At 38.0% G+C, this 60,948-nt stretch overlaps 2 protein-coding genes across 2 annotated transcripts; both read left to right on the top strand.

The window, feature by feature from the left end:
• Window positions 1-1,404: 1,404 nt before the first annotated feature.
• Window positions 1,405-16,143, top strand: LOC121390465. The gene is made up of 3 exons (XM_041522291.1): window positions 1,405-1,546; window positions 13,737-13,878; window positions 15,000-16,143. Exons 1-3 carry the CDS (start codon window positions 1,478-1,480, stop codon window positions 15,860-15,862), a joined length of 1,074 nt encoding a protein of 357 aa, XP_041378225.1. The 5' UTR covers window positions 1,405-1,477; the 3' UTR covers window positions 15,863-16,143.
• Window positions 16,144-28,056: 11,913 nt separating this feature from the next.
• On the top strand, window positions 28,057-49,523 carry LOC121390457. Its single transcript, XM_041522279.1, has 4 exons — window positions 28,057-28,164; window positions 37,102-37,188; window positions 41,881-41,987; window positions 49,194-49,523. Exons 1-4 carry the CDS (start codon window positions 28,065-28,067, stop codon window positions 49,389-49,391), a joined length of 492 nt encoding a protein of 163 aa, XP_041378213.1. The 5' UTR covers window positions 28,057-28,064; the 3' UTR covers window positions 49,392-49,523.
• The last annotated feature ends 11,425 nt before the right edge of the window (window positions 49,524-60,948 follow it).

Below are 60,948 nucleotides of genomic sequence, written 5' to 3'. Positions count from 1 at the left end.
CTAATAAAATATTTCTACGACTAAACTTACATATTAAATATATTTTCTTGTTTAGAATATCAGTGTCTGTATATTCAGTGTATTTCTGGACGTCTTAATATTTGTAAGAAGCCCAAACTGGATTTTGTCTTCAAATAATACGAAAAAATATATTTTAGGAAATAAAATGAAATTTAACCTAGTACAATATTAGAACGATCAGAAACACGTTTAATATACAGGCACTAATATTTTATGCAGAAAAATATATTTGATATGTAATTACAATCGTTAAAAAGTCTCCGTTAGTCGATAACATCTTAAACATTGCAGCAAAGTCAGGAATGTCCCTTTAATACATCTGTGTCTCACATATAAAATATTATGTATTATGGTAGGGCAGATAAAGATCCACAGTGATTTTATATCTTTGTGACATTTAGAACAAGTGTAATGGATTATTTTAGTTTGCCAGCATCTTTGTTCACAAATCTATTTTAGATGTTTTAAGAATCATATTTCAGATCATATTTCTCTGACATTTGCAATTTTGTTCAGTTCTTCAGCACAGCCACAAACCTGCAACATTATTACTGACATTGTGACAGCGTTTAAAATATATATGGAACCCAATTTATGAAGAACATTTTAAACAAACGTTATGCACTAAGACATTAGGAGAAGAGTTTCAGTATTTCTGGGAATATTTATATAAACAGATGTAAGTAAAGCATCTGAAATCCTATGCACTCTTATTCATTCAGCTGGAGAAAGTATGAAAATAATAAAAGACAGAAAAAAAAAAAAAAATAATAATACACAACCAAAGAAAGACATCTTTAACGAAACACTCAATACATTTTATTTACGGTTATATGGTGTTAGACATATGGTTAAGGACCACACATATATTGAGAGAGGAAACTCGCTGTCGCCACTGCATGGGCTACTCTTTCCGATTAGCAGCAAGGGATCTTTTATATGCACCATCCCACAGACAGGATAGTACATACCACGGCCTTTGATATACCAGTCGTGGTGCACTGGCTGGAACGAGAAATAGCCCAATGGGCCCACCGACGGGGATCGATCCCAGACCGATCACGTATCAAACGAGCGCTTTTACCACTGGTCTACGTTCCGCCCCCCCCCCCCCAAAGAAAAAAAAGTCAGTGTAAAGGATATATTTTGCATGCTTCTGTACAATATTGTATGTATCCCGTTTGATGTTGCACCCCACTCCTTAAGATCAATACTGTAGACGCCCCTGTCACCCCCCCCCCCCAATTCAAAATACCATAATGACCTGCCTGAACGTTGACGATGTTGTCGACTGCACAATGCTCTTCATTGTAAGAAGCTGTTTGATTGGATCTAACCCTTTTAGAGAACGGTATACTGTGTGACACTAAAAAACAATACCGCCCACAGTTGGTGTTGCTAGTCACTGCCATCAGTCAACATCGTAGTGACTCAACGTAGTCAGGCAGCGCAAAAAATGACGGACCAAATTCGCGCCTGCGTTCTTTCGACGTTATGTTGTATGTTTGCCATTTTCCAGCCTTCGGTAAGTACTAATGTGTTGTATGCTATTGTTTTCTAAATGTAATTAAGAAAATATTCGTTTATAAATTAAATAGATTGTCAATAATATTGCTTATTGGATTTATTATTGAATACAATATGTTGTTCTTGTTACACAATAAATAAATAATTTATAAATAAATAAATAAATAATAAAACATGTATAAATAAAATAATTAAATTAAAACTAATAAACATAGTCGTTTTAAGAAAATGAAAAGTTAATCATTAAAACACTGTTTATTTGACTTTTGCTATACTAACAACACTATGGAATCAGCGACGTATCTAGTCAACCAACCCCCATATATAAATAAAAAATCTTAACAAAAAACCCCAAAAACATACCCAAAACAATAAAGAAAAAACAAAACAAAACAACGATAAAAGAAAAGTAAAAAGTTCGAGTTCGAGGTGCACTTTTGATATAGAAGTTAACACCACAAGTTCTGTGATTGGTTATAAATGTGAGTGTGTTGGTTATAAAAAATATTAGTTTCATCTGGGCTAAAAATTTATGCAATTTTATTTGATGTAGTACCACCGTGTCAAGTAGCCTTGTGCTTGGAACATGTATGGGGTACCTGTAAAAAAAAGTACTAAAATTTTGTGCGAAACTAGGGGTGCTGAAGAAACATCTGGTTATACCGAAAATGAGCCATGAAAGGTACCATTTTCTGCAGTTAATACTTTAAGATAGGGGTTGTAGTACTGATATTTATGGGTCATAGTTTGGTTGATATATTGCATATAGTGTTTTTAAACACAAACGTTAACATGGTCGTCTATGGGATTTTAATTGGTAAAGTCCAACCAAAAGCAACTCCCTTATGAGGTTACTTATCATCAGAATTGTAAAAATTCTACTTTTGAACTTTAATTATATCTACCCAGCTGTTTTACCCACACTTTTAAATTTCTGGAAAAGAAGATTTAATAATCCAGGAATGTTAGTATATTCTGTCCCCACCTAAATAGCACAGTGTTTCATTACTTATATTTATGGCCCCCACGCGGTCAAGCCTGGTCAGGTTTTTAAAAATGATGAGTATCGGACCAAAACAGCCCATGTAACCTTAAAGGGACATTCCTGAGTTTGCTCCATTGTAAGATGTTTCCGACTAATAAAATAGTTCTACGATTAAACTTACATATTAAATATATTTTCTTGTTTAGAATATCAGTGTCTGTATATTCAATGTGTTTCTGGTCGTCTTAATATTTCTAAGAAGCCCAAACTGGATTTTGTCTTCAAATAATTTCGTACGTACGAAAAAACAATACCGTAACCTAGTTTTTAAACACTACAGCATATGTTTTACTATTAGAGCCGTTTATGATCACTGAAATCAAACATTACTTATATTTTCTTCTTTAGATTATCCATCTCCTTTGAACCGAAGTGTTTCTGGTCATCCTGGTGTTTGTAGTACCAAAAATTGCAATTTTCATATTTTTAAAAACGCACGTGCGTCTGAGAAGTAGCAGTTTATTGATTCGAGTTCTAGTTTATTTTTAAGGATTTTTCCTGTTTTAACGTCACAGACTCTTATTTCCCTCTAATGCAACTTTATCCAAATGAGTTACAGGTTTGTTAATTAACTAAACTTAGTGTCCATTTTTACGAGTTAAAGGGACATTCCTGAGTTTGCTGCAATGTTTAAGATGTTATCGACTAACAGATACTTTTTAACGATTGTAATATTAGTGGCTGTATATTAAACGTGTTTCTGATCGTTCTAATATTTGTACTGGGTTAAATTTCATTTTATTTCCTAAATAAAAAATTTCGTACGTACGAAATTATTTGAAGACAAAATCCAGTTTGGGCTTCTTACAAATATTAAGACGACCAGAAACACATTGAATATACAGACACTGATATTCTAAACAAGAAAATATATTTAACATGTAAGTTTAATCGTAGAACTATGTTATTAGTCGGAAACATCTTACAATGCAGCAAACTCGGGAATGTCCCTTTAAAGCTAGAGTCTGCGCCGTTAACCACGGGTTATAAAAAAGGCCATGGTATGTATTATTCTGTTTGTGAGAAATCTCAAATGAGATATAATCGATAATAAAAGTAAACTTTTTATATCTCACCTTCCCCACTGTCCGCTTTCATCATGTTAAACCTGACTTTTTCGTGTTTTGTATGTCATTATTGACAAGTCCTAATCGTGCTGGCGAAATGGAGCTTTTTCGTCGGCTCAAATCGGCTAAGTCGCCGAGTTATTAGTAGTAGTAAGCAGTCGAAATCGCAATAATATTACACAACAAATGTCAAGATACCGACTTGTTTAGTATCATAGTGGTATAGTGTGTATCGAGAATCGTATTGTGGGCAAAAATATCGTAACATGTCGAGATACTGATTAATCGTTACATCCATACTACACACACCACTGGGATGAACGTCATATACACTCCAAGCATTATTTGTCGATCCAAAAGAACACCAACAAAAAACCCCAAAGATACTGTTATATTATTAATTATTCACAACATCAAGAGTCTGCACCTCTGTGAATTTCAAAATAGCATTGCCTGGAGTTAAACATCGGCAGAAACAAAAACTGAGCATCGACTGTTTGTCCGCAGAGTGAGTGTTGCGAAACAAGCCGATTTTTTTGTTGTTGTAAATCTGAACGACAAAACCGTATTCCATTATCGAAATCGTACCTCTACACAAGGCAGAGTCGAAGTTGTGATTGCTTCTATGATCCACTATCAGGTGCTCGTCCTTAGGAGGACCACCACTCTCCTAGGAGATCCATAACGATGTTTTATCCTCCCTGGACTGCCCGTAGGAGGACTGCCACTCTCAAGACTAACTTAGAAAACCTAAACTTGCACAGGATAGAGTTCATTGGAATATATACAGCTGTTGGGGCGGGATGTAGCCCAGTGGTAAAGCGCTTGCTTGATGCGCGGTCGGTTTGGGATCGATCCCCGTCGGTGGACCCATTGGGCTATTTCTCGTTCCAGCCAGTGCTATCCTGTCTGTGGGATGGTGCATATAAAAGAACCCTTGCTGCTAATCGAAAAGAGTAGCCCATGAAGTGACGACAGCGGGTTTCCTCTCTTAATGTCTGTGTGTGTTTAACCATATGTCCGACGCCATATAACCGTAAATAAAATGTGTTGAGTGCGTCGTTAAATAAAACATTTCATTCGTATATACAGCTGTCATGGCATGAACGCATGAATCACTGTAAAAACAGCGATGGTATAAGGTGTTTGCAGCCAAACAACAGAGGCTGCTAAAGTTTGCTACTTTGTTCTGTTTGGACTTTATTCAACGAATATAACGGTAAATAAAATGTGCTGAGTGCGTCGTTAAATAAAACATTTCCTTCCTTATTCAACGAGGGATGGAACGTAGCGCAGTGGTAAAGCGTTCACTTGATGCGCGGTAGGTCTAGGATCAATCCCCTTCTGTGCGCCATTGGGCTACTTCTCGTTCCAACCAGTGAACCACGACTGGTATATCATAGGCCATTGTATGTGCTATCCTGTCTGTGGGATGGTGCATATAAAGGATCCCTTTGCTACAAATGCAAAAATGTAACGGTTTTCCCCTCTAAGACTGTATGTCAAAATAACCATACATTTGACATTCAACAGCCGATGATTTAGTCAATAAATCAATGTGCTCTAGCGGTGTCGTTAAACAAAACAAACTTTAATTATAATTTAACGAAGCAACTGATCTATATCAAGAGTTCCTATGCATTTATACACAATTCTCAGCATTGCTGAATGGCGGCTCGTGAGACCAAACAATTATAGGCCTACATTTCTTTGACTCCTTTCTGCAAATCAGAATAACACAATTCTGTGAACAAATTAAACGTGTTTTGTCTTTATTTCGGGACTAGCCTTGTAATAATAACATTTATTATACATGTTTCCCCAGAGTCTGTTCCGGAGCAGATGTACCAGCACACGCAAAAACGCAATTAGGATTTAAGCGATTCTTCAAGTAGTATACACCACGACACGACAAATAGGCACGCACATTTAAATGTAAAGCTATAACATTTCTGTTTGAATTTAGTACAAAATAATATATATCACATTTCTGTCTGAATAGAGTCCAATGGAATATATTTCATTTCAATTTGAATAGAGTACAATGACATATATAACATTTCTGTCTGAATATAGTGCAATGGCATATATATCAGTTTTGTCTGCGTATAGTACAATGGCATATATAACATTTGTGTTTGAATTAAAAAAATATGGCATATATAACATTTGTGTCTGCATTTAAAATATGGCATATATAACATTTGTGTCTGCATTTAAAATATGGTACATATAACATTTGTGTCTGATAAAATGTCTATATAACATTCACACACACACACACACACACACACACACACACACACACACACACGCACACACGCACACACAACCTTTTGGACCCACCACTTACCAGATATAAGATGAGCGTCCAGCTCAGTGAAAAACCCTATCAGGGCATTTTCCCCGGTCAACCCCCACCCAACAAAATTCCCATGAGCTTTCCCCACCAGTGTTCGAGATAAACGATATCCGAATATCCCGGGGATACCAGAATTTAATTTTGGATACCAGACTTCAATAACCGAGTATCTCACCGGGATACCCAGCGCCCTCAATAGTTATAAGAAGTAGCAGGCTACAACAGTGATGATAGCAGGGGGCAAAACGGGGGGTCTGGGGGCCATCCCCAAGAAACATTAGAAACATCGAACCTCTGAGACGTTATTAAAGAAGAGAAAGCACTTTTTTTTTTACCATCAACGAAAAGTAGGCGGCGGCAAAAGCTGTTCCAGGCGGCGATTTGCCGCCGGAGACCGGGTACTTTTGAGGGCTCTGGATACCATATAATGTTGTGGGTTTTTTTAATCCTGCACTTTTATTTTTCGCTGAAACAATGAATGTCGTCATTTACTGGTGAAGTTAAGTAACAGTATTTTCGAGCTCGAACCCAGTCTAATGCTATGCCGTAACAATATCTCCCCCAACTCGCTATCCAGTCTAATGCTACACTGGAGCAATAGCGGCATAGCAATATACTGGGAACCGCTAAGTCACTATTGTTTTTGTTGGATGTTTCCTCCCTTCAAATTTTATTTGAGATATTGATTCCACATCTGCAGAAAATTTATACAGGTAGGTTTATCATTAGTAATGTCAGAAACACTAATATAGTACTGCTAAACATTAATTTATGTCAGTATTACTCAAAAATAGATGCAACAAATCTTTTTGCTGATTCCGTTTGACGGCGAATTTCACGAATTCCGCAATTTCGATTGCAGCGTAGCAATAGACTGGAAACGAGAACAGTGTTTTCCAAGTTTGTTATGATGTTATTTATGAAACATGTAGCGGGTATCCTCTGATATCTACGAGTCAGAATTAGCAAATGTTTGACATCCAGTGGCCGATGATTAATTAATCAATGTGCTCTAGTGGTGTCGTTAAACAAAACAAACAAAATGGCCATGATACAGACACTGGATGGAGAAGATCCACTACCTCAACGTCGTATATATATATATATATTATATATATATATATATATATATATATATATATATATATATATATACAGAGGTGTTCCCAATAGGTTGCAGAATATGGCGAGTGATTATGACAATCAATTAGTGTTGGAATTCGTACATGAAATCGCACACAGTTTTCATATGTCGTCTTTTAATGACGGAGATGATCTGCAATAAACCTTTAAAGGGACATTCCTGAGGTTGCTCTATTGTAAGATGTTTCCGACTAAAGTAAAAATAAAAATTATACCCAGGTGATTTTCCAGTCTTATATATTATTTATGAAAATCTCTGGAATAAAACCCATAAAAATGTGTCAGTATTATTATGACCTGTTATGGTATTCAAATAACCGGTACAAAAAATGACAATAAATGACCTATTATAGATAGAAATATGAGATGTATTTACAATTTTGCTGCAAAACATATGTAATTTGAAACGGAAAATCACCTGGGTATAATTTTGATTAGTACTTTAATAAAATATTTCTACGATTAAATTTACATATTAAATATATTTTCTTGTTTAGAATATCAGTGTCTGTATATTAAATGTGTTTCTGGTTGTCTTAATATTTGAAAGAAGCCCAAACTGGATATTGTCTTCTAATAATTTCGTACGTACGAAAAAATAATATTTTAGGAAATAAATGAAATTTAACCTAGTACATATATTAGAACGATCAGAAACTCGTTTAATATCCAGCCACTAATATTATATGTACAAAAATATGTTTAATATGTAATTACAATCGTTAAAAAATCTTTGTTAGTCGATAACATCTTAAAAATTGCAGCAAACTCAGGAATGTCCCTTTAAGGCGCCTCATTGTGTACAGACATTTCCAAAATATATGTTAATAATATAAACTTTTAATCTTAATCTATACATGAATTTTATGCCCTTGGACGTTCGGATTGGAGAGAGTGACCCCAGCCTCACAGGAAAGATTGGCTTGTTTAAGATTGAAAGATGCCAATTATATTCGGAACTTTGGTGTGACTAACTGAAGGGGGTGGGGGTGGGGCATGGGCGATCAGAACCATCAACCTAAACCATACGGCCGAAACCACCTTAGCCCTACGACCCTAACACCTAACCACAGACGTCCACCTCTCCCCCATTATGTCCAACCGTCGTTCAGTTCATTTATGGCATGCTCCTAGTTTTAAGATTCTGTTTAAAAGTTGATAGTCCAACGTTGGTGCCGCTTTGAAAGCAGCACAGCAGAGAATCCAACCTTGGTAATTATTGTAGTTGCAGGCGTAAAAACTGAAAGTGAAAATATTCAAACGTATTCGGAGACAACGTATGGGAAATGCTGGACTTCCGCTTTAATAACAGCAGCAGCCCCCATGGGAGGGAACCAACTGTGCTTCTTTCCTGGCTGATTGGTTTCTCTATAGATATTCTCTTTGTCTAATTTGTGGCGTGTTCAGGTGGCCGAGCGCTAACGAATGAGTTAACTGGTGCTATCGTCTTATATTACGCAAAGGCCAGTATTTTTTAATTTTTAGGTTTACGAACAAGAACTTTTGTGCACAAAGGTAGGAGAAAGGGAAAAAAAATCGGATCGAAAGAGAGCGACCGAAGACGAATTAACAATTCGTATCTATAACGGTATATTTATTGACGAAATAAGTGTTATATTTCTTTAGAGCCATTTGTGGAAGTCGGCGGCAAAAAAATAAAAAATAAAAGTGAAAAATACGACTTTTTATTATTTTTAATTTGAGAAAAATTTACGTCGGCGGGTTCGTAAACCGAATAATAAAAAAATATTGGCCTAAGCGCAAAAAAACAAAACAAACCCCACAATAAAAAAACCCCAGAAAACAAAACAAAACAAAAAGTCTAGTGAGCGACAGCGATCGTTCGCCATCTTGAACAGGCGACTGGCTGAATCGATACAAAGGAATCTAGCTAAAAGGTTTATTTTAACTTTCCGCTGTATTTAGCATCTTACATAAATTCAGTAATAGCAGAATAACAAAGTAACTTCCATTTGTTCATCCAGCACTTAGAAATAAAAGCAACTACAGGAAGTACAAAGTCGATTCCATAGCTTGATCTGTACTTAGAGACATTAACTGACACTGACCTGCATACAAAGCTGCGTAATAGACTGGATGCCTTATTAGAAAGAAAAGTTTTATTTAACGACGCACTCAACATATGTTATTTACGGTTATATGGCGTCAGACATATGGTTAAGGACCACACAGATTTTGAGAGGAAACCACTTCATGGGCTACTCTTTCCGATTAGCAGCAAGGGATTTTTTATTTGCGCTTCCCACAGGCAGGATAGCACAAACCATGACCTTTGTTGAAACAGTTATGGATCACTGGTCGGTGCAAGTGGTTTACACCTACCCACTGAGCCTTGCGGAACACTCACTCAGGGCTTGGAGTCGGTATCTGGATTAAAAATCCCATGCCTCGACTGGGATCTGAACCCAGTACCTACCAGCCTGTTGACCGATGGCCTAACCACGACGCCACCGAGGCCGGTAGGATGCCTTATTAAGCATTTCAACGATCCATTTCCCAATTATTTATAGCATGTCCTTCTGCTACAGGTTATGGTATCTACAAGCATATCGCAGCTTCTAAAAGTATTTTGAGCATACTAATCATGTGGCGTTTTATTCTGGTTAAAAGAAATTGTTCATCAGGGTTATAATATCCAGTCATCCATGGGTATATACAGGGACTGTCCAAAGCAGGGCGGGACGTAGCCCAGTGGTAAAGCGCTTAACTAGCTTGATTCGCGGTTGGTTTAGGGTTGATCCCAATCTAATTAAAATTAGCTCCACTATTACATGTGGATCTAACAGCAGTCCGTTGGAGCTCATGTCCAGTTGACCTTTCATTCGACCAATCAAAACCTTACTTGCAAAATCATGCCAGTGATTTGAAAAGAATTTGAAAGCATTCGGGATTATGCCGAGGGTATACGAAATGAGTCACCAGAATCATTTCGTATACCCTCGGCATAATCCCGAATGTTTTCAAATTCTTTTCAAATCACTGGCATGATTTTGCAAGTAAGATTTTGATTGCTCGAATTTGAAAACATTTGGGATTATGCCGAGTGTATACAAAATTATTCGGGTGAATTACGAAATATGCCGGAAACTAATTGCAATATAAAATTTTATATAAAATTCGTTTCAAGACGAAAAAAACCCCGTGATGGTATAGCCATAAAATCTGTTTATACTAGCATACAATCCAGAGTTTATTACTGCACTTTTCCCCCTGTTTTTTCAATGTCGAAATAGACCAACAAGTTCGCCTATTGCATAAATAGTCTAGCCCGATATTTTTAGAATTTGTATGCTCCCGAATAGCGCTATAAAAGGCGAAGTGTAATTGGTCGATATTTAAATTGTTATTCATAGATGAAATGTCACCTGGACATGGGAGTCCACGCAATGCTGTTAGATCTACTGGTGAGACCAGTAGAGCTAATTTTAATCAGATTGGGGTTGATCCCCGCCATTGGGCCCATTTGGGCTATTTCTCGTGCACCACGACTGGTATATCAATGACCGTGATATCCTGTCTGTGGGATGGTTCCTATAAAAGATCCCTTGCTACTGGTGGAAAGAATGTAGCGAGTTTTTCTCTCTGAGACTACACGTCAGAAATACCAAATAGTTGACATCCAACAGCCGATGGTTAATAAATAAATGTGCTCTTATTGTGTTGTTAAACAAAACAAACTTTAACATTTTAATGGACAACCTCTACTGAACGTTCATGGGATACATTTTCAATCGCCCCATTGCTTGGTGTACATAATACAGCATACGATAAAAAAAAAAATTAATCCGCATATCGCAAGAGCACTGCGATTGCCTAAAATATTCCACGCCCGCCAAGCGTGTCGCATGTCTCAAAACCGTTAATTTTGAAGCGATGGTGTTTAAGTGGAGGACGGCTATTTTTCACCAATAAGCGTACGAGACAGGAGGCGGAGGATGGTGGAGGATCGGGGTGTGGTGTGGCCCATATTCGGGCAAAATGTGCTAAATTGAGATCTTTTTACCGTGTATTTCCATCATTCTACCTTCAAAAATAGTTCACGAAAATCCATGTAAAAATGCGTAGTGATTCGTTTGCAATCCTATATAGCTGTTTAGTAGTAATGCTAATATGAATACATGTTGTTATCCAGATTCGGGCGCTTTCGCTTAATTCGGCTAAAAGTCCGGCTGGTCCCCCCCCCCCCCCCCCCCCCTCCCCCGATTTTAGAATCCCATCCATCGACTATAGATTTATGTGTTAAAATCGGCTTAATCCGGATTCTGTTTACTTTGGTTCCGGATTCCGGATTCCGGATGTGAATTCAAGGACACAATGCGTCGTATATGTCATATTATATGCAGCATGTAATATCAGACTATATTATAGCAATTAACGTTGTGTACACCGACACATGCTCCAGTGTTGAAAATACTATTTGACGACTTTGATACACAATGAAAAGCAATTTGGTCAGTGCTTTGGCAGCTGAACAAATAATATACCTCACACCTTTGCCAATTTCCTGTCAGTAAACAAGAGTATTGTATGCACCTTAATGAATTCATTCTAAGAAAAAAACATACGAGTAACACGATGTTCAAAGAGATTCGTGTCTAAGTTACTTGTCTCACTCCGATAATTGATTATAGTCAATGTTTCCTAAAAAAGGGAAGGAATGCTTTATTGAACGGCGAACTCAACACATTTTAATTATGGTTAAATGGCGTCTGAAAATATGGGTAAGGACCACACATATAATGCGATAGGAAAACAACTACCACCACGCTACAGACTACATTTTTCGACGATTAGATGAAAAGGATATTTTATATGTATCTGCCCACAGACAGTATAGTACATACCACGGCCGTTGTTACACCAGTTGCGGAACATTGGCTGGAATGAGAAGTAGCCCAATGGGCCCACTGAGGGGGATCGATCCTAAACCGACCGCGCATCAGGCGAGCGCTTTAAAATAAACCCCACAAGGCTATGCTCCTGTCCCCATGGCCTCCGTTACTTTGAAAATTACTGATTATAAATTGTGATGTGAAAACTATTCTTGTTATATTTAAGTCTGCTTATATTCGTTGAGCTGGTTCGTTTCTCAGAAAAGCTAAACACTATCAGTTCTGTTGTAAGTTCTTACAGTAAATGAAAATGGGAAGTATTTGTTTCTCCTGTGGGGAGGTATGGCAGGAACGTGTGCAGGCAATATATGGAGGTGGGGTGGAGGTGAGGGTGGATCTAGACTGACGATCGAAGTTTTTAGTGTGTGTGTGTAAATACCGGCTTCAATCACAATGGTGGTTGTTTAGGGGGTATTTGTTTTGTTTAACGACACCACTAGAGCACATTAATTAATCATCGGCTACTGGATGTCAAACATTTGGTAATTCTGACTCGTCATCAGAGAAAACCCGCTACATTTGTTCTAATGCAGCAAGGGATCTTTTATATGCACTATCCCACAGACAGGATAAGCACATACCACGGCCTTTGGTATACCAGTCGCGGTGCACTGGCTGGAACGAGAATAGCCCAATGGGCCCATCGACGGAGATCGATCCCTAACCGACCGCGCATCAAGCGAGAGGCTAAGGCATCAACTAATTAATACAGGGATCGCACCGAGGGAAGCGGCTCCCACCCAAAGAAACTTTGAATCCTCCACTCCGACTTCACCCTCACGGTCCACAAACCCTCTGTGTCGGAGTGGGCCTCTTTCGAGCTTAAAAAGAGTATTTTAACCTTGGAATACGGTCATGCCTTCACGCTGATGAGTGCCCCTGATAAGAACAGTTTACAGTTGATCTAAAACGAAAAAAGAAGAAGTAGAAACCGGCCTTGGTGGTGTCGTGGTTAAGCCATCGGATATAAGGCTGGTAGGTACAGGGTTCGCAGCACGGTACCGGCTCCCATTTTTAACGACTCAATGGGTAGGTGTAATACCACTACACCCTCTTCTCCCTCACTAACCACTAACCCAATGTCCTGGACAGACAGCCCATATAGCTGAGGTGTGTTCCCAGGACAGTGTGCTTGAAACTTAATTGGATTATAAGCACGAAAATAAGTTGAAATGAAATGACCACAAACCCGCCGTCCTGAATAGTCAGCCCGGAACAGATGAGGTATATGCCCAGCCAGGACAGCGTCCTTAAAACCTTAACTGCACCCTGTTAAAAGTAAAGTTTGTTTTATTTAACGACACCACTAGAGTACATTGATTTTTTTTGTATCTTATCATCGGCTATTGGACGTCAAACATATGGTCATTCTGACACTGTTTTTTAGAGGAAACCCGCTGTCGCCACATAGGCTACTCTTTTACGACAGGCAGCAAGGTATATTTTGTTTGCGCTTCCCATAGGCAGGATAGCACAAACCATGGCCTTTGTTGAACCACTTATGGATCACTGGTCGGTGCAAGTGGTTTACACCTACCCATTGAGCCTCAACTGAGATCCGAACCCAGTACCTACCAGTCTGTATATATACTCAAAATGAAAGTAACTGCAAATGTATCTTACTGATGTTATATATATTTTTTGGTCTTTTCTCTCAGGCAACCGTAGTTCATCACATGCGGTTTGTGGAGGCCAAACAAGACGTGGAGGAGGATGCAGCAACTTACTCTGTGAGATACCAATACCGCGCGTACTCCCGTCCTCAGTATTCCTGGAGATCTGAAGACAGCGTTCTCTTTCGTGAGTATCGCTTATTGGCCTAGTTAGGGCTTTCAGATTTTTCATTCAGAACTCGACGTAAAAAAAAAAAAATGAGGGGAGTGATTAAATATTGCCCTACTTATTAGATTATAGGGAGCCGGCTATTACTACATTGGTATCATGTAGATTTACATGCTAAGGGGAGCTAAGAAATACCTTGAGCAGGAGTAACAGCTCCCCTTAAATGTCTGCATCATCTAGTTGTCACCGGCCTCGATGGAAGGAAATGTTTTATTTAAGGACGCACTCAACACATTTTATTTACGGTTATATGGCGTCGGATATATGGTGAAGGACTACACAGATACTGAGGGAGGAAACCTGCTGTCGCCACTTCATGGGCTACTCTTTTCGATTAGCAGCAAGGGATCTTTTATATGCACCATCCCATAGACACCAGCCTCGATGGCGTCGTGGTTAAGCCATCGGACATAAGGCTGGTAGGTACAGGGTTCGCAGCCCGGTGCCGGCTCCCACTCAGAGCGAGTTTTAAAAGACTCACTGGATAGGTGTAAGGCCACTACACCCGCTTCTCTCTCACTAACAACTAATAATTAACAACTAACCCACTTTCCTGGACAGACATTCCAGATAGCTGAGGTGTGTGCCCAGGACAGCGTGCTTGAACCTTAATTGGATATAAGCACGAAAAATAAGTTAAAATGAAATGAAAGATATTACTACATTGATATGATGTAAAGTTACATGCTAACGGGAGCTAACAAGTACTGGCGTTGAGCAAGAGTAATAACTCCCCTTAAATGTCGAGGTCTGCATTATCTAGTTGTTGGTGTGGGAACAGCGTCGCCGTTTTGGAAATTGAGTAGCGAAAACTAGTCAAATGATATATGGCATATCGAACACTCAAAGTAGATAGCTAGCTTGCAGTGCACTTAACTGGACCTATAAAATACAACATGAGACTGTCCACATCAATAGGTTATTGAATAGTATAAATATATTTTACAGGGCTGTGTACATCAAACTTTGGAACTTTCTTTTCAGTGTGAGGGAGTCTGTTGATAACTTGTACAGTACAAAAATATAATATGAATAGCTGTTATAATTTCGTTTTTGTTTTTGTTTTTTTTTGACAACAGCGGACGCCTCCATTATAATCACAGACAGCTACAACGGACGGGAAGGGGAGGTAATTCTGAAGCTGCTCCAGGCTCAGCACGACCAGATCAGCCTGTGGATCAAGGAGGACGACGTTTCGCACACCATCAAGTTTAAGCCGCACCCTTCCAGCACGCCGAGAACCGAGCGTTCTTTCCCGGAGATCTCCTTCCACACGAACTTGGAACCCGTGACGGAATACGACAGACACCAGAGGTCGCGCATCGCGTTCGAGGCAGACGTCGAAACTCCGGGCTACGAGTTCAAGTACATGTTCTGGTCCATGGTGACCCTCAACAAGTCAGAGGTGGTGTTGAATTACGGCTCCTCCTTGCCCAACTTCGAGTCGGACAGCGGGCCTCTGCACGAGGTGTCCCGACCACGGGACCACCTTCACCAATCGGAGTACGAACTCTCCACCGATGACCTTGGCGACGGTGCGATTATCACCCTACAGGTCATCACAGCTCGCAAGGGTGCCCCTTCGTCCCCCGTCGCACAGGTACGCGAGACCTACACTTTCATGCTGCACCCGAAATCGACGTCTGGTCCGTTCACTCCTGGGTCGGTTGCGATTCTGGACCAGCCTCCTGTCGTCTGCTGGGCGGGCGCCCCGTGCTCCATCACGTGCTCGGCGTACGGCAACAGACCCGTCTCCGTGGAGCTCCTTCGCGCCAACTCTGACGGTTCAAAGGAAGAGCTCGCCACGGCTCCCAAGGCAGAGATCAAAGGAGAAGGTTGGATCGACGCGGTTTTCCAGATCAACCAGGCTGGAGAGTACGTCTGCCACGCGAACAGTCAGGTCAAGGACACCGAGACACACGTGAGAGTGTACAAAATTTAAACCCGCGAAGACACTTGAGTTCTCGTTTACCGAGACATATATGAGTTTACAAAATTTAAACGCACGAGGACAATGAGTTGACGTTTACAGAGACACATAACAGTTTACAGAATGATTGACTAATGTTTTAATAATCAAAATTTCATTATATGTAGGCGAATAGAAGAAATTAAGCATCCACAGAACGATTACAGATTCTCATATTCAGTGATCAATATCGATATAGTAACCATGATGTTACAATAGCTGAACACACCGACTGATTAAAAGCTTAAAACCCTCAGTGTTTACCATCAACTGTTGCGAAATGGAATTACTCTCCTCTCAATATAAGATAGAAGTTTGTAGGACGTTAGAGGCAACTATAATTGAAAGCGAGAAAAAAGGAGAGAGAGAGAGAGAGAGAGAGAGAGAGAGAGAGAGAGAGAGAGAGAGAGAGAGAGAGAGAGAGAGAGAGAGAGAGAGAGAGCACGAGCACATTAATTAATTGACTATTAATCATCGGCTATTGGATAATTTGGTAATTTAGACATAAATATACTAGACAGTCTAAAAAAGGAAACCGGCTACATTTTTCCATTAGTAGCAAGGGATCTTGTATATGCACCATCCCACAGAAAGGATAGTACATACCGCTGTCTTTGATATACCAGTCGTGATGTCCACCGATGGGTATCGATCCATCCCACAGAAAGGATAGTACATACCACGGTCTTTGATATACCAGTCGTGATGTCCACCGATGGGTATCGATCCCAAACCGACCGCGCATTAAGCGAGTGCTTTACCACTGGGCTATGTCCTGCCCCAGAGAGAGAGAGAGAGAGAGAGAGAGAGAGAGAGAGAGAGAGAGAGAGAGAGAGAGAGAGAGAGAGAGAGAGAGAGAGGGAGGGAGGGAGGGAGAGAGAGATACAGAGACAGAGAGAGAGAGAGAGAGAGAGAGAGAGAGAGAGGGAGGGAGGGAAGAGAGAGAGAGAGAGAGAGAGAGAGAGAGAGAGAGAGAGAGAGAGAGAGAGAGAGAGAGATGATTAATGTGTTATTGATTCGAAAAGGAAGTAATAAAAAAAAATGCTTAAGTGTTTAATAAAGCTTAAATGTCAGGGCCCATATTTGCGAAGCCATAATAGCCACGATATGTCGTAAATCCGTCGTATGTGACTGCGGCAAATGTCGTAGGGTATTTTCGAAATTGTCCTAGGCCCTAACTCCAAAATATCGTAAATACATCGTAGACTAGAAACCAATATAGCGCCTTAGTTCTTATTTCATGGTAATGACGAAGATATAGCTCCCCAGTTTTGTAAACTCGAAGTATTTTGCCGTCAAAACTTTAAAACAGTGTATTGCAACCGTGACCTTTGATTTTTACGCTACCTATTTCAGAAAATTTACCAATCGATATAATGGGGCCTGATCGGGGTTGTCGAAGAAGGCACAGGTGTGACATGTGATATGCACCTAAATAATGTATCGGAAAGCCCAAATAAAATAAATATTACTGAAGTTAACCCAATTGTCAATTTTTCACTACTTACAGTAATAAAAAATAGACATGAAACTTTTCCAAAATTAATATTTGAAATGTCCTACTGGTACATAAAAAATGTAAAGATTTTTTATATAAATAAAATATTATTTTATAAAATAATATTTATACTGCATTATTAAGATAGTAAAATATGTTGTGTGACAACCTTAGGGCCATTCAAATATTACGTAACGCTTGAGGGGGTGGGTGGATATATGTACAAACGTTATGTAGCGTTGCATGGGATGAATGTACTGAACATTACCGTACACACGTTTTTATTACTAAACTATTTTGTTTGTTTTTTAATATTTTTTTTACCTTCTCATAAACACTGTCATGGCGACTGTTTAACGTAGCTATCGTTCTTCCCACAGGGAACGCCTTTTTCATACTATGAAATTTACTACAAATTATTTATTTCTAAGCGATTGTTTTCTAAACTGCACACAAAAATAGTTTAAAAAAAATAATAATAAAAAATAAAAACACTTTTACTTTTCTTGTTAAGTAAAACCAAACCGAAATTATTTACAATTTTTTTTTTTTAAATTGTAGGAGGATGGGACAAATTACATATATAGATGTAAACACAATGATGATTATAAATCGAGTTGAAATAAATGCATATCTACGCCACTGGCGTAGCCTGGATTTTATATTGCCTCCCCTCCTCTATAAAATCCTGGTTACGCCAATGGTGCAGATATATGCATGTCTTGTATATGCAGGTAACCCATATTGGGGAGGGGGAAATCCACACTATGTATATATGTATGTATGTATGTATGTATGTATGTATGTATGTATGTATGTATGATTTTATAAAATTTAATATTTAAAAAAAGGTTTGAACGGCCACTTAGGCTGTATCCATTTTCCTTCTTGGATTTGTGATTTTTTGTTATTAAAGTATAAAATTACAGGCTTTTTTTAACGACACCACTAAAGCACATATAGTCTTAATGAGAAAACCCGCTACATTTTTCCATTAGTAGCAAGGGATATTTTATATGCACCACTCATAGACAGGATAACACATACCACGGACAGTCGTGGTGCACTTGCTGGGACGAGAAATTGCTCAATGGACCCACCGACGGGGATCGATCCCAGACCGACCGCGCATAAAATAAGGGCTCAGCCACTCTTCTAAAATATTCATAATCAAATATTTCCTTGAAGACGTCAACGAGAAATACCCCATCTTTTCCATCTCCATTTTTGTTTACGACAAATATCGTAGATCATTACACACTAAGAGAACTTTACGATACCTTCGAAAATCTGTCTTATCTTAAATTTACGACATTCGTATTTTGCTCGTAACTAGCTACAATATGTCGTAACTAAGGTGGCTTCGAAAATACGGGCCCAGATTTCTAATTGCTATTTCTTGAATTCTTCGAAGGAAGAAAGTAGCGCTTTTGAACAAAACATTTATCGAATTGTGAGAAAACTTTCAGGTAGAAGTATGCCTCCGAAATATTCCAGACTACATGTACATGCTTGGACTATAACGTTGTTGTCGCCATGGATTTAGTAATCACGGAAAATTACAGAAGGGTAAAGACGTGTTCGAGATGGTACAGAGTGGATGAATGGCACGTTGCTAAAACTCCGTTCACCACAGACGTTCCTCTATCTGTCAGTGAAACGTACAAACCTGTTTTAAAACAATTACACAAAACAGGAGCATAATTATTTCTGAAGGTAATGAATGCATCTGACTATATAAAAAGGTGCAGTTATAGTGTACTTCATTTAAAGGTGGTCTGTCAGTCGCATTTCCCGGCGTTCCACTAATATATTTAAGAATTGTTTTATCTATGCCCATACACATTTACGACGACAGGGTATCCACGTGACGTTGTTTAGATGGGTACGTAATGTAGACGTTTTTTGTTTACCTTCGTAATTCTTGAAAATAAAAAATAGAAGAAGAAAAAAACCCCAGCAGTAGTAGTAGTAGTAGCAGCAGCAGTAGTAGTAGTAGTAGCAGCAGCAGCATCAGTAGTAGTAGTAGTAGTAGTAGTAGTAGTAGTAGTAGTAGTAGTAGTAGTAATAGTAGTAGTAGTAGTAGTAGTAGCAGCAGTAGTAGTTGCAGCAGCAGCAGTAGTAGTAGAAGTAGTAGTAGCAGTAGCAGTACCAGTAGCAGTAGTAGTAGTAGTAGTAGTAGCAGCAGCAGCAGCAGCAGCAGTAGTAGCAGCAGGAGTAGTAGTAGTAGTAGAAGTAGTATCAGCAGTAGTAGTAGTAGTAGCAGCAGCAGTAGTAGTAGTAGTAGTAGAAGTAGTAGTAGCAGCAGCAGTAGCAGTAGTAGTAGTAGTAGTAGTAGCAGCAGCAGCAGCAGTAGCAGCAGTAGTAGTAGCAGTAGTAGTAGTAGTAGTAGTAGTAGTAGCAGCAGTAGTAGCAGCAGTAGCAGCAGCAGTAGTAGTAGTAGCAGTAGCAGTAGCAGTAGCAGCAGGAGTAGTAGTAGTAGTAGTACTAGTATCAGCAGTAGTAGCAGCAGCAGTAGCAGCAGCAGTAGTAGTAGTAGTAGTAGTAGTAGTAGTAGTAGAAGTAGTAGTAGCAGCAGCAGTAGCAGTAGTAGTAGTAGTAGCAGCAGCAGCAGCAGTAGCAGTAGCAGCAGCAGCAGCAGTAGTAGCAGTAGTAGTAGTAGTAGCAGCAGCAGTAGTAGTAGTAGCAGCAGTAGCAGTAGTAGTAGTAGTAGTAGTAGTAGTAGTAGTAGTAGCAGTAGTAGTGGTAGTAGTAGTCGTAGCAGCAGCAGCAGTAGTAGTAGTAGTAGTAGTAGTAGCAGCAGCAGTAGCAGTTAATTAATCGATGTGCTCCAGTGGTGTCGTTAAACAACAAACATGTCAGTGGATCTGTTGTTTGTTGAAACGAAGAGAAGGTGGCTATTCGACATAGTAACTTGATGTCCTTGCTCTGTGGTCTAAGTAAGATTCGTAGTATTCTTTTTGGGTTGGCGTTTTAAGGTTTTAACTTGAATAGAGAATGAATGAATGAATGAATGTTTAACGACACCCCAGCACGAAAAATACATCGGCTATTGGGTGTCAAACTACGGTAAAGGCAAAATATGAAGTGATGATCAACACCAATATAAAAATTCAATAGTCAAATAAAAACACAGTGTAAAGAACTGTGCAAAAATACAAATATCACAGATAGATAAAATTAAAATTATAAATTTAAATTTTAAAATCTTAACTTGAATAAAGACATACCGACCATCTTTCACTAAAACAACAAACCTAATACTGATATGTGTGGCCTGTCATCTATTGCATTGTCTAAATATATGTACATAATTATTCACAAGCAATAAAAACAAACGAAACCCAAACCCCCTCAACTTCCCACAAAAAAACACAAAAAAGCCCACAAAACACCACCGCACAACCACAATAAGAACAACAAAACAAATACCACAAAAACAAATACCACAAAAAACCAAGAATCCTAAAAAACAACAGCAGCAGTACCAGCAGGAACAACAACATCAACAACAATAACAAAATCCACCCAAAGCCTAGGGAATTATTTTCAATTCTTTTCAATTCATTCATTTGCCAAAGCAATTGCCTATGGGCATAAACATAATTTTATATAATAAATTTACATAATTATGAAATACCCAGCGACACCAGACAAACGTGTAAAATATATATGTAACATGGTAAAATTAGTAAAAGTTATAGTAATAGGTTAGGAATAAACAGAAAGGTGAAATAACTATACTCTTCCAAAAAAGTAGGAAAACTCTAATAAGAATTTACAATTGCCATAATTATAACGTATATTAGCTGTGGGGAATGGTTATATGATAATAGTGAATTAATTGGGCAGCCATTACAACCGGTAGTTCAGTATTACAGTAGGTTTTATGACCACCAAAAATCTTGAAGGACGATTGGGGTCAGAAGTGAAATTTGAAAGTTGACGTTTTTTTTATCAGTAAATTGCAAATTCAAACAATAAAAATGACTAAAAACAAAACAATAACAACTGTATGATCAACAGAATGAAAACGATTGACAGAAATAATGTTCCACAGTGATTAATCGACCTTCCTGAAAATGGTCAAAATCGAGAATGACACCCCACGGACGAGTACGGGGCAACTGCGTGATGCACGTGCAAACTATGGAATGTGTTTCGGTGTGGTGATAAACAGACCTGAACGTTTTTTACTAGGATGTCTGTGGTCAAAACGTATGTTCGGTCTATTAGCTGATATTAACATTAATATTTCAGGTTCCCCTACCTTTTTAAAAGAGTATATTACAAACTACTCCTGAATGCTTCGGTGGCGCAGTGGTTAAGCCATCGAACTACAGGTACAAGGTTCGCAGTCCGGTACCGGTTCCAACCCAGAGAGAATTCTTAAAGGCTCAGTGGGTAGGTGTAAGGCCATTACACCTCTTCTCTCTCACTGACCACTAACCAACTAACAACTAACCCACTGCCCTGGACAGACAGCCCAGATAGCTGAGGTGTGTGCCCAGGACAGCGTGCTTGAACCTTAATTGGATATAAGCACGAAAATAAGTTAAAATAACTATTCACAGGTTCAAGGACACTGTCCATGGCAAACAATTCATATAGCTGCCTTTGAGCTTTCCGTCTCAAGATACAGTTTGTTTTGCTTAACGACACTACTAGAGCAACATTGATTTGTTAATCATTGGCTATTGGATGTCAAACATTTTGTAAATCGAGGAAACCCGCTACATTTTTCCATTAGTAGCAAATTATATTTCCCACAGGCAGGATTGCGCATACTATAGCCTTTGATATACCAGACGTGGAGCAATGGTTGGAACGAGGGAAAACAGTCAAAGAATATGTTCACAAATTGTCTCATGTCGGTGATGAGACTCAACATGTGGCACCGAATCACCTGCACACTGAAGGCATGCCACTACGCTCGTATGTATGTAGGACGAAAATGTACGTTTAATTGTCCTATTCTATGTAAATATAGATACAAATATAAAGTTATGCTCTCTAACTACCAGAGGCTGTGACCTACGCACTAAAGATTGAGCCCCCTCCCCTACCCCCACCCTACCTACTCCAGATATCCTTCCTATCGGCCTGCTTCATTGGAATTTGGAATTATACAGTCATTAAGAGATTGTCCTCTGTTTGTTTCCATAGTTCCCGAGTCTTTCTAAGGAAGGAAGGAAGGAAATGGTTTATTTAACGACGCACTCAACATATTTTATTTACGGTTACATGGCGTCGGATCTATGGCTAACGACCACACAGATATTGAGAGAGGAAACTCGCTGTCGCCACTTCATGGGCTACTCTTTTCGATTAGCAGCAAGGGATCTTTTATATGCACCATCCCATAGACAGAATATCACATACCACGGCCTTTGATATACCAATCGTGGTGCACTGGCTGGAGTGAGAAATAACCGAATGGGCCACCGACGGGGATCGATCCCAAACCGACCGCTCATCAAGCGAGCGGTTTACAACTGGGCTACATCTGGCCCCTCTTTCTAAGGTGTAAAATGACAAACTGAATACACCTTCTTGTTTAGCGTGTTTTTGGATGTCCTAAGGCTCAGCTAGCCTAAAACCTAGTACAATGGCGGCAGACACGGGTCAGTGTCTTTTATTATTGAAGATACACAGACCTCGTCAAACGGAAGTTATGCTATGCGTCCGTTTTCCTGTTCATATTCACAACGAACATCGCTGGTGCCCATTCTAGAGTGCAGTAGGATGTATGGTCATTTACAAATTATTTGCCTTCCTTCAAAACCGAACGACGGCTAAAGGTGATGGAACTTTTGTTGTATTAACAGATCTAAACAGAACTAAACTAATCCTAAGTTAGGCTACTTATATAGGTCACAATCTACCTAATGCTTGGCCAATTTGCTACTAATCAGAAGTCACTATACCTGGTTAAAGGCCGCAGTATGTGCTTTCCTATCTGTGGGAAACTGCATATAAAAGATCCCTTGCTGCGTAAGGAAAAAATGTAGTGGGTTTCCTCTGATGACTACGAGTCAAAATTACGAAATGTTTGACATCCGATTATTAATAAATCAATGTGCTCTAGTGGTGTCGGTAAACAAAACAAACATTAATCAGAAGTAGTCCATCTCCAAGTTCAGCCAGCGAACGTTTCGATAACGTTCGCGAACTATTTGATTGGTTCCCGACGTGGTCATTTGGTTTAACGCGAAGCACCATTTTTTAATCAGAACAAAATGATACAAAAGCAAAATGATGGCAAGACTCGCAATGGTCATTGCAGCTATCAAGTTTCTATACATTTCATTTCTTTTATTAAAAAGATCATCTAGTAATACTGTGAACGATATAACTACATTCATTACCATAAAAACTCTTAAGTTAGATTAAAAGAAAAGCTACAGGCCTAGGTGATATGGGTTCTGAGGTATTGGTATCAATAGGTTTTTGCATGGCGGCCATCTTGATGGAGACCATAACATATCTTGAATAAGTGGTCACTTTTAAATGTTGAAATCCAAGGCAATGGTAAAATATTTTCAAATTGTTACTAGTAGTGTGTAAGGATCTGTCGACTGCCTGCAAAGTAATTATGGGGTTTTCACACTTTTATGTTAGTTTCGTAAATATGACTTTTTGTCATTTGTTATAAAGACACACTTTTTCAAAATTTAACAATTGCTCCTTTAATTACTAACATGGTGTCTATAATTGACATTCTAGGCAGTTGAGTTGAAATATGTCTTTCAAACATGAAGCAATAGTACCATTAATGCAAAGGTGTCAGATGTTTTAAAATCAACAAAATGTGATGACCTTTTGACCCCTGGTGATCTAATTATTACACCAATTGGTATATATCATATATCGATGTGAAGAGGTGTTTAATATAAACATTTTGATATTTAACGTATGTAGCTATGTGTATTGGTTGCAAAGTTATGATACATTTTGTTATCCCTACCCCAAGATATTGTACATGAATTTGTCCTCTCCTCACTATGTTTTTGGGGTGATATCCACCAAAAAGCTACTCCTTAGAAAAATCTATCATACTAATTTATTAACTGCAGATATAGGGCTATTACAAAAACCCACCATGATACTTTGCCCGCCCAGGTAATACCAACATCAAAAATGAGATTTAATATGTATATAATTTAATAGTAATTTGTAACGAAACATTTTTATTTATACTGGATTTCTTTTTCAATTTGTATTTTTTTAATATTTGAGTTGGCATGTGTTTAAATCTTAATAACATGTCTTTATATGAATTTTAACTTGATTCATTTATTTATTATTGGTTACCTTTGATAACCTAAGGGCTAGTTGTATCTGAGAAGGGCCAGTAAGATTTTTCTTCAACTGGCCCTGCTGGCGACAATCGCTTTCATTTTAATTTTCGGGGCGGGACTTAGCCCAGTGGTAAAGGATCGATCTCCGTCGGTAGCCCCATTTGGCTATTTCTTGTTCCAGCCAGTGCTCCACAACTGGTTTAACAAAGGCCGTGGTATGTACTATCCTGTCTGTGGGATTGTTCATAACAACAGATCCCTTGCTGCTAATCGAGTAGCTCATGAAGTGGCAACAGTGGGTTTCCTCTCTCTCTATTTGTGTGGTCTGACGCCATATAACCGTAAATAAAATGTTTTGAGTGCGTCATTAAATAAAACAAAAAATCCTTCCTTTTTCATGTTAATTTTCATCCCTGGACTAGGCAAGTGTTAGCGACAAACGTCTGTCTGAACTTACCACTTGTTTACCTAATAACTAATGGGAGGTAACTGTTGTATCCATACTGTAAAGCTAGGTTCATGGATCCTGTCCATAATTGTCCACAAGCGGAATCTCTTTGTAATCGCATCCAGACATAGCTTGGATCGATCCCCGTCGGTGGACCCATAGGGCTATTTCTCGTTCCAGCCAGTGCTCCACAACTGGTGTAACAAAGGCCGTGGTATGTACTATCCTGTCTGTGGAATAGTGCATATAAAAGATCCCTTGCTGCTAATCGAAAAGAGTAGCCCATGAAGTGGCGACAGCGGGTTTCCTCTCTCAATATCTATGTGGTTCTTAACCATATGTCTTACGCCATATAACCGTAAATAAAATGTGTTGAGTGCGTCGTTAAATAAAACGTTTCCTTCCTTCCTTCCAGACATAACTTGTGACTTTTGGCGTGCGTACACTGTTTATTTGCCAGCGAGATCCGTTTTGTTAATGGGCCTATGGGATGACATTTCAGTGGGGACGGAACAGAAGGAATGTGTAGTAAAATTTGTGTTTTAGTTCTGTAAACGATGTTATAAGATGCTCGCTACAGACTGCAGATTCAACGCGACCTACGTTGACTGAATACGTATCCAAAAACAAAAACAAAGAAAAAAAAAATCCCCCCCCCCCCAAAAAAAAAAAAACCCACACAAACAAACAAGCAAATATATAAACGAACCCCCACCGCAAAAACAAACACAAACAAAGAACGTACGAACTTGTTTTAGTTATGTTTTTTTTATCAGTAAGTAGCAAATTCAAACAATAAAAATGACTAAAAACAAAACAATAACAACTGTATGATCAACAGAATGAAAAAGATTGACAGAAATAATGTTACAAAGCGATTAATCGACCTTCCTTGAAATTGTCAAAATCGAGAATGACACCCCACGCACGTGTACGGGGCAACTGCGTGATGTACGTGCAAACTATGGAACGCGTTTCGGTGTGTTGATATACAGACCTGAACGTTCTTTACTTGGATGTCTGTGGTCAAAACGTATGTTCGGTCTTATAGTTGATATTAACATAGTCATAGAGAGGAAACCCGCTACATGTTTTCATTAGTATCAAGGGATCTTTTATATGATGACCGGCCTCGGTGGCGTCGTGGCAGGCCATCGGTCTACAGGCTGGTAGGTACTGGGTTCGGATCCCAGTCGAGGCATGGGATTTTTAATCCAGATACCGACTCCAAACCTTGAGTGAGTGCTCCGCAAGGCTCAGTGGGTAGGTGTAAACCACTTGCACCGACCAGTGATCCATAACTGGTTCAACAAAGGCCATGGTTTGTGCTATCCTGCCTGTGGGGAGCGTAAATAAAAGATCCCTTGCTGCCTGTCGTAAAAAAAAGAGTAGCCTATGTGGCGACAGCGGGTTTCCTCTAAAAAAAATCTGTGTGGTCCTTAACCATATGTCTGACGCCATATAACCGTAAATAAAATGTGTTGAGTGCGTCGTTAAATAAAACACTTCTTTCTTTCTTTTATATGCACCATCCCACAGACAGGATAGTACATATCACGGCCTTTGATATACCAGTCGTGGTGCACTGGCTGGAACGAGAAATAGCCCAATGGGCCCAGCGACGGGGTTCGATCCCAAACCGACAGCGCATCAAGTGAGCGCTTTACCACTGGGCTACCTCCAGCTCCTTAGTTCAGAAGACTACGTGACACTGACTGTAGAGTTATTAATAGTCGACATACTCTATTTTGATTCTGTAAACGAGGAAAGGGAAGGACGTTTTGTTTAACGACAATTCAACAGATTTTAAACTTCGGCTATTTGTTGTCAAATATTATGTTATTGAGAGAGAGAAAGAGAGAGAGAGAGAGAGAGAGAGAGAGAGAGAGAGAGAGAGAGAGAGAGAGAGAGAGAGAGAGAGAGAGAGAGAGAGAGAGAGAGAGAGGGGGAGAGAGGGAGAGGGGGGAGAGGGAGCGAGGAGAGGGGATAGGGGAGAAAGGAGGGAGATAGGGAAGGGAAGAGAGGGTAAGGGCGAGATAGGGTAAGGGAGGATAAAGAGGAAGGAGGAAGAGAGAGAGAGAGAGAGAGAGAGAGAGAGAGAGAGAGAGAGAGAGAGAGAGAGAGAGAGAGAGAGAATGATGGAGGGAAGGATGTAGAGAGAGAGACTAAGAGGGGAGGGTGAGAGGGGAGGGAGAAAGAGAGGAGGGAGGGAGAGTGAAGGAGGGGAGAGAGATGGAGGGAGAGAGATGGAGGGAGAGCGAGGGACTGGAGAGGGAGAGGGGAGGGAGGGATATATATATATTTTTTCATTTATATAAATTTCATTTTATTTCCTAAAATATATTTTTTCGTACGAACGAAATTATTTGAAGACAAAATCCAGTTTGGGCCTCTTACAAATATTAAGACGACCAGAAACACATTGAATATACAGACAATGATATTCTAAACAAGAAAATATATGTAATATGTAAGCTTAATCGTAGAAATATTTTATTAGTCGGAAACATCTTACAATGCCGCAAACTCAGGAATGTCCCTTTAAACACAAAACCTAGCTGAATTTACTCGAAAGTTATTACACAGTGGGCCACAATGTAGCTTTTTAACTGTCTTGACAACGCTAAGTGAAGAGTTTTTTTATTCATACGCTCAAGAAATAATCCCTATAATAACAATAATTTAATTCACTGTACAATACACTCAACTAGAAATAATTGCAGCATTTATGTTTTTGTTGAGTTATTGGTTAGTACAGCCATTTAGCCGTTTAGCGAAAACAACGCAATACAAAGTCATCGATAATAAATCTCAGTTTCTTGACGTACCGTGTTATGTTCATTTGTATACCCCACTGGCTAAAGTACACTATACGTGTATATATACGCAGAACTAGTACGGGTGGGTGTATGCATATATACCATTTTTATGTATAATAAGTTTAAAGGTGCTGAAATGGCGACCGCGGCGAAACGAATTCTTGTGCTAGGAACGGACGGGGGTCTTCAATCGAACTATGCGCTGGAATGTGAGTATATGTTATTTCTTTATAAAATAAATCAAAGTATAACCATTACTATAATTAGCAGTTGCCCTGTGTTGATTTAACAACAGCGCCGTCCATGAGCCAGAAGGGTCGGTCGAAACCATCTTGGGGGACGAATGCTCATAGTGACTTTTGTCAAGGCCTACATCCCTAGGGATGAAAAATTTATGATAGCTTTGCAGAACTCACAGGTAACCAAAAAACAAGTAAAGAGGAAGTAAAAAAACAACCCATGACAGAACTGTGATGAAGGGTCTTGTACAGCCAGCCAAACGAAAGGGGATATTTCTAACTTAACAGGACATTTTGTTTGGTATTTTCGGAGAAGGTGACTCTCCTTCCCCACTGGGTATGGTCCTGGGACCTAATTAACTAAACTCTCGAAACTTTGGAAAGAGTTCGACCCGTACCCCTCTATATCAAAGGCTCTAACCCTGTTCCTAAAACTACCTTAACCATTGAAAGGGGGGTACGGGTCGAACTCATACAGAAACGTCGAGATCTCGCAGTTTAATTCAAAACGACAAAATGTGATGCTGCTTAAGTAAGATAGATATAATTAAAGTTTGTTTTGTTTAACGACACCACTAGAGCGCATTGATTTATTAATCTTCAGCTATTTGTTGTCAAACATTTGGTAACTCTGATATGTAGACTTAAAAGAAAACCTGCTACATTTTTCCATTAGTAGCGAGGGATCCTTTTTATGCACCATCCCACAGATATGATGATACACACACGGCGTTCGTTTAATGCGCGGTCGGTCTAGGATCGATCCCCGTCGGTGGACCTATTGGGCTATTTCTCTTTCCAGCCAGTGCTCGACAACTGGTGTAACAAAGACCGTGGTAAGTACTATCCTGTCTGTGGAATGGTGCATATAAAAGATCCCTTGCTGCTAATCTAAAAGAGTAACCCATGAAATGGCAACATATGGTTTCCTCTCTCAATATCTGTTTGATCCTTAACCATATGTCTGACTCCATATAACCGTAAATCAAATGTGTTGAGTGTGTCGTTAAATAAAACATTTCCTTACTTGTTCGGCAAATTGTGGTCTGGACTAGTAGAAAATATAAATTGTATAATACATATAACATATATGGTACTAGCCATATCTTCTGTGAGGGCTACCGACCTTCTCAAGCACAGGGACGGGACGTAGCCCAGTGGTAAAGCGATCGATCCCCGTCGATGGTCCCATTGGGTTAATTCTTGTTCCAATGCACGACTGGTATATCAAATGCTGTCCTGTCTGTGGGATGGTGCATATAATAGATCCCTTGCTACTAGTGGACAAATGTAGTGGGCTTTCTGTCTCAAGAACCGGCCTCGGTGGCGTCGTGGTTAGGCCATCGGTCTACAGGCTGGTAGGTACTGGGTTCGGATCCCAGTCGAGGCATGGATTTTTAATCCAGATACCGACTCCAAACCCTGAGTGAGTGCTCCGCAAGGCTCAATGGGTAGGTGTAAACCACTTGCACCGACCAGTGATCCATAACTGGTTCAACAAAGGCCATGGTTTGTGCTATCCTGCCTGTGGGAAGCCCAAATAAAAGATACCTTGCTGCTAATCGGAAAGAGTAGCCCATGTAGTGGCGACAGCGGGTATCCTCTCAAACTGTGTGGTCCTTAACCATATGTCTGACGCCATATAACCGTAAATAAAATGTGTTGAGTGCGTCGTTAAATAAAACTTCTTTTTTTTCCCCCTGTCTCAAGACTGCATGTCCGAATTACCAAATGTGTGACATCTAATTGCCGATGATTAATAAACCAATGTGTTCTAGTGGTGTCGTTAAACAAACTTTTTTTTTCTCTCAAGCATTTGTCGAACACTATCCCGCACATTCTTTTTTGTTTACAAATGTAATTTTCTTCCAAGTTCAAATTACGTCTGACGTCGTCCGTTGCTATGTGACTTCCTAACAGACCGTTAAAAGTTCATACCAAGATAGCAATAAATACTGTAGGGCCTATTGTATTTAATCTGAATAAAAATACACCTTTTGAATTACTTATATACATATATATCAATGGTCAACATACTGCTGCCCCGACCGGGTCTTGCCGGTCAACATCACCATCGGCCGAGGTACTTATTTGCCTGGCCAGTGGCAGATCTAAGAGGGGCAGGGGCCCGCCACCCCCCTACATCTTGTGACAGTTTATATATATATATCTATATCTATATATATATATATATATATATATATATATATATATATATATATATATATATATATATATATATATTTGATGTTGGATAATCCAACGAATATTTTCGGAAACATATTATTGCCACCCCACCCCCAATGGATTTTCTGGATCCGCCATACCGGAATTAGTTTCCGTTTATACTTGCACATTATATTATAGTTGCACATTATATTATACCATGTATTACCATATTATAAATATGTTACTTTTATTATGGTATGTAGAATTTTATCTTAGCAATTAATTATAAAACAAGAGATTTTTAAAGGTAATTACAAAAATACGATATTTACAGACAAGAGATTATGTCCTTTGTCTAAACTCTTTGGCTAATTGTGTACTGATTTAATTTCCATTGGTGATAACATTAAAATTTTCTAAAAAAATTGACATAATCTTCTTAATTTGGTGTATATACTGTTGAATGATTAAAATGTAGTTTAAACGAAATATGTATTGAAGAATTTGTTTTTTTTACAAATTATCAAACATGTTTAGAGTTGCGGCCCCCTTTTGCTTGTCATTAATGGTTGCATAGTACGAAAGAAGAGAGTTCCGTGTCAAAGTTAAAATATTTACGGAGTAGAAGCAGCTGTGGGTGTGATTCGTAGTAATATGTGACATTGATTATTTGTGCAAATACTATTATCCACTGACAATAAATAAATACACTTTTATTTGTTATACAGTTGTTATACAGTTGTTATGCCATATATGCCAGAGGTTGAAATTAATGCGGAGTACCCCCAAAAATGGAACTGCAATTTTCAGCAAAAATGACGGTTGCTATTAAAAATATTAATTAAATCTCTTAAATGCTATATGTGACCTCCCATTTTCTTGCAGGCAGATTAGATGTGAAGTGCCACACTTTTTATTGCTGTACTTCCTGGGCGTGTTGCCCATGCGCGTGCTGTAACCTCACCGTGGTGCAGGGGTGTAACATTGCGGGTATGTTTTCTGGCAACACACCATTTTGGCCTGGAGTTCAGCCAGACGGGTGGTCAGAGAGGCCCGACCTGATCAATCGGCTAGTCACGCCAAGCTCGAGAGCAAACATTCTTTGTTTTGTTTATATAGCCAAGAACAAACATTGTTTGATTTACCATTTGTATGTGTTGCTCTTGGGGCGGTGGCTAGGGTTAATTGGGTGATTTATTGTGTGTTTATTGCCCAAGTATATCAACCATGTATTCCTGGCATGATTGTCTGGTGGTTATCCGCAGCTTCATGTTCCCTTGCTGGACTCCGTGGTGGGTGGGGGCATGGTTGATGAATCACATGTCCTTAATTATGGATCTATCAAAAACCACTATAATTTCCGATGGGACCCTGAAAAGGACGACTATATCCACCTTGAAGAAATCGAAAGTGGTTTCTTCTCTATCTTGGTCAAGGTTCCTTGTCGTTGAATCTTCAGATGACGGAGCCTTGAAAACATTGTCACCTTTTGCTGTACTGGTTTGGCCAGTGAACCTAAAAGCGTTAAAAGGCTTCGAAATGGTTCATTGCTGGTGGAATGCTCTGCAGAGAGTAATTCAAAATGCCTTTTGAAATCAAAGATGTTGTGCAGATTTGGAAGGTGTCAGCGAAGAAGAGATTTGTGAAAATCTCTCTTCACAAGGTGTTTCTTCAGTCAAGCGGATAAAGGTTCGTCAAAACAATGAATTAGTTCCGACGAATACTTTAATTCTGACATTCAATACGCCTGTCCTTCCAGACTCTATTAAGGCTGGCTACTTGAAGATATCTGTTGCACCTTTTATTCCAAATCCGTTACGGTGCTTTAAGTGCCAAAGATATGGACATGGACAAAATACATGCCGTGGCAGGCTGACATGTGCCCGCTGTGGTCAATTTGATCATGATAGCAAGAAATGCCAGGCTGACATGGCTTGTACCAGTTGCAAGGGTAAGCACTTTGCATACTCTCGTGAATGTCCAAAATGGAAAGTAGAAAAACAGGTGCAGCAGATTAAAGTGAAAAAACATCTTTCTTTTACCGAGGTCAGTAAGTTAGTTGAGACTACAACACCTGTTGTAGCTGGGAAGTCCTATGCTGTAGCGGTTAGAGTCTCGACAACAACTGTCTCGGTTCAGACAGATTTGACCTGGCCAAATGATACCAATCACTTTAAGAAGATTTCAGATATACAAAAGGCTCGAAAACAAGCAGCAAAGGTTGTACAACAAGTGAGCAAAGCATCTCAGGTGTCTCCGGATTCTATGAATCCACCAAAAGGGTCTGCTCCTGGGCAGTCTGGCTCCAGTAGACCTGTGACAAGCAAGGACACTAAAGTGCATCAGAAGGATCGCTCTTCAGGACGATTAAAATAATCTGAACAGCAGCCAATAACTATTAGCAATCAATATGAAGCGTTAGATTGTGTAGGTGATGAGATGGAAAATCTCATCACCTGATTATTCAGAATCATATCGACCACCTCCAAAACCAAAGATAATACCCATACTTCCACCCAATGGCAAATAAATTCCTACAGTGGAACTGTCGTGGGCTTAGGCCCAATTTTGATAAATTAAGTATTTTAATTCAAAAAGATAATCCTCTTGCAGTGTGTCTTTAGAAAACTTTCCTGAAGGCCACTGATCATATTACCGTGAGAGGATTTAACCTTTATCATAAATTTCAAGAAACTGAAAATAGAGCATCTGGGGCGTTTCCATTCTTGTTAATGGAAATATTTCTCAGAGTATTGTCACATTGACTACCCATTTACAAGCCGTGGCTGTAAAAGTCAAGGCTCATAAAACTATTACTCTATGTTCAGTTTACTTGCCACCTCGTAATCATTTTAATTTTAATCCTAGGGACTTTCAATGTCTTATTGATCAGCTCCCTACACCCTTTATTATTATGGGGGATTTTAATGGTCACCACACTTTGTGGGGATGTGAGGATGTTAATATTAGAGGTAAACAATTGGAAGACTTAATTCTAAAAAATGACTCATTTTATTTCATGATAAAAGTCATACATATTTTCATTCTGGAAGTGGTTCTTTCACTTCTGTAGACTTAACCCTTTGTAGCCCTTCACTTTTTCTTGATTTCTCCTGGAAAGTTGGTTCAGACCTTTGTGGTAGTGACCACTTTCCTATTATTTTGGAGAATGATGGACCCCTATCGCTTCAAAGGGTTCAAAGGTGGAAGTTGGCGAAGGCAAACTGGGGTCCATTTCAGCATCTGTGCAGAACTCGACTGCAACAATTTGCCATTGCTGATGCTGATGATTCCATATCTTTGTTCACTTCCATCTTGAAGGACATTGCAGATGAAACTATTCCTAACACTTCGGCAGTGCCAAGGATGCATTCAAAGAGCGAAACAGGTTACTTGAGAGGTTCAAACGTGAACCTACTGGGGATAACCTGGATGCATTTCGTATTGCTAGGGCTAAGGCTCGAAGAGAGATTAGACAGAGTAAAAAATCATCTTGGAGAACTTTTGTCTCCAAGTTGAATTCACAAACATCAGTAAAATCTGTCTGAAATAGGATCCGTAAAATCAAAGGTAAAGAATCCAGTAATACAGTTCATCATTTGTCTGTCAATGATACGGATGTCACGTCTCATAGTGACATTTCCAGTGCATTGGCAAACAACTTTTCTCATAATTCATCTTCTGCTTTCAGTACAGATGTTTTTACATCTGTCAGAACTAAAGCTGAAAAGCAGTCCATTAAGTTATCATCTGAAAATGCTGAAGTGTACAACAGGTGTTTCTCTATGGAGGAATTGCAGGATGCGCTTCGTAGAGCCCATGATACTTCAGTAGGACCAGATGAAATTCATTATCAGTTATTAAAACATTTACCTGAATCATCTTTGATGGTTCTTTTGAATATGTTTACTTACATCTGGATTTCTGGTGACTTTCCTTCTGATTGGAGGAAAGCAATTATCATTCCTATTCCGAAGCCTGGTAAGGATCCAACCAATCCTACTAGTTATCGCCCTATCGCTTTGACAAGTTGCATTTGTAAAACCATGGAACGAATGATCAATCGTAGACTCGTCTGGTATCTTGAATCCCACAAATTGCTTACTAACGTGCAATGTGGGTTCAGATCTAGACGTAGAACGGTTGATCATCTTATTAGATTTGAAACATTTTGTAGGGAAGCTTTCATCCATAACCAGCACTTGGTTTCAGTGTTTTTTTATTTGGAGAAAGCTTACAATACCACGTGGAAGTATGGGGTTTTAAACGACCTCCATGGCATGGGCCTTAGAGGTCGACTTCCAGTTTTTATATCTCAATTTTTAAGAGATAGATCTTTTAAAGTCCAGGTGGTGTCGACTTTGTCCGACATTTACCCACAGGAGATGGGTGTGCCTCAAGGTAATAGCCTGTCTGTAACTTTATTTTCTGTGGAAATTAACAGCATCACCCAATGTTTAACACCTGGTGTGGATTGCTCGTTATATGTCGATGATTTTCAAATTTGCTATAGATCGTCCAATATGAGTATAATTGAACGTAAGTTGCAGCTTTGTTTGAATAAACTTCATCAGTGGGCAACTGGCAATGGCTTTATATTCTCACCGTGAAAAACGGTTTGTATGCATATCTGCCAGAAAAGAGGTCTCCACTTAGATCCACAGAAGTTTCTGGACAAAAATCCAATTCCAGTTGTGGAGAAGACCAAATTTCTGGGGGTTATATTTGACAGGAAGTTATCTTTTGTGCCCCATTTTAAATATGTTAAAAAGAAGGGCTTAAAAGCTCTCAATATTTTAAAAGTTATTGGTAATACGGAATGGGGAGCAGACCGAAAGGTTATGCTCCGTCTGTATAAATCTCTTGTGAGGTCAAAACTTGATTGTGGATGCATTGTATATGGGTCGGCACGCAAGTCTTACTTGCAGATGCTAGATCCTATACACAACCAGGGACTCAGGCTTTATCTTGGTGCGTTTAGAACATCTCCTGTAGAGAGCTTGTACGTTGATTCACACGAACCTTGTTTGGGTGCTAGACGTGCAAAACTTTCTCTGCTTTCTCAATATTGATTTAACTGACACTTTGGAAACTCCTTCATATTTTGTTTTACCACCTTGGTGTATTACTCCACCTAAAATTGTGTTTGATCATGTGCATCTGAAGAAAGATCGTACAGATGCTGTTGTTTATAAACAGTTTTTCATGGAAATTCAAGAGAAGTACCGTGATTATATTCCTGTTTATACAGATGGATCACCGGATGGGAATTCTGTGGCGTGTGATACAGTTTTTCCATCAGACACTATTCTTTCCATGAGACTGCCTGACTCGGCATCGATCTTTAATGCTGAAGTGTGGGCAGTCATTAAAGCCTTAGAAGAAATCAAGGATTCGATTGCATCCAAATTTATTATTTTTACTGACTCACTTTCGTGTCTCCAAGCTTTACGCAATATGAATCCGGTCCATCCGTTAATTGGGATGGTGATACGAAAGTGTGTCTTTTTATCCATTGCCAATACAGTTATTGTTGGCATCAGGGGTAATTAAAAGGCAGATTCAGCTGCTAAGTCTGCTTTGGATTTGCCTCGTGTCGGGGTTGGCGTGCCTTATACTGATTTTAAACATACTATCAACGAATTTATCTTTTCGACTTGGCAACATGATTGGGACGGTGCGATTGCGAACAAGCTTCATTCTATCAAGCCAGTCTTGGGAGAGTGGCAGTCTTCCTATAGACCGTGCAGGAAGGATGAAATAGTCTTGTGTCGTGCTCGCATCGGTCATACATATTTGACCCTTCATTTATCTTAAAGAGAGATCCTCCACCTCAGTGTGTTCACTGTCAGTGTACTCTGACGGTGCGCCACATGTTGGTGGAGTGTAAGCATCTTAAAGAATCTCGAAAAGATATATTTGGACCACGAAATGTGACGGAATCCTTTCGAATCCATCCAGAACTTATTTTACAGTTTTTATGTGATACTGACTTTTATTGTAAATTTTAATTTGATATATCTGTGATATTTGTATGTTTGCACAGTTCTTTATACTATGTTTTAATTTAACTGTTGAATTTTTATATTGATGTTGATCATCACTTACTGTTTGCATTTACCATAGTTTGACACCCAATAGCCGATGTATTTTTTCGTGCTGGGGTGTCGATAAACATTCATTCATTCATTCATTCCTGGGTGTGTTGTTACGCTGCTTATATCAGTTTTATTAGTAAACGTTAACATTATCGGCAATAGGAATTGATTTGGTCTATTGAAACCTAATTTAAAGGTTCCAATGTAACAAATCAATTCATATTACCGGTAATGTTAACATTTATTAATAAAACTGATATTTATAAGCAGCGTATCAACGCACAACGGCAGCAAACCAATAAAAATGTGGTACGTCACATTTAATCTACCTGCAAGAAAGAAGGGGGTCACATAACAATTAACAGATTTTATGAAGGTTTGGATTAACTACCCTCATTTTTGCTAATACCGTTGCTCCTTTTTTGAAGTACCTTGAAGTGGTTTCAATCTCTTATTTATTCTGCATAACAACTGTATAACAAATAAAAATGTATTTATTTATTTACTTATTGGCAATGGATTTTTTTTGTTTTGTCGTTTCAGTTATATTTGTGTTACGTCAACGAAACATTACACACCTTGAAAATTAACATTTGTTTTGATTGCCTTACAAATAATTTTAACGTACAATTGTTTTCAGATATGACAAAACACGTGTACCGAGAAGGTGATTACGTGTACGTGGTTTACTGCCCAAAGTTGAGGATGCAGCAAAGAGGATGTAGCGGTTAGTGGTTTCTACTATTTAATCTCACTGGCTATTCCAAACGCGCGCGTATGTACATTGTATGTATGTATATATATATATATATATATATATAATGTATATATATATATATGTATGTATGTATGTATATATATATGTATATATATATATGTATGTATGTATGTATATATATATATATATATGTATGTATGTATGTATGTATGTATGTAAATATGTATGTATTGTATGTATGTATGTATTGATGTATGAATATCTATATATTGTATGTATGTCGTGGTTGACTATTACATACATAGATATTAACGCACTGGCGCAGGGGATAATTAAATCCTTTCTGGCCTCACAAATTGTCCCATGCCGTTGATGGGACTCGAACCTGTGGCACCGATTCGCCCGCAAATTGCACGACTAACCACGATACGCTCTGAGCTATCGAAGCTTCCATAAAAAGGAAGCTCTTTAATTCAACCATATGCATGGGGCCTACAATCTACGCGGTCGATCCCGCTTACGTGCATGAAACAGTGGGCAGACCTGTATGTATGTATGTGCGCGCGCGTGTGTGTAAAATCTTCAAAAAGTATGAAACAATCATTATGGTCGGACCATGGGCAAGGCTCACACTGGAACAAATTTTGGTTTAGCCAATTTTCAGATTTGTAGAGAATTTCCTTGACAATTATTAAAATGTGTTTGAAGGAATTTAAGTAATATTTTATTAGCCAAAGACTACATATTATAGCCACTTTGTGTTCAAATTAGCAATTGGCTAATGTGGCGATGTACATGGTGAGCCCTGCATGGGAATAAATAATGTTTGGAGCTGTGATACATTTTATTTTTGCCAAAAAAATATACATTTTGTTGGCATACATACATATTTATATATAAAATAATATAATGTGCACACTGCGGGGAATGGTATGTAGCATCGAGTTACAACCGATAAAATTCTATAGTAAATGGGTAATGCATGCATAGCAATAATATACAATAATAACATATGTCATGTATCAATGTTGTCTGTTCTATGCGTGGTAGCAGTTTTCAAATACTTACACAATTTAATTAGCTGTTTTGAATTGTCGCTGGACAGTAGTTGCGTTAATTTAAATGTTGATGGTTTATTGTAATAAAAAGGTTTAATATATTTATCTCTTATGTTACTGAAGAAAGGACACACTAGAACAAAGTGATATTCGTCTTCTACAACATTCATATTGCATAGACGACAAATTCTATTATTCCTGTCAATATTGTTGTATCTGCCCGTTTCTATAAAGAGATTATGGGAAGATAATCTATATTTACTTAAAATATGTTTGTATTACAAGGCAATAGGTTTCTGAAGATAAGGTTGTAAGCAATAATTATTAACAACGAATTTGTATAAGACATTTTGGAGAATTGTTGAATACAGCATATATAGATTGGATAAATTGATCAGTCATTCTCTGTTTGAATAGTGATATAAATGTTTTGCGATTTTCTACATTTTGATTATACCATATGTGACCAAAACCATTAGTGAGAAGCAGGTCTCTTATTTGACTAACCCAGTTAACAGAACGTGGTTTTCTTATGCACTCGTCATATAGGGTGTTATAACACTCTTTCAAAATACAGTTATCTGTATTCAACAAATTTATCCAATATTTAACCACACGGATGTTCCTACTTATGTACAAAGGTGATCTACCTAATTCAAAATAGACTATCATATTAGTAGTGCTCCTTTTCACGCCTAAAATACGTTTACAGAATTGTAAATGTAGGATCTCGTGACTATTTGCTTTGTTAAAACCCCAAACTTTACAGCCATAATTTAAAATACTACTAACATATGTATCAAACAATGATAGTAATGTTTCTGCATTTAAGAAATAGTTACTAGTTTTTCCAAATAGAGCAGCCATAGCTTTTCTACCTTGGTTGCATATTACCTTCTGAGCGGTATTAAAGTTTCCATTATAATGAAGACAGACCCCAAGATAGTTAAAACTGTCAACAATTTCTAAATCGGTTTCGTGGTATGTCCACCTTTCTTCAGGTTTCACATTTCCACCTTTTCTGAATACTACAATTTTACTTTTATTAATATTTACTTGTAAATTCCATTTGTTTGAGTATATATACAAAGTGTCTAACATACTCTGCAATTCAGGCGCACTTTCGGAAAACAATACTGTATCATCGGCATACATCAGTAGACAGAGATGAAGCATATTTAACTGGTATAGTCGGTCGGTGGAATTTAACAATTCCATTTCTAGATCGTTAACAAATAAAGAAAACAAGAATGGCGAAAGAGCTTCTCCTTGAATTAGACCGGATTTGTACCAGAAGGATTCAGATATATTTCCCTGATATTTCACACATGATTTTATCTGACCATACTTTTTTTTTTACAACATTTACAAGCTTACTATTTAATCCTAATTTATAATTTTTTAGCCACAATGCCTTATGCTCAACTGTATCAAATGCTTTACTAAAGTCAATGAAAGCACAATAGAGTCTTTTCTTACTGCCAAGTGTCATAGTTATAAGACTCTGCAGAGCAAAAATAGCGTCAACTGTGCTAAAACCGGGCAACAACCCAAACTGAGCATCAGATATAATATTGTAGGTTGAACTCACATTCAATAATCTATTGTTTAAAATTGTTGTGAACAATTTTGATAAGTGGCGTGATACCTCTATAATTATTTACATCGTTTTTATCACCAATTTTAAACACAGGAATAATTGTGCCATTGCACCAATTTTCTGGAAGATGCCAGAGTCTAAAATAACATTAAAAAGTTTACATAGTATAGGCAGCATTATATCTTTACATTCAGCGAAAAACTCATATAATAGGCCATCAATGCCGGGGCTTTTGTTACGCTTAGCTTTGCTTAACACATATAGGATCTCATGTTCGGTAATACGCTTATCTAATTCTTCGTATAAGGCTTGGTTATCTTGATGAGTGCATTCGTTAGTTCCTTGTGTATCATCGTTTTGTGTAGAACAAGCTAGGTTTTTAAAGTGATTCATAAATGTGTCTATTGTTATATCACAGTTATGGTCTTTTTTAGATTTACTACATTTTTTGTAAAATGCTTTAGGGTTATTTTTCCTAAGAGTACCAATCATATTTCCTTCCTGCATTAGGTAAGATGAACGCAGTTTCTTTTGTAACACTTTGTACTTATTTTTAGCATCTGATAGTTTGAATCTATTTAAATGGCTACAGATGTAATTGAATTGCCGGAGAGCGCACATATACCTGTTGTATAGCTTTGTGCATTCCTCATTGAACCAAGACTTGTGTTCACGGACGATACCGCGTTTGTTAGTGTGTACTGAGCAGTTGTTACCTATTCGAGTTTCGCGCTTACATGTCTCGTCAAATATATCATGTAACACCCCTGTTAGATTATTTACACACATTAACAGAAGTCTTTTTAAGAATAAGGTCGTCAATACAAGCACTTAATTCTTGTTGTTTAGACATAGCATTGTTAAGTGTTGTTTCTTTTTTTATCATCATTCCACTCATATACATATGTTCTGCTTGCCGTTTTACAAGTACATGTACATTCATTTATACCATACGGTTTTCTTAATAACATGAATATAGGTGCGTGATCAGAGTGAATATTAAAATCTCCAACATAAAAATCGTGTGTAACATCTAGAGAATATTTATCTACAATACAGTAGTCTATTACACTAGTACCGTTTTTGTTATAGAATGTGATTTTCCCAGTGCAATCACTAGCTGACCGGCCGTTTATTATTCTAACACCAGACGATATGCATAGGTTTAAGACAGATCTTCCTGAGGTGTTTACTTTCATGTCTTCGGAGTTTCTTTTATAATATATATCAATTTCGTAATCAAAATGCTTTGGTACACAGCCGATATCATCAAAACGTGTGTTATCATTTTTTATAAAATCACTCTCGTGGCCGACACGACCGTTAAAATCACCCATTAGTATAACGTGCCCCTGATCTTTAAAATATTCAACATTTTCTTCCAGCACTTGGAATAAGTCACAATCGTACACTGAATAAAATTCACTTCGATCTGGGGGGTAAATATACAAAACAGATATAAGTGTCTACATGATAAACAATAACCAATAATTGATATTACACGACCGAGACACGTTTATAGATGATACCAATACACAAGTATTTTAGCATGTTCACAAATACATTAAACAGACACAACGATTTGACAAAGAAAACTTTATCTCGTGGTGCGGAATCATTTATTTATTTGTTGTTACTTTTTTACCAGTTGGGCTGTCTGAGAAGATAAAATGTTAATAATTAATATTATTAAACTATCGATTACTTCTATTTCTTCTGTTTTCCGTTTTCTGTCCTTTCAGTTTATTCAATCGTTTTTCACAAACGTTTACTTTAATTTATTGATTGATTTATTTATTGAAAATTGCAGTCGCCGTTAGTGTACAATTTAATGTTTCTAATTAGGAGTGGGCCTCGTAAGTTGGATAACTTGTGCCCAATATTATATGTACTGAACTACATGTAGTAACACAAAATTGAACGGAAAACATAGATTTGAATACATTATCACAAATTATGCTTATAGAAGTAATTATATAATTTTGACATAATACAGAAACAAACGTGTCCAGTATTCGCCATCTGAGTATTTTTATTTTGCAGATTTGGCGAACATCGACAAAGAGAAAGCCTCCAAAATAATGACAGAAGAAAAAAATATGCTGGATACTGAAGTCAGACTTTTACAAGACAATCTGGACGAACTGAAGGTATTTTATGTTCTTGCCCACTGGACAGGGTTATCCAGCTTTTGCACGGTGCTAGAAAAATCTGTCTGACCCTAAGGTTAGATACATCTGTCCGTCTCGAGGGCTAAATAAATTTGTCTGACCCTAGGGCTAGAAAAATCTGTCCGACCTGAGAGTTAGATAAATCTGTCCGACCGGAGGGCTAGACGATTTCTACATACGCGTGACGTCATAACTCATGTTTTACAACGATTGACGTCATAACTCATGGTTTTCAAAATTCTGTTTGCCATTTCACGTTGTATCATTGTTTTAAAAATATTTAAACAAATTAATATTTTCAACTTTATATTTATGTCGTTGCATAAGGTGGACTATATTTTTCCGCGTATGATTAAATGAGTTTGCAGGTGAAATGTATACGAATCGTTCTGCAATAAACAGACCGTAGCTTACAAAATTAATGTTTTGTTACTGTAATTAAATGGGCAAGAAAAAGAATCAATCACCGTTATGAGGTATAGATAAGGCAACTCCAACCCTCGGGACAAAAGAATAAAGGAAACAGAAAAAAAAGAGACGCAATAAAGTTTTCTATGTGTTCGATAGTTAGACAGCAGGTTTGATAAAAGAAAACACAAGACACAAACAAGGCATCGCAATGATTACATAATGGCTAAACAAATAATAATAGCAATAAACTAAATAAATAGTAATAATTTTAAAGATCCATACTTTATTTATTACTTAAGGGAAATGTTTTGTTTCATTTATATACTTATGTACATGAAAAAATATTTCTTTATTGTCTTCTTCACTTAGAGTATTTTTACCATTTAAAACTAGTTGTAAATCTATTGGCTGAAATCTTTGCAATGAATTCCAGAGAATGCGTCTTTGCCTTTCATATAAAATGCATTCACAGAAAAAATTATGATTGTTTTCAAAAGTATATCCACAACTGCACGAGGAATCGGTGCTAAGACCAACTCGATATAAGTCTGCTTTTAAATCACTACACCTGTGTCTTAACTTGGTATGTAATACATTTTCTCTTCTATTACAAAATGAATAGTATGGCGCAACGTATGGGACATCGGGTTTTATTGCTTTTTTAAATGAAGATATGTTTTGACAATTTCGAATTTCAGCCCGTAGGTTGTTCCAAAGTTTTATTGTCGAATGGATACATGAAGATTGAAGTAAATTAATTCTAGCAGGGGGTAAAGAAATATCATTCCGATTTCTTAGCATGTAAGGGGATCTTTGTCCAACTGTTTGTGGTATACTGTGTATCATAAATTCAGGAGCTATACCTTTCATTATTTTAAACATTGCGCACAGCTTTTTGAATTTACGCCTTGAAGTAAGTGTTGCTAATCCAGTTTCGTAATACAAAGACTTTCTAGATGCAAATTTGGGCAAACCCGTGATTAATCTGGCGGCTTCTAATTGTACTTTTTCAATATTGTTTTTCTCTACTAAAGAACACCCATCCCATACTTCCGATGCATATTCTAATATCGGGCGGATAAAAGTTATATATATTTTCAATAATGCTTGTCGATTTAATAAATATTTGTATTTCCTAAGTACAGAAATCATTACCGAAGCCGATTTACAAATGAGGAGTTCAGGCGCAAAACCCAATAAGTCCATCTGACTTCGTTTGTTTTAAAATGAAGATTTTGATCTGATGGTAATTTTAATTCTCACTAATTCCACTTTTCGTGTCATGAAATGGTTATGGAGCAATGAACAAAAAAATATTAATGTAAAAAATGAACCTTTATTAAAAAACTTGGTAATTGCCAAAATGTGATTGATTTTTCTGCAAAACCAAGTAAGTCCACCTTCGGTTTCTTTGCAAAACTCAGTAAGTCAATTTCTGGAGACTAGTCTTATGGAAATGTTGCAGAATCAAACAACAGACAATTAGAAACATCTTAAAAGTGAAGGTTGAATTAAACATTTACAAAAGAAGAACTTTACTTGTCCATGGATATATCAAAGTTTGGCAGTTGCTGGCCTATTGTTCCTAGCCTTCACAAAGCGTTAAAACTGACACTTATTTAAAACGATTGTGCCATCCCAGTGTAATAACTATGACAGTAACATACTCACTCTAGAATTATAATTATGGAAAGATGACTGGTAAATAATGCCAGTTGGGGCACAACATACTCCATCCCCCATTGGAAGTCATCAAAAGATTACACGAAAGTTCAGTCAGTCATCTCGCCCCCTCCCCAATTTAAACACACATCCATCGATTTATTGAAATTGGGCTAGTGAGCGTTAAAGTAATTTTTCACAATATTGAATAAACTGGCACACCACATAATTCCTGGTCACATGTCAACTACATCATAAGTTTCCATAACTAGCGTGGATAAATTGGCCAAAATCTGAAGGAATTATACGAATTCAGCGCGCAAAAATGCTTATCATGGGCGTGGCCATCTTATGCGTCATGTGACCTGATGTGCACATGTGATTGGCGGTCTACAAACTACGTGGTTCTGCAGACAAACTCAGATGGCGTTTACGAGGTTCTGCAAAGAAATCGTATTCTAGCTTGGATTTAGAATGGGACTAACGGGCTTTTGAAGCAAAATGTATTTGCTCATCGGGTACCAGGGACTGAGAAGGTTTGTCAGCAACTGTTATCTCAATTTTCATGGATGTGGCGTTTACGAGGTTTTGCGCCTGAACTCCTCAAATATTATTAATATGTGTTGTTCACTTGGCATTTGCTGAAAAGGTTAAACATAAATGTTTATGAGTTTGTGTTTAATATTTTGGTACCAAATACAAGGTTAGGTTTTGGCTGTATGATTGCTTTTGTAAAAAGTACAACGTTAGTTATATCTGGATTGAAAGATACAAGCCATTTTGAGACCATTTGTGAAGCTTTAATAAGTTTGAGTTAAGGTTGTTTTCAATGGAAGAGATATCATTAGATGAAGATGTTATGTTGGTATCGTCAGCAAATAGTCTCGGTACACAGTTTAGGTTATTTGCAATATCATCAATATAAATTAAAAATAATAATGGTCCTAATACTGAGCCTTGAGGTAATCCGACCATTAAAATGCTTGAATTTGATAGAGTATCATTTACGATGACTCGTTGCTTTCTGTTTGATATATAATCTTTAATCCAAATTAGTGCATTTCCTGTTATGCCACAGTTTTCAAGTTTATGAATTAATCCTCTGTGCTATACTCTATCAAATGCCTTTGACATATCACAGAACACAGCACAGAAGTGTTCCTTTTTGTCAAAAGATTCACTAATAATTGATGAACAGCACTGTGATTAGGGCGATATGCGCACTGATATTTATATAGCAGGTTATTGGATATAAAATAATTATATAAATGTTTGAATACAATTCTTTCAAATATTTTTCCAATGCAACTTAGTAACGATATCGGTCTATAGTTAGTAGAATAACATTTGTCACCTTTTTTTGAAGAGAGGTTTAACATGAGATATCTTCCATCTGTTAGGGAATTTAGATGTACGTAAAGATTTGTTAAAAAGCAACTGAAGAGGAACTTTGATTGAATGGATGATACGTTTAAGTAGTTTGTGACTAATCTAATCTGGACCCATTGCCTTATTTGGTGCTAGTATATTTATGATATCCGATATTTCTTCTACATTTATTACTAATGACTCTTTACACCGTAGTTGCCAAGGAGGGAGTTCTTTATTTGTATCATCTACTGAAGCAATAGAAAGAAAATATTTGTTTAATGTTTTCGCATTTTCGAAATCAGTGAATGCAACCGATAAATGTGTTGTTGGGTCTTTTAACGGGGGAATTACCGTCTGACTTTTGTGTTTATTTAAAATATATTTTAAACAAACACAATTAAGATTCAAGCACGCTGTCCTGGACACACACCTCAGCTATCTGGTTTGTCTGTCCAGGACAGTGGGTTAGTTGTTAGTTGGTTAGTGGTTAGTCAGAGAGAAGAGGGTGTAGTGGCGTTACACCTATCCATTGAGCCCTAAACAACTCGCTCTGGGTGGGAGCCGGTACCGGGCTGCGAACCCTGTACCTACCAGCCTGTAGTCCTAACCACGACGCCAAAATTGCAACTTTACAAACTGCCTAAATAGTTTAGTTATTTAACAAATGGACTGTAAAATCAGTCCGTTTATTTGATAGGCTTATTACAAATTAATTTGATTGGGGGGTGGGGGGTGGGAGGAAACATTGTGTATTTGGTTTTCTTTACTGTATAGATTACAAGAACATGCAACAATATTCACTTTAGTAGCTCGACGGTTTGAAATTCACTACAATTGATTTGGAAACGTTCGGTCACATGCCGAATAGGTCAGAATCCTAAACCAATAAAACGTGATTAATAATGCATCTTACTCATTTGTTTTTAATAATAAATGAACTATCCTGAGTTTGCTGCCTTTGTAAGTGTTTCTGACTAACAAGACATTTTTAGCAACTACATTTTCCAGGGCCGTAACGGGTGGATGCGAGGGGCAGTTGCCCCCCTGAGAATCTCACTTCTTTGTTTTTACTCCAGAAAATAGCATACACATCTCAGGTTTTAATTTGTATAGTTTCATTTACTCATAAAAAGTAGTGCCACCTCGCCCTCCCTAGGATTTTGATCAGGGTACGGCCCTGTTTACACGTTAAATATATTTTCTTGTTCAGACTATCGAAGAAGAAGTTTGTTTTGTTTAACGACACCACTAGAGCACATTTATTAATTAATCATCGGCTATTGGATGTCAAACGTGGTAATTATGACTCGTAGTCAACAGAGGAAATCCGTTACATTTTTTTCTAATGGAGCAAGGGATCTTTTATATGCACTTTCCTACAGACAGGAAAGCACATAACACGGCCTTTGTCCAGTTGTGGTACACTGGTTGGAACGAGAAAAAAACCCAATCAGCTGAATGGATCCACCGAGGTGGTTCAATCCTGCGACGCAAGCCCCTCAAGCGAGAACTCAACCGACTGAGATAAATCTTCAAGACTATCGATGTCTATATATTATATATTTTCGTATTGTCTGCAGTTTGTTTCATACACGTTATTAACGTAGCCCAGTGGTAAAGCGTTCGCTTGATGCGCGGTCGATCTAGGATCGATCCCCGTCGGTGGACCCGTTGGACTATTTCTCGTTCCAGCCAGTGCTCCACAACTGATGTAACAAAGGCCGTGGTATGTACTATCCTGTCTGTGGGATGGTGCATATAAAACATCCCTTGCTGCTAATCGAAAAGAGTAGCCCACAAAGTGGCGACATCGGGTTTCCCCTCTTAGTATCTGTGTGGTCGTTAACTATATGGCTGACGCCATATAACCGTAAATAAAATGTGTTGGGTGCGTTGTTAAATAAAACATTTCCTTCCATAACGAAACCAAGGAGCGTTAATTTAATAATTTACACCGGCCTCGGTGGCGTCGTGGCAGGCCATCGGTCTACAGGCTGGTAGGTACTGGGTTCGGATCCCAGTCGAGGCATGGGATTTTTAATCGAGATACCGACTCCAAACCCTGAGTGAGTGCTCCGCAAGGCTCAATGGGTAGGTGTAAACCACTTGCACCGACCAGTGATCCATAACTGGTTCAACAAAGGCCATGGTTTGTGCTATCCTGCCTGTGGGAAGCGCAAATAAAAGATCCCTTGCTGCCTGTCGTAAAAAGAGTAGCCTATGTGGCGACAGCGGGTTTCCTCTAAAAACAGTGTCAGAATGACCATATGTTTGACGTCCAATAGCCGATGATAAGATAAAAAATCAATGTGCTCTAGCGGCGTCGTTAAATAAAACAAACTTTACTTTTTTTTAAATTTAATAATCGTTCGAAAACGGCAGAAAACACGTCAGGATAGAGGAGTCAGTATGCAAACATTTTCTTTGGGAGGGGGGAGGGGGCGGGGGGTAACGCCCACAAGTTCCATCTGATTTAAAGTCGATCCCCTCAACTCAATACGCTGGTAACGGGCCCGGAATGATTGCCACAGAGTAAATGAGACGATGCTGTATTTATATGTTGCTAAATCAATACATGCATCTGTGACTTTCTTTGGGCAAGACGTAGCTCAATGGTAAAACGCTCGCTTGATGGGCGGTCGGTTTGGGATCGATCCCCGTCGGGTAATTTTGACATATAGTCTTAGAGAGGAAACCCGCTGCATGTTTCCATTAGCAGTAAGGGGAAACTTTTATATTATACACCATCCCACAGACAGGATAACACATACCACTTTGATATACCAGTCGTGATGCGATGACTGGAACGAGAAATAACCCCGACTATATGTCACAATTACCAAATGTTTGACATCCAATAGCCGATGAATAATTAATAAATGTGCTCTAGTGGTGTCGTTATTCAAAACAAAGAAACTGTGTCCGTCTCAGAGGTAAAACCATCAACCTTAAAGGAACATTCCTGAGTTTATGCCATTGTAAGATGTTTCCGACTAATAAAATATTTCTACGATTAAACTTACATATTAAATATATTTTCTGGTTTAGAATATCAGTGTCTGTATATTCAATGTGTTTCTGGTCGTCTTAATATTTGTAAGAAGCCCAAACTGGATTTTGTCTTCAAGTAATTTCGTACGTACGAAAAAAATATGTTTTAGGAAATAAAATGACATTTAACCGATTTAAAGGGACATTCCTGAGTTTGTTGCAGTTTTTAAGATGTTATCGACTAACAGAGACTTTTTAACGATTGTAATTACTTATCAAATATATTTTTCTGCATAAAATATTAGTGGCTGTATATTAAACTTGTTTCTGATCGTTCTAATATTTGTACTAATATTTATACAAGGTTAAATTTCATTTTATTTCCTAAATTGTTTTTTTTCGTACGTACGAAATTATTTGAAGACGAAATTAAGTTTCGGCATCTTACAATTATTAAGACGACCAGAAACACATTGAATATACAGACACTGATATTCTAAACAAGAAAATATATTTAATATGTAAGTTTAATCGTAGAAATATTTTATTAGTCTGAAACATCTTACAATGCAGCAAACTCAGGAATGTTCCTTTAAGGTTGCACACCAATGTTCGTTTCTGAATACATTTCACGATCATTCCAATGTTAATAGCGTACAACATTCACCATCTGTTGTCATTATGAATTATCCTATGATAAAACATGCATATCAGATGTATATTAGGATATGAAATAAAATATGCTTTCAGATCAAAGGAGAAATAATAATAGGGAACCCAGACAAAAGACCAGCCGAAGCTCTTCTTGAAACGGCAAAAGCGAAAAAAGCAGTAATGATTATCATTGGATCACGTGGAGTTGGAAAAGTACAGCGCGAAATTACAGGAAGCACCAGCGACGACATCATCTTGAATGCCCACGTCCCTGTCCTCGTGTGCAAAGCCTGATTTCTTTCATTATTTAAAAATATACCCGTTTTTATAATCCACTTGTTTTTAAGGCATATTGTCACAGACTACTGACCTATTAAATAACCTAACAAAGTATTACCTAAAAATATATAATTTTGATTTGTCCCTAAATGTACTTTATTCAACCATCTACGTAGCCACCATACTCCACTTATTAATGATATTTCGTAAAAATAATAGAATTATAGCAATGGTCTATAATTAAAAAACTGTTATTGTCAACAGGGTTGACATGGATTTCACTCCATCGTGGTTCAGTTAAGGTGATGCGATAGCTAGATTTGGTTTCCAAATATTAATGTAATTTTCATTTATTATAAATTTTTAGAGAAATAAGGTCCTTAAATCTGTGACAATATGCCTTTGAAGGGACTATCCCGAGTTTTCAGCGATTGTTAAGATGATGTCGACCAACAGACGTTTTAAAGAGACAGACCCTAGTTTCAACCCGTGAAAATTAACACTACGTTTAGTTCATCCACAAACCTGTAATACATTTGGATAAAGTTTCAATTATGTGAAACATCAGTCTGTGACTTTGAAATGGTGAAATACCCTCTAAAAATAGACTAATACTTGACTCCATAACTGTTACTTCTCAGACGCACATGCGTTTTTAAAAATATGAGAAATGTATTTTGTGATATTAAGAACACCAGGATGACCAAAAACACTTCGAATGTACGGAAATGGATAATCTAAACAATAAAATATAAGTAAAGTATGATTTCAGTTGTCAAAAACGGCTCTAATAGTAAACAATATACCTTAGTGTTTAAAAACTAGGGTATGTCCCTTTAACGACTCAAATTACACATTAAATATATTTTAAAATATTAGTGGTTGTATATTAAACGTGTTTCTGATCGTCCTAGTGTCAAACTTCATTTTATTTCCTAATACATTTGTATAAATGTTTTCGTACGTATAACATTATTGGGATATTAAATCCAGTTTGGGCTACTTACAAATGTTAGGACGATCAGAAACACATTGCATATACAGGCACTGATATTCTAAACAAGAATTTGTTTTTTTTTCATAGTCGTTACAAAATCTTACAATGCAGCAAACACAGGACAATTACTTTAATATCGTAAAGCTTTGACATTCTGAGGCGATGTAAAGCTACATTACAAGCATAACTCTGTGTCCTAAACAATATCGACTGAATATGAAAATAGATGATCATGTCAGTGTTAACGGTACCGCGCACTTAAAGTTACATTATCTGGTTACCATATTATAACATCACGTACAAATGTGAAATACAAGCTCAAATGCACTTTTAAAAAACTCGTGTGTGTTCGCTATGAACGGATATCGTCATACGTATACGCTTGATTCGTCGCCTGTGTCGCGATAGCTCGGCAAACCACAAACGACAGCCTGTTGTCAGTTTCAGTTAACACGTGCGTTTGCAGATTTCAAATTGTAGGGTTCGTCTAAATAATTTAAAGAGAAATCTTGCGCTGTAGTTAAAACCGGTTTGATCTTGACAACGTATTATCGACAGTCGTACCTTTCTATTTCAGAATTGATATTTTATAAAGTGTTAGTAGAACTTTCAAAGTTTAGTTTGTATACTAGTAACACATTAATCATGTATATATTTTAAAAATAAAATATACTAAAGTAGACAATGCACGTTTTCACTTCTTAATTTTACGTGTTAAAATCGACAAAGTCAAATAAATATTATTTCGTTTGGAAAGGGTAAAGTTGGGAGGGGGGGGGGGGTTGTTTAACGCCATCAAAGATAAAGCATATTGAATTAATAATCATCCGACCCCATACAACCGTAAATAAAATGTGTTGAGTGCTAAATAAAACATATCCTATCCTTCCTTCCATCTGCTGTTGGATGTCTAACATTTGGTAATTTTGACATATAGTCTTAGAGAGGAATCGGGTGCATGTGCAGGGGTAGGGTATTGGAGGTCGAAACCCTTACTTGCCCAAGCTTAAAAAAAATTGAAATGTATTTTTTTGGGGGGAGCATGGCCCCATATAAACTTCGCTTAACACAGTCTATAACCCCAACCCCGCTGAAATTCCTGCACACGCGCCTTGGAAACCCGCTACATTTTTGTTTAGCAAGGGATTGTTTATATGTACCATCCCACAGACAGGATATCATATACCATGGTCTTTTTGTATACCCGCCGATGGGGATCGATCCTAGACTGACCGCGCATTTCCAAAAAACACCTTTTTAGGTCTAAGTAATGAATAAAAATAACATATAGTCTTGAAAAAATTTACGTAAATCGAACACAGTACCCTCTTCCTCTACCCCTTGAGCGTTACGTAATTAGTAACACCCCCTTACATGTAACGCGTATGCCAACAGCTGGCCACTGTCAAAATTTCAAGGCAAATCCCCCACTCACCGACCCCTGGAAAGGCGTTGTACCATACCTCTATGGATATAAATATGTTTTGGAGATATGAGACGACCCCTCAATCAAGACAGTTAAAGTTGTTCAAAAATTGCGAAATCTCACGTGATCTCTTGTTGGGGAATTCTATACTTGTGATAAGCCAAGATCGGTACAGCCCGTCAAAAGTGTTCCACTTTCAAAATCATGGCTTTGTTTTTGACCTGGATAAGCCAGTGTAGTGAAACCAATGCGGAGTGCTGCGTCATATATGCACCAAACGTAATGGGATTTTCTGTTCTATATGCTTAAATAATAAAAATATTCCAGGGAATGTAGTTTTAAAAAGAAGGTTTAAAGACTTTTTTTTTTTTCATTAGTTAATCCATTTACTAGTAATACGGCGAAAAGAAAATCAAATTTTAAGTGTGTAAAATGCATGCCGATATTAAATATTCCATGAGCTCATGCTCATACTCAGTTCCGTATCTCTGTCCAAGACTGATTCCAAAAGGAGTTATGATAAAGTCTTGAGAGAATGCAGCCATCCATGTCTCACTGAGAAGTGCTTTGTTTATAGATAGTCGATCTGGACTACGATATATGGTTCCAACGCCGTCTATGGGAGGACGGCCACTTTTCAGTGCTCACTAGTACAGCGCCCCTCCCCCACCCACCCAAAAATATTAAATTTTACTCCCCCCACCTATTCATAGCTTCCGTAAATAAAAGGACGTCTGCATGTGTACACAGATGTACATATAATAATATTTCAAGCAACAAACTGTATGTATTTTACAACATATTGCTCAAATTATTTTGAGGGTGAAATACCTTTAATAACGTGCATTCATCATCTGTTTTCATCACCAATTGTCCAGTACTAAATATTGTATTTAATATGGCATTGTATATTAGGATATGAAATAAAATGTGTTTTCAGATTGAAGGAGAGACTGTAATAGGCAATGAAGACAAAAGGCCAGTAGATATTCTTCTTGAAACGGCAGAAGCCAAGCACGCAGTAATGATTGTCATTGGAGCACGTGCAGAGGACAACATAAAAGAAAGTGCCACTGATGACGTCATTTTAGGGGCCAACATTCCTGTCCTCGTGTGCAAATCTTGATTTTTTTTTTCCGAAATGCACTTGTTTGTATTGTCTTCCATGCGCATAAGTAAAGTTTATATTATTATTGTTATTATTATTATTATTATTATTTAGTAAATAATTTATGAATACAGTTTTGATCAGATCAGATCGAACGTGTTAGAATACCAATGAATGAATGAATGAATGAATGAATGTTTAACGACACCCCAGCGCGAAAAATACATCGGCTATTGGGTGTCAAACTATGGTAAATGCAAAAAATAAAGTGTTGAACATCATGAAGATAAAAATTCAACAGTTAAATGAAAACACAGTGTAAAGAACGGTGCAAACAATACAAATATTACAGATAGGTAATATTAAAAGTATAATAAAAGTCAATATCACGTACAAATTGTAATAAAAGTTCTGGATGGAATCGAAATGATTCCATCACATTTCGTTGACCAAATATATATTTTCTAGTTTCTGTCAGATGCTTACACTGCACCAAAATGTGGCGTACCGTCAGAGTACACTGACAATGCACACACTGAGGTGGAGGATCTTTCTTCAAAATAAATGAATGGGTCAAGTATGTATGACCGATGCGAGCACAACACAAGACTATTTCATCCTTCCTGCACTGCCACTCTCCCAAGATTGCTTTAACAGCATGTTGCCAAGTCAAAAAGATATATTACATTAAAAAAAATAATAATAATAAAACTACTACCAACAGTTCAGTTATTTAATAATGACATGTTTCGGCATGTTGCCTTTTTCAAATTAACAATAAGATGACGTAACGTCATCATGACGTCATTCTCATCATGACGTCATTGAGACAAACAGATTATTTTTTATTTTTTATACACTCTTATTTCCATTATTGTAATATTATTTTATCAATTTGTACAGGATCTGCGTAGATACAACAGTAGTCTAAAAACAGCAGGTTAATGCATTGAAAAGTAGCCGTCAAAACAGACATTAGACCACTAACTGAACATATTGAAATTTTAAAGAACAATGTCACATTTTAAATAGAAAAAGGTAATAATAAGTGTATAAATTTTGTTAAATTACTATAAAGACAAGATTATTTAATTAATTATGGAACATGGAAACACAAAGTAATGTCACTGTACTGCATTGGATATTTATAACGTTATATATATAACTAAGGGAAAAGGGCACACGGACCCACTTGTGAAAAGAACAACCCAATGAAATTATTATTATAAATATTATTATAATATATATACATATATATATATATATATAGAGAGAGAGAGAGAGAGAGAGAGAGAGAGAGAGAGAGAGAGAGAGAGAGAGAGAGAGAGAGAGAGAGAGAGAGAGAGAGAGAGAGAGAGAGAGAGAGAGAGAGAGAGAGACCGACCGACCGACCGACATATATTTATTGCAATTGTTCCCTGAACAACATATCAACAATGTACATTGATTAATTAAAAAATGGCCGCTATGAGATGTATATTCAAGCACAATAGCAAACGTTTCTTAACATTCAGTGGACAAATGCATGGAAATATCATTACTATAATTTAACATATTTTATGTTATATAAAATGTTCTGGTATACTTTCTTTTGATCATCAGTTTATATATATATATATATATATAGAAATACTATAATGAACATTCCCGTAAGAGACAATTTATATTACAACTCGTGTTTTCATTCACGAGAACTCGTTTAATATTCTCCATATAAAGACTGGGACGGCACGTAGCCAAGTGATAAAGCGCTCGCCTGATGTGCGGTCGATCTTGGATCACAACTGGATCTTGGATCGATCCCCGTCAGTGGAACCATTGGGCTATTTCTCGTTCTAGCCAGTGCACCACGGCTGTTATGTGTTATCCTACAACCGATGATTAATTAATCAGTGTGATCTAGTGGTGTCATTAAACAAAATAAACAAACTTGTTTAGCTACAGGTATTCTTATACTTGTATTTAACAGTCGTTTATTTAATGTTGCGGTTATATTTAACAGTCGTTTATTTAATGTTGCGGTTATATTTAACAGTCTTGTATTTAATGTTGCGGTTATATTTAACAGTCGTTTATTTAATGTTGCGGTTATATTTAACAGTCGTTTATTTAATGTTGCGGTTATATTTAACAGTCTTGTATTTAATGTTGCGGTTATATTTAACAGTCTTGTATTTAATGTAGCGGTTATATTTAACAGTCGTTTATTTAATGTTGCAGTTATATTTAACAGTCTTGTATTTAATGTTGCTGTTATATTTAACAGTCTTGTATTTAATGTTGCCGTTATATTTAACAGTCTTGTATTTAATGTTGCGGTTATATTTAACAGTCTTGTATTTAATGTTGCTGTTATATTTAACAGTCTTGTATTTAATGTTGCCGTTATATTTAACAGTCTTGTATTTAATGTTGCGGTTATATTTAACAGTCGTTTATTTAATGTTGCAGTTATATTTAACAGTCTTGTATTTAATGTTGCTGTTATATTTAACAGTCTTGTATTTAATGTTGCGGTTATATTTAACAGTCTTGTATTTAATGTTGCGGTTATATTTAACAGTCTTGTATTTAATGTTGCTGTTATATTTAACAGTCGTATTTAATGTTGCGGTTATATTTAACAGTCTTGTATTTAATGTTGCGGTTATATTTAACAGTCTTGTATTTAATGTTGTGGTTATATTTAACAGTCTTGTATTTAATGTTGCTGTTATATTTAACAGTCGTTTATTTAATGTTGCGGTTATATTTAACAGTCGTTTATTTAATGTTGCGGTTATATTTAACAGTCTTGTATTTAATGTTGCGTTTATATTTAACAGTCTTGTATGTAATGTTGCGGTTATATTTAACAGTCGTTTATTTAATGTTGCGGTTATATTTAACTTTTATTTAAAGGGACATTCCTGAGTTTGCTGCATTGTAAGGTGTTTCCGACTAATAAAATAGTTCTACGATTAAACTCACATATTACATATCTTTTTTTGTTTGGAATATCAGTGTCTGTATATTCAATGTGTTTCTGGTCGTCTTAATATTTGCAAGAAGCCCAAACTGGATTTTGTCTTCAAATAATTTCGTACGTACGAAAAAAAAATATTTTAGGAAATAAAATAAAATTTAACCTAGTATAAATATTAGAACGATCAGAAACACGTTCAATATACGGCCATTAATATTTTATTCAGAAAAATATATTTGATATATAAATATAATCGTTAAAAAGTCTCTGTTAGTCAATAACATCTTAAAAATTGCAGCAAACTCAGGAATGTCCCTTTAATGTTGCGGGCGTTATAAGATTCATACCTTCAATTTATTTAACACGGAGTTGCTTCCCCTGAATACAAAAACTTATATACTCTTCAAAAGAAGAAACGCAAAACCACATTGTCGTAACATTTGGAGAATTGATTTAATTATTGAATGGTGAGTCCGATAATTACCAAATGTTGCAGGATTGTTCACAATTCACTCTAGTCCATTGTGAGTAAGTGATAGGACACACCACCAAGGTCAAGGTCATCTGGAGTCAATACCGGGTGTGGCCTCCGCGTGTGTTGACAACTGCCTGGCACCGCCTGCCCATTGAAGCAACCAGAGTACGGATGACGTCCCGGGGGATGGTGGCCCACTCGGCCTGCAAGGCTGCTGCCAGCTCGGGCAGGGTCTGGGGCTGTGGTTGTCGCTGTCGGAGGCGTCGGTCCAACTCGTCCCAAAGATGCTCAATTGGGTTCAAATCCGGTGATATCGATGGCCAAGGAAGGACATTAATGTTGTTGTTCTGTAGGAAAGCCGTTGTGAGACGTGCTGTGTGAGGCCTGGCGTTGTCATGTTGGAACACTGCGTTGGCGTTGGCCATAACTGGAACGATGTGTGGCCGGAGGATCTGGTCAATGTAGCCCTGTGCATTCAGGTTGCCCTGCACGTGGACCAGGTCAGTTCTGCCAGTGTATGAGATGGCTGCCCACACCATGACACTACCCCCGCCGAATCTGTCCACTTCCTGCACGCAGTTTGCCGCATAACGTTCACCACGACGCCTATACACGCGACATCTTCCATCATGACGTCGGAGCAGAAATCGGGACTCGTCACTGAACCACACCTGTCTCCATCGCAGTTGAGGCCATTGTCGATGAATCTGGCACCACTGCAGTCGGAGTCGACGGTGTTGTGGTGTTAAGATGACACCTCGAACTGGACGTCTGGCACGAATTCCTACCTCACGTAGGCGGTTCCGTACGGTCTGGTCGGATATCCTGCGCAAACCTGGTATTGCTGCGGCTGTGGAGGTGGCAGTAGTCAATCGTTCCCGAAGGTGGCGTACCCGGATGTAGCGGTCCTGCCCGGGGGTAGTGACCCGTGGTCGACCGGATCTAGGGAGGTCACGTGTTGATCCATGTTGCTGGTAACGGTCCCACAGTCTGGAGATGGTGCTTGGGGACACATGGAATGCCCTGGCAACGGCCGTTCTGGATTCGCCTGCGTCTAGTCGGCCGATGGCATTGTTTCTCTGCGGTTCACTGAGACGTGGCATGTCCTGGATTGTCAACTGTCGGCCAGATACAGAGGCCAGGCAAGCGAACACCCTGCACTTTTATACTGTCGGTGTTCATGTTGCACGTGCAGACAACGCACGTGCAGTGGTGACATGGTTTGCACGTGGCTGCGTTTTTGCGAATATTCACATTTTGGAACTTTATTGTACAGTAGCTGCGTTTTATCGAATGTAACCGTGGGAATGTGTTTGGGACATGCAATGACCTTATATTCACAAAGCATGAACCGGTAGGAAACATAAAATCGGAGTTATTACCCATTTGTACCCTTTTGCGTTTCTTTTTTTGAAGAGTATAATATAAAATGTATCGGCGCATATGAAAATGAAAAAGGACTGTTAGCTTGCTCGGTCTGTCGGGTACATTTGCAACTGCAGGAATCGATCGCTTGTTTGCTGCAGACCACATAAATTATTTTATTTTAATAAAACTTTACAAAAAATCTAGTAAAATCACCGTTCTTGAAAATATTCGACATTTAAAAACTGACATTCCCAGGATAATAAACAAACTGGAGAATATGTAAGCCAGTAAGAAAAAAAAAAGAAAAAGAAAAAAAGGCTAGCTGGGAAGGAAGGAAATCGTTTTATTTAACGACGCACTCAACACGTCATTTACGGTTATATGGCGTCAGACATATGGTTAAGGACTACACATGAGAGAGGAAACCCGCTGTCGCCACTTCATGGGCTACTCTTTTCGATTAGCAGCAAGGGATCTTTTATATGCACCATCCCACAGACAGGATAACACATATATTTGATATACCAGTCGTGGTGCATTGGCTGGAACGAGAAATAGCCCAATGGACCCACCGACGGGGATCGATCCCAGACCGACCGTGCATCAAGCGAGCGCTGTGCCACTGAGCTACTTCCCGCCCCAAAAGGAAAACGATAACAATTATTATGTTTTTGTTTTGTTTAACGGCACCACTAGATCACATTGATCATCCATGATCGGCTATTGGATGTCAAATATTTGGAAATTCTGACACATAGTCATCAGAGGAAACCCCCGCTACATTTTGATCTTTTATATATGCACTTTCTCACAGATAGAAAAGCACATATCTCAGCCGTTGACCAGTTGTGGTGCACTGGTTGGAACGAACAAAAACACAATCAGTTGAATGGATCCACCGCTGTGGTTCGATCCTGCGACACAAGCACCTCAAGCAAGCACTCAGTCGACTGACCTAAATCCCGCCCCATTACAATGATTAATCAGGGGTGTAAAACGTATTAGTCGTAGTAACTTGTTAAAACCAGCAAGGTTGTTCAATTGCGACCCCTCGGTGCACATTGTTCAATTTGTGAATATAAATGGATCCAGCAAAGTCCAATTTACTATACCGTTGTAATCATGATGTTGTAGAATGGGATATTTGTCTTTTCCTTTACGTCTACTAAAACTAGTTTTCACTTGAAATATGGGACCAGTACTTCGGGATGTTGTAACTTCGAATTACTGGGTTTTAGTTTAACTTTTAAAATTATAGTAACGTGAGGGAGATTTTTCCTTTCCTTTATGGCTAATAGAAACGTTTGTCACTTAAAATGTAGATCCATTCAACTGATTTGTTTTTCTTGTTCTAACCAGTGCACCTCAACTGGTGAAAGGTCGTGGTATGTGCTTTCCTGTCTGTGAGGAAAGTGCATATAAAAGATCCCTTGCTGCATTAGAAACCGTGAAGCGGGTTTCGTCTGATGACTACGTGTCAGGATGACCAAATGTTTGACATCCAATACCCATGATTAATAAATCAATATACTCTAGTGGTGTCGTTAAATAAAAAACAAACTTTAACCTTAACTTGGCGACATTGAAGTAGCAATTTCGAAAGTTCATTGTCCATCCACATCTGCAGCATACGAGGAAGGAAATGTTTTATTTAACAACGCACTCAACACATTTTATTTACGGTTATATGGCGTCGGACATACGGTTAAGGACCACACAAATATGAGGGGAAACAGCTTTCGCCACTTCGTGGGCTATTCTTTTCGATTAGCAGCAAGGGATCTTTATATGCACCATACCACAGACAGGATAGTACTAGTACATACCACGGCCTTTGTTAAACCAGTTGTGTAGAAGTGGCTGGAACGAGAAATAGCCTGCCCACCGACGAGAATCGATCCTAGATCGATTGCGCATCAGGCGAGCGCTGTAACACTCCCGTCCCGCACCGTACAAGGTCCGGTGGTTATGTTTTTAATGCTATGTCTGAAAAAGAACCTGAGGGTGGATAATTAGCTTATAATTTAATGTTAAGTAGTAGAGTTCTTACTATATTTACGAAAGAAGGAAGGAAATGTTTTATTTAACGACGCACTCAACACATTTTATTTACGGTTATATGGCGTCGGGTATTTACGAAAGAGGGCGAGATGTAGCCCAGTGGTAAAGCGCTTGCTTGGTTTTTGTAAAGTGTTTAACAAATTAACTCCAGTGATAGCCAGTTTTGTTACCCGTGTCATTTGATCCACTCAGGGCGGAATTTAGCTCAGTCGGTTGAGTGCTCGCTTGAGGTGCTTGCGTCACAGGATCGAACCACAAAATATCGTAAGCCAAGTTTTACACGTAAACGTAAATCTACGACTGAAGAGCTATTCACGAAACAACGAAAACGTAAGTTACGTGTAAAGTTGGACGTAAATATAAAGAGTGCCTCCGGTTGTAGCTAACGCTGCACGTAAGTTGTGTACCTATAATAAATCAAGCACGATCGCCATTATTTACTATTATTTATAAAAACTGGCAGCATTTCCAATAATTGAAGCAGTTTGCGATGGCGAACGCCCACGGATTGAACATATTTTTGTTAGTGATCGAACGATGTTTTCGACTCGGCCAATTTCTCCTGAGTTATTTTTTCCTTTTTAAGAAATGTCCTCAAGTTTGTACCAAAACGCGGATCCTCACCAATACCAAAATGCCATGGTTCACTGTTCGCGATGTTATTGTTAGCAGACGACAAACAAAATTGCGTTTTGCGCATTTCTTATTTACCGTATAGCCCTCATTTCTAATGGGGTTTTTTTTTTAATTACTCCGGTGAGAGTGTTAAATCGTAGATTTAGGTCCAGCTAAGTTACGTTTACATTTACGACCGTCTTTGAGAATAAGGTGCTTCTTGCACGTAAACGTAAATCTACGGCAGACGTAAGTGCTAGTCGTAGACGTAAATGTACATCTTTTTATGAATATGGGTCCTGCGCTCCGTAACACATAAGTATAGGTGTGCATTTGGAACGACTTGGGGCGGGACGTAGTCCATTGGTAAAGCGCTCGCTTGTTGCGCGGTCGGTCTAGGATCGATCCTCGTCTGTGGGTCCGTTGAGCTATTTCTCGTTCCAGCCAGTACACCACTAATAGTAAGTGCTATCCTGTCTGTGGGAGATGTATATAAAAGATACCTTGCTACTAACGGAAACAGGTAGCGGGTTTCCTAAGGCTATATGTAAATATTA

The sequence above is a fragment of the Gigantopelta aegis genome, chromosome 3, assembly GCF_016097555.1.
Source record: "Gigantopelta aegis isolate Gae_Host chromosome 3, Gae_host_genome, whole genome shotgun sequence".
NCBI lineage: Eukaryota > Metazoa > Mollusca > Gastropoda > Neomphalida > Peltospiridae > Gigantopelta > Gigantopelta aegis.
Note: the sequence above shows the minus strand (reverse complement) of the source record. Positions and strands in the feature narration are given on the sequence as shown.

Excerpts from the sequence above, each read along its gene's own strand:
- LOC121390457 (XM_041522279.1), top strand. The coding sequence starts at position 28,065 with ATGTATAATAAGTTTAAAGGTGCTGAAATGGCGACCGCGGCGAAACGA. Across the intron at positions 28,165-37,101 it reads ATCGAACTATGCGCTGGAAT|ATATGACAAAACACGTGTAC; the intron begins GTGAGTATATGT and ends AATTGTTTTCAG. Across the intron at positions 37,189-41,880 it reads GCAGCAAAGAGGATGTAGCG|ATTTGGCGAACATCGACAAA; the intron begins GTTAGTGGTTTC and ends TTTATTTTGCAG.
- LOC121390465 (XM_041522291.1), top strand. The coding sequence starts at position 1,478 with ATGACGGACCAAATTCGCGCCTGCGTTCTTTCGACGTTATGTTGTATG. Across the intron at positions 1,547-13,736 it reads TTGCCATTTTCCAGCCTTCG|GCAACCGTAGTTCATCACAT; the intron begins GTAAGTACTAAT and ends CTTTTCTCTCAG. Across the intron at positions 13,879-14,999 it reads TGAAGACAGCGTTCTCTTTC|CGGACGCCTCCATTATAATC; the intron begins GTGAGTATCGCT and ends TTTTGACAACAG.